This window comes from Eublepharis macularius, chromosome 5 (assembly GCF_028583425.1).
Source record: "Eublepharis macularius isolate TG4126 chromosome 5, MPM_Emac_v1.0, whole genome shotgun sequence".
Taxonomy (NCBI): domain Eukaryota; kingdom Metazoa; phylum Chordata; class Lepidosauria; order Squamata; family Eublepharidae; genus Eublepharis; species Eublepharis macularius.
Window position 1 is genome coordinate 31,263,296 of NC_072794.1, and position 60,948 is coordinate 31,324,243.

Consider the following 60,948-nt stretch of genomic DNA (forward strand, 5'->3'; position numbering starts at 1 on the left):
AAAGGATATATCCAGGGTTTTTTTTCTGGGAAAAGAGGTGGTGGAACTCAGTGGGTTGCCCTAGGAGAAAATGGTCACATGGCTGGTGGCCCCGCCCCCTGATCTCCAGACAGAGGGGAGTTGAGATGGCCCTCCGCGCCGCTTGGCGGTGCAGAGGGCAATCTAAACTTGTGCTGTATATTTCTTATTTTGAACAGTTCATTCCCATACCAGTCTCACTAAAAGAAGCAGCGCATCAGCTAGGCATCTATACAAAACACTCTACCCTCTCTAAGCAGTCCAAGTGAAGGCTTTTAGTTGGTAGGTGAGAGAAAGAAAGAGTCATGGGTAAGTTGGAGATGGGGAAGGAGAAAAGAGGAAGAAATCTTTGGCTTGGACTCCCCATCCAAACCTGAGAAGAGTTCTGCCAGCTGTAAAGCTCACTGTGCATTGTAAAGCTCAGTGTGAGCATCAAACATTGCTCTACTACAGGCTCAGGAATGCAAATTTAAATGGCCTTGCTGGTATGTGCTGGTTCTGATAGATTTATCTCACTTCACTCCCTGGTACTGCGAGGACATCATTAGATGTTTGCATAGGATATGACAGGCATATGAAGACAACAGAGCAGCAGTTTGTGAGAAGGGGCTAGCATATGGTAGGGGGTTGTATGTGTCAGAACAGGAATGAGCTTGAAGAAAGATGTGGGAGAAAAAACATGTAAGCAAGTCTGGTATTTTCCTTATAATACTTTCTCAATCATCTTCTGAACATGGGGGAAGCTAGTAGGAAGGAGTGGATTAGACGTGCACCAAGTTTGTAGCTCTACTTGGGGAATCTTTCACAAACACATATAGGAGCTCCAGAATAGCTGGCCTTCCTTGGCAGGTGCCGCCATTGGCCAGTACTGGGACACCCTTAGGAAAAATGTTGGATTCTTTTGCAGAAGAAAGATGAAGCAAAACGCATGAGTGATGGAAAGAAAAATGGCATGTGAGAGTAGGGATGCCAACCTCCAGGTGCGGCTTGGAGATATCCTAGAATTACAACTGAGTTCCAGGCAACAGGAATCAGTTCTCCCAAAGAAAATGACAGGTTTGTAGGGTGGAATCTATGGCATCAAATATCTGCTTGGCTCCCTCTCCTCCCCATATCCTTCCCTCCCCGAACTCTGTCTCCCAAATCTCCAGGAATTTCTCAAACCAGACCTGGCAACCCTTTGTAAGAGATTCCCAGAGACCAGCACAAAATATGTTTTGATATTGCGCTATATGATGTAAACATTTTTTTGTTAGTACGATCATGTGAAAAAAAAATTCAATCCAGTTTGACAGACAAGCAGCTGTGAGTAAGAGATTCTGAGTTTTACCACTTCCATTACAAACAGTGGAAAATGAAAACAAAATTCAACAAAGCTCCCTGTTGGTGTATTTGTGTATTATTGGTGCATACATCCTAAGACACAGAAAATGCTCTCTGACAGATAAGATAGCATCATTTATAAATAAGCACACATTGAATCAATCATGCACACACTTGTCAAACTGTACCCTCAGTAACAGGAGCACTAACCAACAAACTTCTTCATAATTTGCAGGCTTTTGGTTGCATTTTTTAAAAAAGCTTTAATTATTTTAAGAATGTTTTTCTTTCTGGGATCAAGTGTCTTTAAGCAGTTTAGGAAAGAAAAAGAACGTACAACACAAAACTGGATTGTAATATCCAATTATGATTTGCGTGTGTGTGTGGGAATATTGCAGACACTGCTACGGAGAGCTAGTGAATCTCTTGGCACGCCGCACAGAGATACATCAGAGTGGGGCAGAGTTTAGTCACACACACACCTGACTCTTGTCCCTCTGTGCAGTGACTTATTCTTTTCCAAGTGGATGAATGGTAGCTATTCTTATAAGGGGGGAAACAAGAGTATTTCAATGGGCACAACCTTTGATGCATAGCACAAAGAATGTATGGCAGTGCCCTTGCAATTCCAAGTTTATAGTTGGCTCCACCAATCATATCCAGCCGCATCCAACACATTGAATCACTTTGCATTTTTTCCTGCTGGGAGTTGGCAAACAAAAATGGAAACCAAGGGGCATGAGCGGCTTCCTGTTTCAGTCTCTATGCTCACTCCCATATTCTGCATCCATGAACCTCAAAGACATCTCTCATCGGTGGTAGCCAAGGCATGGACACTGGCACTTCCTTTTACGGAACTGGACAACCCAAGTTTGCTATTGAGCCACAATGTAGCAATTAATTTTTTTCTGGTGCATCCCCAACCTAAGCAATCGCCACATTTGAGTGGAGGTTAATTTTTCTTCTCAACTTCAGAGTCCAAATTGCGTGGCAAGAGTGTCCCCCACCTCGTGCAGCCCTGTTATTCTTTTCTCTGGAACTCAATGGGAGTCTACCTACATAACTCCACCCCTTCATTCGCATAGTCTCACCCCAGGTTCTAGTTATCAAGATAAATTATATGAGATGTGTGCGTTTTGAACATACCCATGCAGAGTTCTATGTGGCATGGGGTCTCACTTAAAGGTTTCTTAACTTAATGTTTCCTATCATGTACAATATGACAGTGAATTATAATTTGGAAAGTTTAGAACGGGGCCTTTGACTGCATGGAAGCCTGAGAGTATACTTGTTTTTTGCATGTCCTGTATCTCATCTAAGCTGGGCTTGGAGTGTGCTAACATCTGATTAGTCTGGTACATATCTAATGTCAGGGCTTTTTTTCAGCGGGAACACAGTGGAACGGAGTTCTGGCACCTCTTAAAAATGGTCACATGGCTAGTGGCCCCGCCCCCTGATCTCCAGACAGAGGGGAGTTTAAATTGCGGAGGGCAATCTAAACTTCCCTCTGTATGGAGATCAGGGGGCAGGGCCACTGGCCATGTGACCATTTTCGCTGAGGGCAATTTAAACTTTAAAAAACTCCCCCCTTGTTACAGGTGACCCAAAGTGAGTTCATTGTGCAGTCTTGAGTTCCGCCACTGAGGGCCAAGCTACAAGTGACGAATGACACTTGAATGGCAAGTGGATTGAGTGGAGGGCAAGTGAACAGGGAGAAATACACTTGCCGTTCAAGTGTCATTCGTCACTTGTAGCTTGGCCCTGAGTTTCCCAGAAAAAAGCCCTGTCCAATGTCAAACGTATAATGCAGTAACTAGTATCATCGCTTTCCATTTTTTCAGGCACTACTTTGACCATATGCATTCTCCTTCAGCTACCGTAAAACTTAAAATAACTACACTCATCTCTTACAACAATATTTGTCTTCCATTTCCTTCCATTTATTAATATGGGAACAACTCGTTACTGTCACATTCACAGTACAAAAAGAGTTGCCTAAAATCATTAAATATTTTTGGAGGAACTGTTTCCTTTCATTATCATTTATAAATATTATTGAATAGCCTTCCTCTAAAATTAGCCATGGAAATAACTCTTTGAGACTAAAAAGCCTGCAGGGCTGGTGGCCGGAAACGTCTCTTAAGGTTCTACAATCTCTACTGACAAAACTTACATTTACTGGCATAGCTGCGTCAAGGTAGTCATGATGACTGATTAAAGCAGTAAGCCTGAAGAGCAATAAGGGAGAAATGTTAATGTGTTGAGAATAACCTTACAAATAAGCTCCCACAAGTTAATATTTGCTAGAGATGCCAACTCTGCATCGAGAAATTCCTGGAAATTTGTAGCCCAGGGAGGGACCTAAGTTAAGGTATAGAGCCCACCCTCCAAAGCCATTTTCTTCAGATGAGCTGACCTCTGTGGTTTGGAGATCTGCTGTAATTCTAGGACATCTCCAGGCCTCACCTGGAGGTGTTACTTTTATGGGCCCAACTTCCTACATATGTCTGGCTTACTAATTTGTAGCACATTGGCAAGCCTGAAGAAGAAGAAAAAAAAACTTAATTCTCTCTCTGTTTACAAAGATTCCTGATTAAATGGAAGCAATTTTTAATTCACCACAGGCAACCAGGGGTGTCATTTATAAAACTGTTTCAGAATATGGGTTAACCAGGCATGCCAAACCATGCTCTTTAGCTTCTACAAATGCCCATGTCTGGAGTAGCCTAATGACAACCCTCCAAGGGGTAATCCAAGTGGCTTTTGAATGTCCTCCCATGACTTGCACCCTTCTGTTCCATATCCCCATGCGCCTGTTACTCTGGGCAATGTGCTGCCTGTTGCAATTCAGCTGAAACCAACAACACTGAGCCAAGCTATAAGTGATGAATTACACTTGCCTGGCAAGTGAACAGACTCACGTGTATTCCTCCCTGTTCACTTGCCCTCCACTTGATCACTACAGCATAAGTGGAGGGCAAGTGAACAGGGAGGAATACACGTGAGTCTGTTCACTTGTAATTCGTCACTTGTAGCTTGGCTCACAGTCAGCAGAGTCACAAGATGCAGTTTGACCTTGGCTATACCATTCAGTCTGCCGATGACGGATCACATGTATCAATGTTCCCCCCGCCCTCCGCCACCATACACACAAAGACTCATTGAACATCCTAAATTCATATGCCAAGGTTCCCCCCTTTTTGGTATGCTACTTTTCTGCGTGTTATGAGGTTTTTAGTTTATTTTCCACAGGAGACCCAAATATGCAACACTCCCGACTAACACATTGTGCATTCTGGTGTGGTACAGTCCAGAGAAAGCTGAATCATGCACTGCAGATCAACCCTAATTTGCTAGAACTTAACATTTACATTTAGAACTGGATTTTCAGCCTGAGGCATTACAATGTCTGGGATTCACTGTGCCAGTGCAAAACTGAGAACGCGGAGAGCTCTAGTGCGGCTATATCCTTAGGATACCTTCTAGAAGATGCAAGAGCTATATGAGCATTTCAATGGGTGATTTTTCATTGTACATGGAAAATTTTCTGCACTGTGATTCAGCTAGGGATCTTTTTAAATGTCTTTCTAGAGAAGCCATCAGGAGAGTCTGTGCAGACCTTGAGATGCCAGCCCAGGAGCGTACAGATTTTTAAGTCTTTAAACCCCACGGCAGGTTGTCAAATCCTTCCCGTCTCCCTACCATTACACACACCAGAGCTTGTGACCTGCTATTTTCTGTGGTATGCAGTTGGAGGTCACAGCACCCTTTGATATGATCTGATGTCCATGCATTTTCCTGCCTTGCTGCCTTTCAGCCGTAGTACCTTGGTTTCCACTTTCTCTCCCTCCCTTTGATATATATTTCCCAAATCAAAAGGACGCCCCCAGCGCAAAAGCTGTTCCGAAGCATTTGCACTCTGCAAAGCCCAGTAGCGTTCTGACACAGTGAATGTCTATGCAAGATCTATTTTAAGCAGTGCATGTGAGGTAATAAAACACAACATTGTATATGATGCTTCAAAAAGAGCTTCATGACTTGGATCTGCCTCGGGAATAGCATTTTTTCTCCTAAAGGAAGGGTCTGTATGTCCTTAAATGTTTGCAGAGCACCAACGTCAGTCTATGACTAATAAATAACAGTCAGTGATGAAGATACAGAATGTGATGGAGTTCAGTGCCACTTTTACCCACTGGTGCACGGAAGCAGAAGAATGGCAGCTTGCATTAGTGTCTGGCACACTGCGGAGGGATGCTCTTTTGAAACATGCGTGAAGTTCCTGTTCCTTTTAGGAACTTCAGCACAAAACAGAAGACGAGCAGGATCAGCACCAGTTCACCCAAGTCGTCGTTGAAGGGGATTGACGGTCTGGGACCGAAAGGAAGAAACTCTGCAGGCAAACAATCCCAACCTGGCCTGCTTCCTCTTAGCACTGGGGCTTTTCAAGGAATAGATATTCAGGCAGCAGTCAAAATGTAAGATCGGCCACCAGTAAAGGGGCAGCATGTATAGTGGTTAGAGCATCAGGCTAGGATCCGGGAGGCCCAGATACAAATCTCCACTCACCCATGATATACACCGGGTGTCTTTGGGCCAAACACTGTTTCTCAGAGTAACCTCCCTCACAGGGTTGTTGTGAAGATAAAATGAAGGGGGAAGCATAGTGTACGCTCCCGAGTTCCTTGAGGGAAGCATAGGATAAAAATGCAATATATTTATTTCTTGTCTCCTATTAGGCTATACATCTACACTACAAATTTACATGACTTCTATAGTCATTTAACTGTCACAGTTTACCCTGATCACTCCTAAGAAATTGTAGTTTGACAAGAGTTGCACAGCTGTTAAACCAGATGATGCCTGTACTGAGGACACACCCTGAGAATCACCAAGTAGACCCACTTACTTGACACATGCAAGGCCCGCCTTCTCTACTCTGGCTGGCAGTGACCTGGTCCCTTTTAAACTGGAGATGCCAGGGATTGAACCTACGACCTCCTGCATACAAAGCAGATACTCTGCCAGTGAGCCACAGCCTCTCTTTTAAGAACCCCTGCAGCGTGACGCAGCTACAGCTTCTCTTCTGCCAGTCTCTTCACCCGCCCTCCCTTCCGGTTCGCTGCAGGACCAAATGAGAGCCCAACTGGCTACATCAGGCTCAAAGGGGAGAGGAAAGGATAGTGGAGAAGCAGGACGGCAGGAACAGCAGCCGCATCTTCCTTCATGGCTGCAGAGTTACTAAAGAGAGAGCACCCAGCTTCCCAAATCTCACTTCTTCTAAACTAAGACAAACATGCTCAGATGAAAGGTCTGTTCTGTATTATCCTTGCCAGTCAGCCATGAATATAATGGATGTGACCCCAAGTTGACAGGCGATTCCCAAAGAGACCTGTTAGCAACAAGTAGCCAACTCCCCAGTTTTGCTACCTCTAACCCTGCCCCATCTTCTTGCACGTAGCTTCTCAGACTCTGCCATGTATTGAAACAACTGTCTATCTTTTCAGATGCTTGGGAGCTTGGACACTTGCTATAGTTATTCCATAACAGAAATGGCCAAATAAACCAAGAGCAGGAGGGAGCCCACATTCTGTTTGAAGGAGCTTTACGGTTGGCACTCCCACTATTTTGCAACTTCACACATAGCCGGAGGAAAGCTCCTCACCTGCTACTGGATCCTTTTACCTGGGGATTTCACCTGGGACCTCCCTCATGCACAACTGATGCTCTACCACTGAGCCATGGCCCCGAACGAATGGAAACACGGCAGTATTATTATTCGCTGGCTCCCGCGTGGCACTGGCTCCACCTCTTAACTGGCAGGGCTACAGATGGTGCCAGGTCAGGCTTGCAACATGCAGTATTCAGCTTTGTCCTGCACTCTGCCTTCCTGCATCGGCCACTTCCCTTCTTCCTGCTCCCCCTCAGCTTTGACTCTGATTGAAAGAGTCTCTCTTGGCCTGTCCTTTCTGCCTGGTGCCTTAAACCTCTGGCCAGTGGTCTTGGGCTCTCTGGCCGCACAAAGCCCTGATCCTGCAGTTACTCACTCTGGATTGGCTTTGGCTGCCCAGCGCAAAGAATTATTTACAGACAAGCCTGGTGTAGTAACACTTCAGGAAGCCCACAGTGAAGTGAATTCAGCATAAAACATAGACCAGACTTTATGCTCCCGAGGAAGAGCATCAACTACAATGGGTCTTATGTATGCAGGTATGCCTTAAATACACAGGTATGCTAATGCACAAACCGGAACCCAAAGCTGGCACAGGATTCTTGCTGCAATGTGTTTTCTACACATACCCTTCTTCCCCCCCACCTCTTCGCCTTCCCTTTTGCGTTCTTCTGCTGTGACAACACCAATGAAATTTCACAGATGGGAATGAATTTGGCTGGTGCAGGAAGCTCACGGTGTCTAAAGAGGGATCTGCCCCTCCCTGCCCTAGCTGAGCCTTCTCTGGGTTTGAGACAGCAGGTCTGTGTAAATTTTGGACCTCAGGAACCTGGGGTAAGAGTCTTTTTCCATAAGGCTGTGAATTTTCCCCTGGGCCTGGTCAAAGCAGGATGGGGATGGCTCTTGTATATTCCTTCTTGTCTCTTCCCGAGTCTGGAAGTCTATATTCACCTGAGAAAGAAACAGGAAAATCGTTTTAAGTGAGGGTTGGTTTGATATAGTGTTTTGGGTACACTGTCCGATTCAGAGGTGATTCACAATTGCAGGCAGCAGCCCCAAGAACAATGCTCCTTTGCCAGCTTCCCATGCTCCTCTGAAAACATAGAATCGTGTGGGAAGAACCATACCGCCCATGAGATCAGGGGTGTCCATGGATGCCATTGTGCCCACCGACACCATTCCTTGCACCCACCAAGTGTTTTGAGAAAGTGTTCAGGGCCCGATGGGCCTTCTGCCTAGCAAGGCTTCTGATTGGCTGTGTCAGAATTCCAAAGCTGCCTGGAGGCTCAAAAAGGTCGGGGAACCTTGCACTAGACAGCAACTAACATTAATGTAGTTCTTTCCCCTGCTGCTGCTCATCCCATTTGGGTCCTGCATTCTGACATTGTAGAGTTCCTAGTCCCTCTCCACTTCCTTTTTTCTAAGGTTCTTCCTGCCAAAATAAATGTGTCACACATCTACTAACCTCTCGTGGCGCTTGCACATCAATGAATTCTTCAAAAATCCTCTGGGCCTTGGAAGCCAATTTGGCCGTAGACCGTGTCTTTTTGAACTCCTCACAAGCCAGCCAGAATTCCAGGTTTTCTTCACTAAATTCTGTCTTCAGGAAGGCTCGAAATGCTGCCACTCCATCTGAAAAGAGAATACTATTTATTTATGACATTTTTAGCCTGCCTTTCTCTATGTCCTTGACTCAATAGTTACAATTCATTATGACAAAGCAACAATTAACTCACTATGCAATAAACCTACCAAAGCAAACTCCAGAATCTCAGTTCCAAAACCAAATTATTAATTTTTTATTAAAATGTGTGCCTAAACAATTTGGCTTTGCACAGCCTCAAAAAAATTGACAATGTGAGGGCCTTCCACACAACTCCAAAAATCCATTCAACAAAATGTGGACTGCTACTGAAAATGCTCTGACCCAGGCGGTAGTAATCTCCAGCTGCCAACAAGATTGCACTGTCAATAAAGCCTGATCCATAGAGTGGAGCTGCCACAAAGAAGCATATCAGGAGAGGCAATTCTGTAGGCATGTGGACCTTAGAGCATGAAATGCCTAAAAGGTAGTAACTAGGACCTTGAATTAAACTTGGGAGGCTGACAGGCAGCCAGCAAAGGGTTTCCCAAATGGTGTGATATGCAAACTTTGCCAAGACCCAGCTAATAACCAAAGGACTACATTTTGCATCTCCTGAAGGTTCTGAATTGTCTTCAAGGGTAGCCCCATGCAGAGCACATTACTGTAGTCCAGCCCTGAGAATACTGTGCCCTGGATCAATGCAACCAAATCTGCAGAGTCCAAGTAAGAGGCCAACTTGTGGACCAAATTAAGATTTCAAAAGGCACCTTGCAGCTGAGTTCACCTGCTTCTCTAACAACAAGGCAGGGACCAGGATAATTCCTAGACTCCTGACTAAATCAGGCAAGTTCAGTATTGTCACAAAGACTATGCGGAGTATATCATCCTCTAGATCAGCGATGGTGAACCTATGGCATGTGTGCCACAGCTGGCACGCAGAACCCTCTCTGTGGGCACGCGAGCCAAGTCACCGATCGCTAGGTCCAGGGCTCATTTAGGGGGGACGCCTGCAACGGTGTTCCAGTAGCTCTGAGCAGAGATCACATGGGTTTTGGCCCTGCCCACATGATTCCTCTTCCTCAAGGCTGCCTCCCTGCTGCCCATCTCTTTAGCAGCAGCAAGCGGAGGCAGCAGCCGGGCTGCTGGGGCTGGCTTTCTAAAGAAGAGTAAGCTGCTTTAATTTAACTTGCTTTACTTTCAGTCATGGCTCTTGAGTGAGGGAGAGAGAGAGTGCTTGCAAGCAGGGCTGCTGGTCTAAAGAAGGGCAAACTGCTTTGATTTAACTTGCTTTACTTTCAGTTGTGGCTCTTGAGTGAGGGAGAGAAAGAGAGTGCTTGCAAGCAGGGCTGCTGGTCTAAAGAAGGGCAAACTGCTTTGATTTAACTTGCTTTACTTTCAGTCGTGGTTCTTGAGTGAGGGAGAGAGAGAGGGAGAGAGAGAGAGTGCTTGCAAGCAGAGCTGCTGGTCTAAAGAAGGGCAAACTGCTTTGATTTAACTTGCTTTACTTTCAGTTGTGGCTCTTGAGTGAGGGAGAGAGAGAGAGTGCTTGCAAGCAGGGCTGCTGGTCTAAAGAAGGGCAAACTGCTTTGATTTAACTTGCTTTACTTTCAGTCGTGGCTCGTGAGTGAGTGAGTGAGAGAGAGAGAGATGTTAATTAGTTGGGAGTCTTGGGACAACTGTATGAGTTGTTTTTTCTTAACTAAAACCTCAGTATTCAGGTTTAATTGCAGTGCTGGCACTTTGAAATAAATAAGTTAGTTTTGTGTTGCAGTTTGGGCACTCCGGCTCAAAAAGGTTTGCCATCACTGCTCTAGATCTTAGTCTTCTCAACTAGCAATAACTCCATCTTGTCTGAATTCAACTTCAGCATGTTCTCCCTCACCCAATTAATCACAGCTGACAGATGTTGGCCTAAAATAGAAACATTAGCCTTTGGTGGCTAAGAAATAGTGATGGTACTAGGTATCATCTCTAAGTTCTGTAGTTACTAATGATTTCTCCCGAGATAAAAAAAGAATCAGGGATACCAGTGAACCCTGGGGAACCCCACAGAACAACTCCCATGCTGCTGAGTCCATGTCCCCCAAAACAATCTTCAGGATATGGATAGTGAAGAATGGTTTAAACCATTCCAAGGCAGTTCTAATTCCTACTTCTGTTTCTAAAAGATTGCATCATCAATCATATCAGATTTGACAGAAGCAATAAAGATGCACAATCTTCATTCATATGCAAACTTTGGTTATCCACTAGGACAACCAATGTCCTCGCCCTCCCACAGCCAGGCCTGAAACTGAATTGAAAAGAGTTAAGATTGCCTGAGTCATCCAGGAAACCCAATTGCAATGCTACTACTCTCTCAATCACCCTAGCCTGACAAGGTAAATTTCAGACACGTCTGTAGTTAGCTACATCATTCTTATCAGAGGAAGATTTCTTTATCAATGAGCACATAACCATCTGCTACAACAGGTCTGGGGGGGGGGACTTAGTTTTGAGAACTGTTAGTGATACACATCACTGGTCCTCCTACCTTCTTCTGTCAAGATTTTATCAGCTGGGTGGGCAAGTTCAAGACCTTCACACCCCTGGGATTCTATCAGTGTTGTTCAGGAAAACAAGTCTCAAGCTATTCATAAAAACTCCAATGGTACACCAGAAACTCCAATGGTACACCAGAGAAGAGTATTATTATTATTATTATTATTATTATTATTGTTGTTGTTGTTGTTGTTGTTGTTGTTGTTGTTGTTGTTGTTGTTTTACTTAAATATCAAGAGCATTGTTATTATTCTGGAAAGTTATTCTGAAAATATCGGAACAATATTCCTAATATTTAATGAAAACTATAATCATGTCCTACCCCACTTTCCCACACCAAACAATAATTTTGCAAGTGCCCCTCCCTCAAAGACAGCAAGGGTGAGAATGCAGAGGAAGGGTCTGTGGCACATTGGCCCTTTAAACTTCAAAGAGCTGTGTTTTCAATAAGGGTGGACCTGGCTTCTAGAGTTTGGAAGGCAGGCTCAACTGATAGTTTTATCAGTTGGGATGTATCAGCAAACTGTGGTTTGCCTGAACTGGGGAGCAAATGACATGAGGGGAGGGGGGAAGGAGAAGGAACACGTACCATGCCGTTCCCCATCTTCCAAGAAGATCAGAACATTATATGTAAATCAACCCAATGGATTCCAGATCAGCAGAGTGTATATTATACTCATGCATTCATTAAGAATAGTGGCAAACTGATGTAGATGCTTCACTAAGACAGAATTGTACCTCAATCTGATGAAAGATCACATATCTCATTCAGTCCATAAAATGCAAACTTCAGGCTCAGATTTTACTTTGGGGGTGTGCACGGCAGGAAAAGGGGGTTTAACCCTTCAACCTCCATGCAAGTTTGTTATTTAAAATGGCTATCCCACTCTGCTATTAGCACTTTAAAGGAGAAAAGCCATATCCCTTAAAAACACATAGTCGCTCCTTAAAATGATTGAAAGGTCATTCCTCCTCTCCCTTCTCAGCATGGTATTGAGGCAAATTGAGGCTGCATGAGCCTACAAACTTGCATTTTTTGGACGGATGGATGATCTTTGTCTTGTCTATTCAGTATCGAAGGAACTCACTCAGGGCCTTGCACAATGATCAAACCCCCAAATTTCTGCAGAAAAGAGTAGGGGATCCAAAATCAGATTTTAAACCAAGACCCAGCAACAAAATACACTGCCATACCAGCTATATTCTCTGGTCCTTCGTTGATCCCACAGATTATTATTGACTTCCCTCATGGGAATTTTTGTTTCAGAATAACTGTAAACAGTTTTTCATCATGTGCCTGTGGATCATACTTTTGCGGCTTTCCAACATCCTTTTCTACTTGTACTAGATTTTCCGAAAACAGAAGGCTTGCCAGGAGACGTGAGGAGCTGAGCAGAGAATCTAATGAAAGGAAGGCACTTTCTCATGATTGATACGCTGAGAAAGACCTCTGCTTCCCCTTTGCCACAGAAAGCTGCCTGGGGGATGCAGAAGGAAAGCTCAGCAGTTGGAAACTCCAGATCCTACAGGGACTTCAGCCAAGATGCCTGCTGCTCCATATATTCAGCAGCTGAATAAAAGAAATAAACTGGGATACAGGATTGCTGAGGGGAACTATGACTTGCCTGATTTTCTACTGTGATTCCTAGTCTTCCCTTTAGGATGTTTTTAATACAGTATTTATACGAATGCTACTAGTGTTTTATTATATGTTTTTATTATACGTATTTAGTATGTTGTTAATCTGCTCTGAGCCTGCCCGTGGGGATTGCAGACTATAAATCAAATCAAATCAATACATTCTCTGCCTCCAACCTTCTTCTACTCAGGCTCCCTGCTTACATGTTGTTTAAAACTTACCTTCACAGAGACTGAAGGAAGCCGTTGTGGCAAACAAAACACATCTTTGTCTCTCTTTCAGTAATGTCTAGTAATACAAAATAAATGACCTGATGTTGCCATATTGTGAATATCTCTATCCTGTGTGGGGGTGCCAGCAAGCCTGAAGAAAAATGTCCTGTCTCTTTAATAAAGGCAGATGGTGTTTTTCATGGCCTGTTAAAGGGACAGGATGTCTTTTTCTTCAGGCAATTGGCAATCCTACCTGCAAGCGGCAGTCAGTGAAGTGGAGGAAAAATGGGGAAATGCAGGGGTCATTTCGTAGAAAAAGAGCTGGAGGAACTCATTAACATAGCTCATTAGCATATCTCATTAGCATATGCCACACCCCCTGACATCACCTATCCTGGCTGTTTTGGACCCAATCCTGGCCATTCAGGGCTGAAATTGGGCCCAAAATGGCAAAAGGGGGCTGAAAATGGCAGAAAAGGGGCCTAAAATGGTCAGGATTGGGCTGCTGCTGAGTGGGAGAGTGATCCACCACCTGTCAGAGGCCCAATACGGGCTGTTTTGGCCCCTATCCAGGCCAAAATGGGCCCAAAATGGCTGAGAGTCAGGTGGGCGGGGCCACCTGACATGTGACCTCTTTGGGGAACTGCCGGAACTGCGTTCCGGTGCGTTCCCCCTCGAAATGAGCCCTGGGGAAATGTATTGTATAGTCTACATCTGGGTAATTGTAGACCCTGGACTTCATGTTCTTAGCTGCTCCCCTGAAGTGGAAGAACAAAGGTGGAAGAAAGTTGGGTGGTGCTCACCTGTCTCTAGCTATGGCCTCTGTCTGGTGTCCTCTTTACTGATCCAGGGTGGCAAGGTCCCTGGACTATTGCTCCAAAGTCTGGCCTTGAGGGCACCCTCATGTGTTTTGTATTAGTAAACATTATCAATAGAGAGTTAAGTCACAGAGCTGCTTTCTTCAGCAGAGCCACACATCTTCTGTAATGTCTGCTTCAGTCGTCAGTCAACCTGTTTAAGTTTCCTCATCCCCTTCCATTCTTCTTAGTTTGGCCTTTTTTGCAAAGGCAATTTTTGCCGCTTCTAGCCACATACCTCTTCAGGTTTTCTTCCGAATTCCTGATATTAACTCCCTCTTCAGATTTCAATGTGGCATTTCAATGGTTCTCTTCCAAATTTTCGGGAAAAAAATGGGAAGAGAACCCTTGAAGTTTCACATTGAAATCTGAAGGGCAAGTTAATCATTTGGAATGTGGAAGAAAACCCAAAGAGACATGGAGCCAGAGTAGCAAAAATCGCCAGTGCCAAAAAAGATCTTTATCTGGTTTCTCATAATAGGGTCAATCTACAGATTATGAAGTCCTCAAGTTAGCTGGGGGCCAACATGATGGACTTTGAGCTAAGCTACAAGAGATGAATTTCCCATCTTTACAGAGCCAGGGAGATGGCTTCTCAGAAGACTTGCTGATTTCCTCTTTGCATCCTAGAAGGGGAGGTGAAACTGCCAGAGCCTTTGGGAGGCAAAGAGGAAAGCAAGAGCAAGTGTCATCCCAAACAAGAAACACCCATTTCCTCTTGGGACTATATTGCTGCTGGCTGGTCTAAGCCAAGTCTACAGAGTTGCCACAGGGGCTTGGCTTGGACCAGCCAGCAGTGGCACAGGCACAGGAGTGAATGCTGGTCACCACTCACACTAGTGTCAGCTGAGAGAGAGAGGAGCGCAAGTGTGCTGTCCCAAGCAGTGCGTTGGGTAGCTTGGCCAGAGAACAGGCCCCTCAGCCACCTCCTTTCCTGCTACAGTCTAAAAATCTAAAAAAGTATGATGATGTGACAATATCTTGGTTTCTTTCCAAAGGGCAGCCAACATAGTGGAGGAAGGGCAGAGAAACTCGCAATGTGCTGCTATCAAAAAAGCATTTTTGGCTGCTAGATATTACTGGGGAGAAAAGAAGAGAGGGCTTACAGTGGTTGTCTCCCAATCTCAACAACATATAGTTTCAGACGTGATGGGAGCGTGCACATTTATTATTCACACACATATGCTCCACTCAGCTATAATGCAAAGGGGCTGTGCAAGTGTCTCATTTTTGTATCCAAAAGAAATGCACATTAGAGGAGTTAAACTCTGCTCCCGTCTCACCACGCTCCATTGCTTCAGGCACCTTTTCTCCCCAAAGGGTTGTAATACTACAAGTGAGCCAAGCTGGGGAGAAAGGGTCTCAAAAAAACTAACTGCAGGAAAATTGGGTTGGGAAGGAGGGAGGATTTGGCTCCCTTCCGTGCATTCCCCTTTGGGTGCAAAAAGACAGACCTGCAACTCCTGATTTCCTGTTTTATATGTGATCCAGACATTTCCAATCCTACGCAGAGAATTCCAGAAGGGCAGCTGCGTGGGTTTGCTGCAGCAAATACAAACGGGAGGGTGCAGCCCCGTAAAGGCTAACAGAAGTTTTATTCCAGCATAAGCTTTTGGTGGATTAGAATCCACTTCTTCAGAAACAAATCTGGGTTAGTTTTTTATGCTGCCACAAGCCTCCTGTTTATCTTATGCAGTCACTCCAGTCTAAGCCCACTGAAATTAAAGGTCTTAGTTTGCGCTAAATAGGACTACAGTGTTGCTCACTCGGGATCAAAGTCAGATTGACCGGCCAACCAACGAGTGTTTAAAACTAGGAAAGATATTTGACATTCCAATGACAGAGCGCTGTTCAGATCATGTATTTTAGCAGCCGCACAAAACCGATGCAATTCCGGCTTTTGACTTTGGGGGAATGGGAATTTCCAGCATTATATTGTGGGAAGATGCTCAGTGTTTTCATTAATGAATGAAGGGGATAGAAAGGAGAATTGCCAGAAAAGAACAAAGGTCACATATACACTTGCAAAAGAATGAAAGTGGGAAATTTGGACTCCGGGGGGGGGGGGAATCTTCCCAATGCTTGTATAAGCAAGCACGGAATGCCCCCTCCCCTGTGCCTGACAGTGGCAAACAGGCTGAAGATGTGAGGACAAATTGTCCTGCTAGACATTGGACAATTGATGAGCCACGTGTCTAACTTGGGGAGGGATGCCGTTCAAGAGAGACCCCCCCCCCCCCCCCCCCGTTTCATGTCTCTTCCAGCATCCTGTCGAGTAGAATCTTCATCTGTCTAGCCAGTCCATCTCTCCTGGGCATGAAAAATGCAGGAAGAATAAGTCCTTTTTTGTCATCTTGTGGTCACATCTGTCCATGTGTTTCTCTGCCTCAGGCCCCTGACAGAAATGTGCAAGCAGTGCTATGGCTGTCTAGCAGACAGTGGCCACACTTTCTCATAATGTTCAGTGAGGATTACTGCCTAGTAGGATTGCAGTTTTGTCTCCAAGACTCTATCCTTCCTGCATGAATGCAGGAAAGATGCTAAGAAACAGCAAGCACACAGGGTGAATTCATACATATATGTTCATCTTGTGATGGCTGTTTGTGAGAATCAAAGCAATAGCCCTCTTTTTAGGTTCTTGTATAAGTTCACAGGTTAGGATAGGCAGCAGGCATTAGTGATCCGTCGAGCCATCTAATAACAACAAGGGTAGGGTTTTTTTGGGGGGGGGTGAGGAAGATCTTGCTCCCAGCAAGCCAAAAGCTACTGAGGGTCGCACTACAAGTGACGAATGACACTTGCCTGGCAAGTGAACAGACTCGCGTGTATTCCTCCCTGTTCACTTGCCATTCACTTGCACTCCATTTGATCAAGTGGAGTGCAAGTGAATGGCAAGTGAACAGGGAGCAATACACCTGAGTCTGTTCACTTGCCAGGCAAGTGTCATTCGTCACTTGTAGTGCGGCCCATAGTTCCATCAGGGCTAAGTTTGCCTTCCTCTAGTATAAAACATGGGTGTAGTCAGAAGAGAGAGCTGAACAGCAAGAAGAACCCAAGGGCTCTTGGTCCTTCGGCTCTTAGCTCACAGATGGTGCTGGCAGAAGAACCAACAATTAACTCTCAAGCCACTCAGCTCTTAATGTTGGGGTTTTCTCCCCATCTATATTGTAAGCTACTTTGGAGCCCCTTAGGGAGAAAAGTGGAATCCAAATAAATAAATGAATAAATTTTTAAAGTCATTGGATTCTTCACACACGGTATTGTGACTGATGCATAACCATCCTGCAGCCTTGCAGTGTGATTTTGGACTTTGATCATTCTTGCCTTGTGAAGAGCACAGGGGCTTTTGACCTATTTTATTGTCATTCCTTGATGACACCAAGAAGACCTTTTAAAAAAGAACTATAAAGAGTCCAGTAACACCTTTAAGACTAACCCACTTTACTGTAGCATAAGCTTTTGAGAATCACAGTTCTCTTCTTCAGATGCTTGCATGCATCTGAAGAAGAGAACTGTGATTCTCAAAAGCTTATGCTACAGTAAAGTGGGTTAGTCTTAAAGGTGCTACTGGACTCTTTTCTATTTTTGCTACTACAGACTAACACGGCTAACTCCTCTGGATCTATAAAAAAAACTGTGAATACTAAAAGTATCTGGCTGTTAAGGGATGCTACTAAAGAACTGTGATAAACTGGAATAGTCCAGATAACACCCCCCCCCCCCGCAAAGGTCTCTTAAGCCTTCTTGAAAAGGCTTTTTGCAACAGTGGAAGTGTGATGTGAATGACAGAAGTGCCTACTCTACATATCAACAAGTCACATGCTAGTTTACCTACCAATCTTGCTCCCTTCATTATTCTTTAGAGATGCTGTCTTTTTTTTTTAAAATGGCTTTTATATTTATTTATATATTCATTCTTCACCTTGTGGGGAAAAAACTACATTTATAAAACAGTTACACAAGTGTCTCAGTGCCTGGGAGAGAAGTGTTTTGTGAAATCACAGGCACTGGACGAATTAAGTCCTTTGCAGCCAACTTTCTAACTGAATCTCTCTGCAAACTCACAGGACCATTTTTTAAAAGAGTTCACCCCAGAAGAGGTAAATATATATTTGAACTCAACACAGTTCCAAATTGGTCCCATTGGTATGAAAACATTACATTTACTGACGTCATATCTTGTGGTGGTATAGTCCATAAATTAATTATAAAACGCATGCTCGATGTCTGAGAAAATGGATTACAGTAGCATGGAGTATTTAATTATTAATGGTTTGTGCTTTGCGTTCAACGTACCATTTTTTCTAGGATCTGAAGATCGTACAAAAATCTAGTGATTATATGAGCACAGGAGGTTTTTTTAAAAAATCCAGTTCTAGGGCAGCAAATAGATACACTGCAACTCAAGTGTTAGGTAAGAAAATATGAAATATTGCTAGGTTCACTCCCTCTCCACCTCCAGTTATGACTAAAATAGACTTTGCTTAAAGGAAGGTGGCTGAATGTGAAATTCCATGTTTGTCTATGCCTATCTCATAACTTCATGTCTTGAAAACAGACTTTTAATCTGTGTTTTTCATAATCTTTACCACTGTAGATTGGGTTGCTTTTCTAAATAATATTTGAATTGTGCTACTATTGATTCCTATAATGTTGCTCTGCCCTAGCCTGGATAGGCCAGGCAAGCCCAATCTTGTCAGATCTCGAAAACTAAGCAGGGTTGGCCTTGATTAGTAATTGGATGGGAGACCACTAAAGAAAACAAGGTTTACTATGCAGAGTTAAGCAATGACAAATCACCTCTGTTAGTCTCTTGCCTTGAAAACTGCAGCAGGGGTTGCTGTAAATCGGCTATGACTTGATGGCACTTTCCACCACCAATGTTGCTTCAGCCTGGCAATCTCTACAATAATATATAGTTTTGCAGCTTAAACTGTTGTGTATCAGTGAGTGTGTAATGTCTCTCCACACAGAGATTTTCCTGGGGGTTGGATGCCGACTTGTTACCATTTTTCTCCAAGCTTCCTCATGTCCTTGTTTTCCATTTGTTGTCTTTTGAAAGTTTCCTTGTGCTTTCTCAAATCGTCTTTGATCCAATTTGAGAAAGCACAGAGAAACAATAAGGAAAACTTGTAAAGGTAACAAATTGAAAAATGAGGTAATGAGGAAGCTTGAAGAAAAAATGCTGTTCAGCACCCAAACCATGAAAAAATCTCTGTGTTAAAGACCCTCAGCATCACATGGCCCTGTTGGACAGTACAACAGGCACTCTTTAGACATTTAGGTACTTTTTAGTGGATTCTTTTATTTCTATGCATTTTTCTTATATTTAGAGACTGATAGAAGCTTCCCATTAAAAGGGTACATAAATACTCCTACAGTGGACTGGTCTAGATCAGGGGATCTCAACCTTTTTGTTCCTGTGGGCACCTTTGGAATTTTGACACAGGATTGTAGACACAACCACAAAATGGCTGCCACAGGAAGTAGAGCCAAGCACAGAATGTCTGGGAGTGATGTTATGCATAAATCTGATCGTAACACTTCAACATTACAGGCTGAAGCCCTGATTAACAGAACTTTTTAAATGAACATATTGTTTCAAAGTATTATCTTACTCACAGATAGCTTACCTCTAGTCACACAGTGAAAATCCAGGTGCTGTTATCAAAGCATTTTTTTAAAATGTACACAGCCAATCAGATCCCCAATGGCCAATCAGAATCCCTATTGGGTGAGAGCCCCACCTGGCCCCACCCACTTTTTATGGTGGACACCAGGACAGGTGTTAGCAGCGTCTAGAGGGATTAACATGTATCACTTAAGTTTTCAGCCCTCTTTCCATTGTTGTTGTGCAAGTATGAAACAGAACGGTCGTTCTAAATGTACAAATATCAGCTTCGTGAGTGACATGCAAAAACCCCACCAGTTTTAAATAACGCTGTATTGAATTTCTAAGTAGATTTATGACCATGCAGAGTGGTTGATTTATTGTCACATTTCAACCATCCTGAACTTTATAAAGTTTCTGTTATTTTGATCATGTACTATGAGATCAAAGCCTAGTCATATCAATTCTGATAGCAGCTTTGCTAGGATCAAATTAGACATGATCGCGTCCTTGTGTCTACCATGGGGATGCTGCCACCATTTGAAAGTAATTTAAAAATGCCACAAGGACCCAGTCCTGGGCTGATTCCAGACGGCCCTCCCCATGCCAAAACATCGCGCATCGTCGCGCATAAAACGTGAAATTTCGCGTTTTCCGCGCAACAACGTGCGACGTTTCGGCATGGGGAGGGCCGTCTGGAATTGGCCCTGATTGGGCCTGCAACATGGAAGGCTAAGGCTCAAGTGCCAAAAAGGCAGAGATTTTGTGGGGCTGTTTCAGCACTTGAAAAATGAGGGGGGAGAGTACCTTAATCTGTGGGCCCAATCAGGAACAGGCCATTGCAGTATTTTAAATTTACTTTCAAATGGCAGCAACGCCCCCATGCCGGACACGAGGATACCTTCACATCTAGATTTGCGTCTAGTCCAGCTACTTGATATCCTTTAAATCCTGCAAGGCTTCCTTCTACCTTGCAGCACTAACCCACCACTTTATAATCACATTTTCTTTTAAAAATACAAGTTGCATGAAGGGTTGGGGTGCATGATTGGTAATTTTTTTTTAAAAAGTTGATTTTTTGATAAATGGTGTGTTAGTGTTGCAAGCCAGAAAGAAGCCTTATCATTCATCTCATGCGATTATTTCTCCTACAGCAAGGCTCCACCCTACCCTTTCTGTGAGTTTTTGGTAAGGGGTGACACTGAGAGACAATATCTACTGCTAGCTAAAATGTACTGTGACTTATGAAAAATCATAGCTACAAAGTATATTAAGTAACAGCAGAAATCTGAGTATCCCGACTGTGATGCATCAGTAGAACAGAACAATATTTGCAAGAAATGTGCTGGGATAATTGATCGGTTCTAAGTGGTAGAAAGAACGCTGATTATATGGTGTTGGAGATTTATGTAAAAGTTTATATGGAAATTGCAGATTGTAGGTTCTCTTTTCCTCCATAAATTATATTGTGTAACAACTGAGATAAATGGCTTTTTCTTACAGAATACTGCCGTGGGTGGAGATCTGCAAACCTAGAATTCCAAATTTCCATTTATTTTAATTAACTTGTTAGCTTTAAAAATATCAAAGCTCATTGCTGAATATGGGATCTAAGGAGAATTAGACGGAGGGGAAATGACAAACTCAGTCAGCTCTCTATTTTTGTCAATTTTTTCAGTGGTGGCACCTTGCCTTTGGAATGCCCCCCCCCCTTTGAGTAGGGTTGCTGTCTGCCCGACCCAGCAGGCATTACCCCACAAATCTACTTGCTTGCCCACCAACACTGAAAGTTGCTGTATAAGAAGTGTGTGTGTGGTAGTGGTGGGGGTTTACATCTGAACCCTGAAGTGATGGGTGACAATCTAAGAATCTCCCCAAATCTCAATGGATTCAAAAAGATTTGGGGTTCCTAGAGCATCACCCAGAAGTAAAGTCATTTCTGGGGTCAGGTTCACATGCAATTTCCACCCCCGCATTCTCCCATTATGAAAATCAACAGGCCTGGTACCCAAATCTTTGAGGCTCACCAGATGCCTACGTTACTGACCTTTCAGCGCCGGACACGACGTTTCTTGTAACCCAGAATTTTAAGTGGGGGACCCATCTTTTAAAATTATTATCTGCTTATACGCTGAGGACTGTTTTACTACTTTCATTTTATGCAGCTGACTTCTTTTTTTGCTTCTAGGTTGTTTTTTTAAATTTGGTTTATTATTGATAATTCTTATCTCCTGGTGTTTATGATTTTATTTTATTGTTTTTACCTTGTGAGCCACCTTGAAAGGCTTCTGGAAAAATGGCATATACATTTTCTAAATATGCACATTGGGACACTGTTATGCAGAAGAAAAAGACAATGTACTTTCTTGTCTATACAGCTTTTACATTCACATTACATACTTGATTTAAAGAAATGCCCCAAAGACCAGATACCCATAACGTAAAACCCAGTATACTGTATAACAGCCAAACCCTTCTTCTGCCTGAGACCTATACAAAGCAGCCAAAAGATAACATTGGCCATACATCGCTTAAGAAGGAAGGCAAATAATGTATTGCATGAGAAATATACTTCTACTCACATTTGTGGGACAGGAGAACATCGAAAGAATCTCCCCATCTTGTAGTTTCTTCTGTCGATAACCTTCTACAAGAAACAAAGCAACAGGAACAATTATGGGGTAAAGGTGAAAAGAGGGAATTGGGAATAATATGTTAGAATACTCAAAGGTCATTGTTCGAAAGCCCAAATTCTGTGACTTGTGTAAAATAAAAAGTTGGTTCATTTGGCATAATCTTTTTTGGGTTTAATTTTGGATATCTGTTTTTTATAAACTGTCTGTTAGATTGCATACGCAGAATTGGTTTATGACAGGGGACTTCCATCTATGGTTCTTGAACCAAATATGGCTCAGGATGGAACCAAATATGCTCTTTAAAAAGAAAAGAATAAGGGACATTGGAGAGGTAAGTGGAATGCTAGAATAACTAGTATGTGAAGGGAATGGGAGGCAAAGATTTTTATGGGACTAAAGGACTTAAATGGGCAGGGGGACTTATAAATATGACTTATAAAGTCATAAATATTTATGATCTATTGTAAGAACTAGTTTGTGCTACTTCCTAATAATGGAAGTGTTTCGGTTGCTGAAACTTTATGGATAATTAATCAACATGTCAATTATCAGTAATGTTAAATAAGAAGTTGGTTCGTGCTTTATTTGGCACCATCTTTCTCGTGGACATTTTTGGAATTTTTGTGTGAACTGATCATCAATTGTTCAAAAGTTTGGCTCCTTAATTATAAGCAGCTGCTGACCTCTGGTTTATGTGATGGGAAAAACTGTGGCAAAACATTTTGCACTGGCCTGTTGGTTAACCAATATCTTCATAGAAAAGTATCTGTGGTTGTAAGTATGTAGGTTTTAAAAGTTTGCCCTGATTTATTTGTTTTGGTTATTTTAATTAATTCTTTCATAAATATTTATATCCTGTCCTTCATTTAAAAAAAAAAGCACTTGGGACTGCTTACAAAAGTATAAAATAATATCATCAAATAAATATAAATAAAAATTCATCAATGCTAAGATGATAACAGTAACAAAATTAACAGTGCAGTCTTGTGGGATGAAGTGCCTGGCTGCTGACGCAAAAGCAGCACTGCTGGTCCACTCCCTATGGACATTCTGCAGGAGAAAACAAAACAACTTGTGCCTCACCCTGGAAGGCACAGAGAGCATAGCAAGCTTGCTGGACCCCATAGCAATCCCGGCAATGTCCACTAATCAGGCAATGGCAGCCAATGATGCCCCTGTGAGTGGCACACAGGTACAGCCAATCACCAGCTGATGATCTGGCCACTCCCTCCCACTCTCACTCCAGAGAGAGTCAGTGGACAGGGAGGGAAGACCCAGCAACAGTGCAACCCCAACAGAGGCACATGGCCTGAGAGGCCCCCGCCCCAGGCCATAGGACTGCCAGGTCCATTTACCCTCCCAGTGGGAGGGGGGAGACCTGGCTCTTACCTCCTTCTTTATTCTTGACTTCTGATGACATCACAGCGCAGGCGCAGAGTGCGCACCTGCTTCACAGGAGGCCGATTTGAGCCTCAAATAGGCCCAGTTCGGCCCATTTGAGGCCCAAATTGGCCTGCGGCAAAGTGCAGGAGTTCTCCCAGGGTGGCATGATGATGTCAATGACGTCATCGTTCCGCTCCAGGAGCATGCCCTGGAGGCCCGTTCCCATGCCATCTTCCCCTGCTGGCCAGGTAAGTGGAGGCAGGGGGTAGAAGGTGAAAGTGGGAGATCCTCTGCCCCCACTGGAGGAATGAGATCCCTACCAAGCAATGAGGGAAGGGCACCTGTATGTCAGGCAGGACACTCATACTTCCCCTGGCAGCAGCCTAACTGGAAGCAAAGGGGCTGCACACACAGTAATATCCCTGCTCTGAGCCACACACACCCTTCCTCCAGAAAAGTAAAAATAGGAAGGCAAAATGAGAGAGAGGTCAGCCCTGAACCCCACCCCCCACACTCAAGACCCTAACAACTGGGCCACGATGGGAGGTTCACAGGAGGCGTGACAATAGCCACTAAGCACTCCACTGAAGCCCTGACATGGGGCCAGGCAAAAAATATTGCAGACAAGCATGGTTCAGTGCAAAGGCCCTGGGATATCATAGACAGGGCTCCCAATTTATTGGGGAGGAGAGAGGCAGGCAAGAGCCCCACCGCTGATGCTTTGCTCCTGCAAACTGCAAAAGGGGGAAACAGGGCACCCAGAGGTCCATCATTTTGGCTGGTATGCTGATCCACAACACCCCTGCCCCCACTGCCCCATGATAGCAGCTCCCTTGCATCTGCCATGGGTTCCCCACCCCTGCACTGACAAGCTGAGTGCCTTCTCCAACCCCAGCAGTGCTGTGGGAGAGTGTGGAGGGACACCCCCCCCCCTTCTTAGAGCAGTCACACATCTCCCCTGGACCACCCCACAGCCCATTCCCTTAATGCGCTGCACACAACAGTCAGCAGAGTGTGAGTGTAAGAGAGAAAGAAATGGGGTCAGCCTTTAAGGTGCCACTGGACCCTTGCTGTGTTTGGCCCCATGGCACCAGAAAGACTATCCACAGCCATCCCAGCATAGGTATCCCTGGACCAGGGCCCACTCTTCCAGATGGGTGAAGGGGCAGCCCTAAGGGGAACTCAAAGATGGGAGAGAAAGGGCTGTGAACCTCGTCTCATCTAGTCACAAACAAACAGACAGGGACAGAGTTGGAGCACACCCCAGACTTTATTGAATTGCAAATCATGAAGCGGTCCAATGAACCAGGTTGCCAGCCCCCTCTCTCCTAGGTGGCACATGTGCATTTCTGAGCTGCTCCCAGGGGCAAAGGGGAGACAGGTTGAGGCATCCTTAGCAGTGGATGCTTCTGAGTGAGGTGGACTCCCAGGTTGAAAAGCTGCCCGAGGCAAGATGCTCGAAGAGGCAGGCTAGAACCGGTGGCCGTGCAGAGTGGCAGGAACAGCCGTGGTCATGCTCCCAGTTCTTTCTGTTGAATCCCCACCTGTAGAGAAGCCAAACAGAGGCATGTGCAGTGATGGCAAACAGCACAAATGCCACGCTGGCCACAGCCATGCTTGGGATGCCCCAGCAGAGTCTGCAAACCCACCCCCATGGGGTGATCTGTTTCCAGGAGACACCTCCCCCAGGTGCAGGCTATTGCCATCTACATGACACTTACCAAACCCGTGAAGAATTGTTCTGCTGCTTCACCTGATCAATCCATTGCTGGTGCTGCTGCTGCATGCGGCTCTGATCCTGCAAGGCAATGAGTCCTGTGTTGTTTGGCCAGCTGATACACAGAGCACAGAGGGGCAGCTTCCAGGTGGTGCCCTATCCCTCACCTGACAGGGGAGCTCCCTGGCAAAGGAGTGAGCTAACAGACCAGTGCACGGTTGCAAGCATCCCTGCCCTCCCATCATAGGCAGCTCTCCCAGGGGACATGTGCCCAGGAGTATGTCCCAGTGAAGGACACGGGCCATGGTGCTGGGAGGAGCTAGTTCAGGCCGCCGCCACCCTACACACTGCTGGCTTTGGTTGTGGTGGCCAGCACTATGGGGTGGTGCCCAGGCTCGTGCAAGGTGAGCAGGGAAGGCAGATGAGGACTCCTGGCCCAGGGATGCTGTATTCCCACCCCTGCTTACCTGTCAGCGTGTGGCCACCCCTTCAAGCACAGCCTCCAGAGATGGGGTACCTGTTGGGATTCTGAAATGGGACATGTTAGCCATACGGTATGGACTTTGCTTTCCCCCTTGGGTGTTAATGCTAAGAGCTCCCCCAGTAGTGCTAAGTGCCCGCTGCATGCCTTTCCTGCCACCAAAGTACAACGCTGCACACTCTAAGTCCACACAGCAGGAAGCTCTGAGAAAAAGGTCCCGTGGAGCATCCTGACTGGGGTTTATGTACTGTGGCGGGGGGGGGGGGGAGAGTTGGCCACCACTGGAAAGGGAATGACTTGTCACAGATGTAGTCTTCAGGTGTCTATCCAGGATATACCAGCGTATCTGGGTGATATGCTGGTGTACCATAGCAGTTAGTCAGCTCCCTGTGCTCTTTCGCCCCCCCGCCCTTGGATTACGCTGTAAAAAAATCAGAGTAAACATTAGTAATTAAAATGAATCTCACAACCCATTCAAACACAATAAGGAGGCTGCCAATGTGCCACAGGAGTTCACAGCACTCCCACCCGTTAGCGGCATGCGGTAGGACTGTCATCCCCTCCTGGGATAAAGCCACCTCTAGCCGTGTCCAAACCAATGCTACCACCGGGGTTCGCTAGGACCTGAATGGTGGCAATGTGGGCTCATGAGGCGATTGATAAACACTGCTTGGGGTGACAAAGTATCTTCAGCTGGCCCTCCCCATACTTCAGAGTGAAGGGACAAGAGGGTAAAAGTCGTAAGGAAGGAAAAAAGTGAAACTCTGAAAAGGGAGAAAGCAGGCTGCTTCTCTGCTTACTTCAAAGCCCGGTTGGGTTTGTCCGGAAGGATAGCTGTGAAGTCGCTGCATGAATCTGATTTGTGAGACAGGCAACCCAGGCGAGTCCTCATCCCTCTGTTTCTGCAGTGAGTCATGCAAGGTTGGGGAACAAATGGGAGAGAAGGAGAAGGGATAACAAATTAACAACATAGCATAAAAACATAAGAGTCCTGGTGGATCCAACTAAGAGTCCACCTAATCTAGTTTTCTCTTACCAACATTGGCCAGTAAGCTGCATCCAAGAACTCTACAAGCTAGGCAAGAAGGCACCAGCACTCCCCTCTGCAGTGCCTCCAGCATCCAGAGATGCCTCTTCACAAGGAGGATACATTTAGCTATCATGGCTACCAGCCACTGATTTCCACCATGAATGTGTCAAATCCTTTTTTAAAGCCAATTCAGCAATGGCCATGCCAGCATTCTTCGGCAACGAACGCCATAAATTATTAATCATCTGCCTAGTACCATTTTCTCCAGCCCTTCCTCCAAGGAGAGCAGGGCTGCTTGCAGTTCTTCCTTCCACCATTTTATCCTCACAACAACCCTGTGAGGCATGTTGGGCAGAGATAGGGATGCTCCAACCACCACCAGTTCAGCTCATATTCTGTTCGCCAGTCACCGTCAGGCAACCGATTTTTCGACAGACTGTTCGGTAACCCATTTGTGGCTGTCCAGCATGTTGTTTTGGGGTATTCCCTCCTAAATATACAGCACAGTGCAATCAGCTTTGCATGTTTGTGTTTTCTTATGCAGCCAGATGGAATTCTACCCCACCCACCCCCAACACCAGCCTAGTCCTTGCTGCACTGCAGCTCCAGTTGACAGAACTTAAATAAGTTAAATTAGTCAAAAATCATATAAATCAGTCATAACTATTTTGCTTTTTAAAAATCTATTATTCAGTGCTCATCTAATTGGTCCTTAGAGACATAATGGCGTTTTCACTCATGAAACATTTTGCAAAAAATCTGATGCAAACTTGTTCAGCAGGAGCCTGAGATGTTTGGTGCTGAACTGAACAGAAACAATGATCAGCTCATGTCCATTCTCCATAGCTGAACACAATATTTTTGACTACTAAACTGCAAAATCTGCAGCATCGCTAGAAAGAGAATAACTTGCCCTGGCTCACCCAACAAGTTTAATGGCAGAGTGGGGATATGAATCTGGGTCCCCCAAATCCTAGTTTAACCACTACAGTACAAAGCATTATATATTGTTTGAAGTATTTTTGTTTCTCTGTCCTGTACTCACTGAAAATTAATTGCATAAGGAGAGCCTAAATTTAATATTATGACAGAATGTGAAGAGTGCCTCTCTAAGCACTTTCATCATGCCATTAATAATTTTCAGTACTTACCAAGAAATGAAATTCCTGCAAAATTTAAGAGTTAGAAATGTTTGTTCACAGGAAGTGAGAGAGAGATGTGTATGTGCTTGTGAGAAAACAAAAAATCAGGGGTCATTTCGTAGAAAAAGAGCGGGAGGAACTCATTAGCATAGCTCATTAGCATAGCTCATTAAGTATATGCCACGCCCCTTGACATCGCCAGAAGCGTGTCATTAGCATAACTAATTTGCATATGCCACCCCCCCCCCCCGGCATCACCTATCCTGGCTGTTTTGGACCCAATCCTGGCCATTCAGGGCTAAAATTGAGCCCAAAATGGCAAAAAGGGGCTGAAAATGGTCAGGATCGGGCCACTGCTGAGTGGGAGAGTGATCCACCACCCATCAGAGGCCCGATCTGGGCCATTTCAGCCCCAAATCCAGGCTGAAACGGGCTTAAAATGGCCGAGTCAGGTGGGCGGGGCCACCTGACATATGACCTTTGGGGGGAACTGCCAGAACTGTGTTCCTGCACGTTCCCCCTCGAAATGAGCCCTGCAAATAATATTCTCCCATCTGCTTTCTTCCAGGCAGAACTTTACCGAGAGTTACTGGATCTCAAACCTACTTGGAGCCTCTCACTTGGGTCCCTCCCTGAATGATTGGCTGTTAATTGTGATTGGGGACTGATGCAGCAAGAGGAGAACGGCCTCTCTGCCATCCACAGGAGCCCCAAGCCAGGTATCTCTTCCAAGCATGAAAGCTCCAATGCATGGTGTGGGGCTCCCCAGCTCAGCTTCTTCAGTTATTTAAGTAGAGGGAAAAGATGTGTATATTTCTGTGTGGATTGGGTTTGTCCATGGAAATGAATGACAGAGTTTTGCAACTCACTTGTACATTTTCATATGCAGCTCCAAAAACTGGGAATCTGGTTCAAGTTACACTGCTGCCTAGGTGAAATTTAATTTTCACTCACTCACACCAACACACACCCACAAACACACACACAATTTGTTGTATGCAGGGAGCAGGGCAGCAATTGTGCTACTTCTCTCAAGAACTTTCCCATTGCAATCCTTTTGCCCTGTTCTGTACCCATGCATGTAAAAGGAAAATAGGCTACAGTTGGAAAAACAATTAGAGAATACCCACTTGTATGGAACAAGGGGGAAGGATCTACAGGGAAGTTGGAAATGGGAGAAAAAACCAATTGTCCCATTCCTCAGCCCCTGGCAAATGGTATTTCTCCCAGAGAATGTTACTGTTTGGGCTAAACCCCCTGAAATTCTGCACCCCAGGAACTGCCTGCATTGCTTGTTGGGTTTGGTAGGCTCTGCAGTCTTTTCACAATTCTGTGCCTGCCAGATATTTGGTTCTATGCATACAGAATGCTAACAACCATGGACAATGAGTCAGTTCAGAGCTTTGTGCAATCTTGCATCATGACTAGGCAGGCCAGGTTTCACACTCTAGCTGAGATCTCCCACCTCTTACCCTGGTTCCCCACCAGTATTTCCAAGGCTGGCAGGAGAAAAATGGGGGGAAATGGAGGAGTGCACCAGTGAGCAATGTCACTTCCAGCAAATACTGGAAGTAACATCACTAAGTTGGGGGCAATGCTCTAGGATTCAACCAAAACTCTATGGTTTAACTGAATGACATCACTTCCAGATTTCACTGGAAGTGAGGTTGTACATCCATGCACCCATCTTCTCCCAGTTCTTCTTGGGGGATTGCCAGCTTGATTTCTAAGCAAGATCTTGAGAGTTTCAGGTTAAATTCCCCCCTTCCCCATTTTATCCTAACAACAGCTCTTTGAGGTAAGTTAGGCTGAGGGAGAGCAAGGAGCCCAAGGTAACCTAATGAGCTTCCATGGCAAAGCAGAGATTTGAACTTGGGTCTCTCAGAATCTAGCCTGACACTCTAACCACTACTCCATGTCAGGTTTTTTTCTGCACAGATGCAGCTGGAAAAGCCTGTGGGTCGAGGTCAATTTCTGATTTGCTCTGGGTTAATCTATGAACATTGTTTTGCGTTTCTCTGAAAACATTTCCCACCCACTCAAAGCTGTCCACGCCAATCCAGTGATTTAAGTGATGAAATCTCATCTCCATTATAATATAAAGGTAGTTCAGAAAGCTTAGGCACACTTTCTACAGGAAGGGAAAGGAATTTTCAGAAGCATATTCTGAATAGAATATTCTCCCTTGTGTAAAGAAAGAAAAAAAAATAAGCTGAAAATTAGAGAAGTCTAGGCCTGTTAAGAGGGTTTGTTTGTGTTTACATGATATATTATCAATGATACATTTCACACTCTTCGCAGAGGTAAACCCAGGCTTCTCACTAAGTGTACACTTAGCAGACAGTTGCAGCCATTTAGGGTTCCCTGAAGAGTATACATCTACAATAAACATATTTGCGACTCTCGTGGCAGGGCTATGAATCACGCGCTTATTCGAGCTCAGTCCCATTTCCACTTCAGCTACACAAGCAAAAAAGATTTGCTGAAAGCGTGAAAACAAGGCAAGTGACATACACAGTTCAATCCGACAAAGAGTTACTCCAGTCTAAGCCCACTGAAATCAATAGGCATACATTGGAATAACTTTGCAAAGGATTGCACTGACAGTTACCTATCACTGTGTAATCCTAAACATCGTTGTACTTTTCTAAGCCCCTTGATTTTCAGTAGACTTAGAAGGGGCTAACTACGTCAGGGATTGCACTGTACAGTTTTCCACCTGCTTTTCAAAGACCCTCAGCCCCTTGCTTATACAATAAGCCGTTTTCTCAATTTTTAGTCTAGTGACTGAGTTACATGTTACATGGAAGATCCAGGAGTGTCAGTGCAATCAAAAGTAAATCCCATTGCCTTCATTGGGACATTCACCCTATTAAATGCACTTAGGACTGCAATAAAAGGAACAACAATGCACAAAAACACAGTTGCTAAAAATCACCACTGCAAAAGTGTGTCTAAGCAATAGTAATATATATGTTTACACTTTGTAAGAATACAAAATGCAATGATTTAGGAATGCAGTAATCTTCCTGTTTCACAAAGCCTTCTTCAACTGATATTTGTGATGGCACCTGCCTATTAAACAACATGCAACAATGTGGACATGCTAAATAAAATCTGCTTTAGATATATTTTTGCAGAGGTTTATTTCAGCATTTTGTGTTTTTGCTTAGGAGCGCAGCCTGCATCTCCCAATGTATTTTTTTTAAACACTAAAAAGCAGCCATAAGGAGGGTTTGTTTGGATGGGTCCAGGAGAGGCTTAACTATTCCCCTCTCACGGCATCATTTCTCAGATAGAATCTTCCACTCTTTTGCACCTTGTCAGCGTCTGACTCCCAAGGGCTGGAGTTTGGGGCTGTCATGCCCTCAGTGCCCTTTAGTAGTGGGCCGCAGACAAAGCCTCAGTTGTTGAGGGCGGCGGGATTCTGTCTCAGTCACCCTAGTCCCTCTATTCCTTCAACTGCTCAGCTCTGCTCTGCCTATGAGGTTAGGGATGCCGTTGAAACTGGGAGTCAGGGGTGGGGGCACGCTGATTTTTAATAAACCTGCTCCAGCATTACCCGTCACTTCCACAGCCCCAATTCTTCCTCGAACACACTACGAAAACCATTGTAAGTATACCACACGGGCTCTGTAAATCCAAAACCACAACAGTAATTCTGCCCATGCTCTTAACTCTCCTTTGAGACTCAGAAGACTTCCTTCTGCAAACTTTACCATGCATCAGCCAGCAGAAGCTTTTTATCGCGTGCACAGTTAAATATAAAGTGACATTTCTCATTGCCATATGGGAAGAAGTTGCAGAAAGCTTTGGCACTGTCCCTGAGATAATTTGCACAGTGCCCACTTCTTCCTTCTGTTCTAATCACTCTTGGATGGCTTCTATTTATTGAACATTTTAAAAATGTAATTTTAGAGCAAATCTAAATGTTAGCTGGATAAGATGATTATCTCCCTGGCACTGTGCAGCCTGCCGCATAACATTTAGAACAGGAGAACCTTTTGCATGCCCGCCAGCATTTGATGGAGGCAAATAAGTACCTGGGTTTTCTAAGATGTGTACAATGCATTCTTAGAACAAGTAGGAGAGGGGAAGCCAAATGAATAAGCAATATAATCAGATCTCATCCCTCACTAGAGGATTTAAAAATGGTAACTGAATTCATTAAATGCAAAAACGTTTGGTGTGGTGGAAGAGGGAAGCTGTTAACCAATTAAATGATTTGGGGTAGATGAATCATCTCCCTTTTAACCAATTATGTTTAAATAAATTTGAATATTGCCAGTGTTAACACAGGCGCCCTTTGGTGATAACTTTCAACTTAATTGACAAAAGACACTACTCGTTATTACAAGGAGCTTCCATTTTAGGGAAAGATCTGAATCAAATAGAAGTGGGTAAGAGAAGAAGTACTAGATCTAAATGAAAACAACTAAGAAGCTCCAAGTAACAAGGTCTAGTTGGCAGAAACCCAAGGGTTCTTAAGGAATTTAAATGGGACATTCTTTTATCTGGAAATAAAACTGACCTACCTTCCAGAAGAATATGTAATGTGACACCAAGTTTTAAAAACGGATCCAAAAAGATGCAGCCTGTTTACTAACTTGTTCTGCATGAATTGGTGGAAACTCTTATCAAAGATACACTTACTAAGCACATAGAGAAACAAGCCTGACTCAGGAAGGATCAACATGACTTCCATAAAGGGAACTCTTGCCTCACCAATATTTTAGAGTTCTTTAAAAGGATTAACATACACTGGACAAGGTTGACCCGATAGATATACTGTATACCTGGATTTCCAAAAAACTTTTAACAAAGTCCTTCACAAAAAGCTCCTTAGCAGTCATGGGGGAAGAGGATGGCTCTCTCATGCACTAGGAAGTGGTTAAATGATTAGAAATGGAAAGCAAGAGAGCTCTTTTTTGGACAGTTATCACAAAGGAGGGGTGTAAGCAGTGGAGTTCAACTGGGACTGGCATTAGAACCAGTACTATTTAATTTGTTCATAAACGATCTGGAACTGGGATTAAGCAGCAGGCAGGTTAGTGGAGGAGACCAAATTATTCAGCATGGTGAAAACAGACAGTGAGGAATTCCAAACGGGTCTCTCCGAACTGGAGAGGTTCTGTTGTGACTGTTCAATGTATGTATAAAGAAATGCACATCACAGTGAAAAACCATGTGAATGAAACACTAACATAATATCTGCAGAGGATACTGTGTGGCAGCCATGGGGGAAAAAAGCCAGTTCTACATCAAGCATTATTAGGGAAGGAACAGAACACATGATGTCCAGTATAGTAAAGCATCTGTATAGCTCTATGATGTAGCCACATTTTGAATACAGTTCAGGTTACCATCTTACCAAAAAATATTGTAGCACTGGAAAAAGGTACAAAGGAGGGAAGCCAAAATGATCGAAGGAAAGGAGCAATTTCCATACAAGGAAAGGCTAAGGAGTGTGAGGTTTTTAAATTTAGAGAACAGATGCCCAAGGAAAGGGATAGAGGTTTATAAAATCATGCACCAGGTGAAAAAATGCGGATAGAATTTTTTTTCTCCCACTTCCATACCACTAGAACTCATGCAAACCCATTGAAGTTAATGGGCAGAGAAAAAGAAGAACTTCTTTGCTCAAAGAATGATCGGCTTGTAGAATTTGCTACCGTGGGATGTGGTGATGCCCACAAATTTAGGCTGTATTCACATCTCATCGGAAACTGTGCTATCACTGCAGTATAGCCATCTTTCACCTCCTAGATTGTCTACACAGGCAAACCATCTGCAAATGACTGCTATGGTGAAATGATAGCACTGTACCCAACAAGCTGCAGATACAGCCTTGATTGGCTTAGGGAAGGGATTAGACAAGGTCATAGCTGTTAGCCACAATGACTAAATGGAACCTCCATGTTCAGTGGCAGTAAATTTATGAATACCAGTGTTGGGGCAACAATAGGGTGGGGGCAGGCTTAGGCCTTCATGACTAGCTTCTAGACCTTCCAGGGAAGCTGGCTGATATGTGAGACAGAATGGAGGGCTAGATGGCCCACTGGTCTAGTTCAGCTGCTCTTATGTAAGCATCCGCCATCATATTTTCATTTTCATTCCTGGATACTCTAATACATTTCAGCCAAAATAGCTTTGAAGAAATAAGCAAGTGTTTCTTTATCCTGACTCACCACCAATGAAAAGCAGATGTCATCAATTAAAAACTGGCTTCCCAAAGATAATCAACCAGAGCTTCAGTGGGTTAATCTACCAATTGAACAGTTTAAGGACTTGAGTTGCGACCCTTTTATTTTCCACATACAGATATCATCAATTTCCCCCATTTCTGCCCTAGGGCACCTTGCAAAATGCTACAAACATCTGCAGGACTTCAAAGTTCAGTCAACAGCCACAGAGCTATGAAATCCTGTTCACAAAGCCAGCAGATTATATTTGGCCACCCGGATAGGAGTGCGACTACATGGCAAGTCAGCTGTAGCATTGCACCCCTTTGGTATGTGAATGAAGCAAGTACAAGCAAGCAAGAAAACAATGACCATATCTGTTAAAAAGGTACATGGGGCGTGCACCCTTTGTTAGCAATACTGATATATGGACATGTAATCTAAAGCAATGGTTCCCAGCCTTTTTGGTATGGTGTGACCCACAAGTCCAAATTTACTTACAGTGCAATCCTAAACAGAGTTACTCCAGTCTAAGCTCGTTGAAGTCAATGGACTTAGACTGGAGTAACTCTGCTTAGGGCTGCACTGTTAGTAGGGCTGACCCAGGTTTTGGGGTGCCCTAGGTAGATTATGACCTGCGTGCCCATGTAGTCCAGCATTCCATTTTCTACAGTAGCCAACTGGATGCTCTTAAGAAATGAACAAACACTGCACAAAAGGCACAGCTGCCCTCAAACAAGTGGCATTCCAAAGTACAAAGCTTTTGCATTTGAACAGCTCCCCACAACTCTTCATACTTTTTTTCCTCCTTCCAGCTACTACTGTAAAGTACTAGTTGCCTGACAGATTTCCTTCCCTCATTATTGTTGCAGAGGTGGAAGGTGAGAAGCTGAGAAGCTGACCAAGAGGAATAGGAGAGAACGAATGATGCAAAAGGTAGGAACCTTTAGGGAGGCCATAAGGGAGGGCTGGCCTGTGACCCACTTTCAGAGGCTTCACAACCTACTTTTGTGTCCCAGTCCACGGGTGGGGAAACACTGACCAAAAGCCAATTCCTTCAAGGCTCTACCTACGGGTACAGGCACATTAACTACAAAATCCAATCCTCCTGTTAAGGAAAATGATTGGAGATCCTTGGTGCTCTTTTTCTCAAAACCATGATGCTCCTGCATGGATCGCCCCTAGGACTGCCAACCTCCAGGTGGGGCCTGGAGATCTCCTGGAATTACAACTGATCTCCAGACTACAGGTATCCATTATCTTGGAGAAAATGGCTGCATTGGAGGGTGGACTCTATAGTATTATCCTCCATTGAGGACCCTCCCCTTGCCAAACTCCACCCTGCCCAGGCTCCACCTCCAAATCTCCAGGAATTTCCCAACCTGGAGTAGGCAATCCTAGGTGCTCCAATTACTTGCCTTGCTCACAAAGTCTATTTCGGCAAACAACAGCGAGAAACTCCCAGATCGCTCAATTCAGCTATATGACATGTATCACCTCAATGCTGGCTAAACTCCTGTGCAGTCTGAGATCAAAGGACTGCAGGAGGAAATGACAATACACACCAGGCAGGGAGACTGCAGCAAAACATAGCATGTGCAGGATATCATGATGGGAGGGAAGCAGCCGGTAGCATCCAAGATGGGATGCAGGAGGCAATGATATGGGAAATGGAAAAGCAAAGGAATGAAGCAGGGGAGAGGAAGTACATTACAAGGAGCTCGGCACATGCACCCAGTTCACTAATAACAAGAAATGAGGCTGGCTCTACACTTTCAGCAGAATAGTTGGGAGGATAAAACAGAAGAAGGGGGAACTGTGCAAGTAAGCTGTGACTCTCAAATGCTTCTATTTAAACAAATGTTAAAAAAAATGGATTTGTGTTTTATTTTGCGAGAATCGTGCAAGGGGCCCTGAGCTCCTTGAAAGAAGGGCGGGATAAAAATGTAATACATTAATCAATTGAATAAATAAATTCTAAGGAGGTTCAATGGTGAATGGGGAGTGAAATAGTATTTGAATATTTTCCCCTAACATAAGAAGCTCTCTGCGTATCATAAGCTTTGGGAAGGTATGGGTAGAACCTCTCTCCCTATGGGGCTAGCTTTCTGATGGTAGGAATCTTATATATGTATGTGTGCGTATACACATACATCCAATAACAATCTTGAATGATCTTATCTCCTCTAGAGTTTCATCCTGCTGCCAGGGCCGATCCAGCTTACAGGAATCAAAGAGCCCGGCTTCTGTGCTTGTGTGCCTGGGTAGAGTCTTTTCAGGTGAAGAACTGGGGCAATAAGGAGAGAGACATTCAAGAGACGGGGTATTTCATAACAATTACCTCCGCGGCATCAGTAACGTTGCCAGGTAGGCATCCCAGTTAGTTAATGCTCTCAGGGAATGGCAAGCGAAGCTGGCCCGTGGGGTTTCCAGGAGTCAAGACTTGAGGGCAGAAATAGTAACAATGCTGTATTCTGTTGCTTAAAAAAGAAAATCAATGAATTGTTTGCATGAGAAGAATCCTTTGCATAAGGCGGGCAACTATCCTTGACACAGTGACCTTTCTTGCTTCCTGGAAGCAACTATTTTCCTAGAGTGGTCCTGAACACAGGGTTGATGCTAGCAGGAAGTATAAGGGTTACCCTTCCCCCTGGCACTGAGGTCAAGATCCAGCTTCCAGGTCACCAGTGGAAAAGCAGCTGTTGCAGCTCATTGTCTTTCAGTAAATCTTGTCTCGGGTGAAACGGGTTAAGGAAGACAATTTTCCCTTCCTTTCATGTCATGCTTGAGTTGCTGGACAGGCATCTTGGGAAAACAGGCACTGAAACTGGCCTGTCAATAAAACAACAGGATGACTTCACACAGTTGTTGCCACTGCTGTTGCTTTTTACAGGCTCTAGTGTTCTCCCACGCAACAAAAAACGCAAGCACTATTTCTGAAGCAGCTGGTCTCTTGAGTTCAGGGTCCTGCCAGGAAGGGTGATCTACACAGAGCTCTCACGAAGAGGGGGGAAAAGAAAAGGGCAAAGGGATCAGATGGGGCTTGGGCCTACTAGAACCCCGGACTGGTTTTATCAAGAGAACTTAGAAGGGAACTGCAAGCGAAAATGAACAGCCAAGTAGAAAGAGAGGGAACATCAATATTAGCATAGGCATAGAGGTTAGGGCAGAATAACAGATTCTCTCTGCAGAAGTATGTTGTTAAATACGTGTCTGGTATGGTCCTGTGTGGCCAGAGAGAGACAACAGCAGGGAGAAGCAGGGTGAGAGTGCTTAACGCCCCCCCCCCACACACACAAATGTCACTCCCTCATACATTTTTAGCCTATTTTTTCCCAAAGATTCTGGGAGGAGAATTAGCAAGCCTGCCTGAGGGGAAAAACAGCCTTGGAAGGCATTTGCAGGTGGAAAGAGGGGGATTTTTATCCTTTGGATGCCACCACCTCTTCCCTGCAAAAGCCTCTCTTCTTCAGCAAGGCTTATTTCTAATTTGCAAGCTCCGTTGGAGAAAAAGCAGGCTAAAATGACATACCCGTTCTCCCCAGCAAACACCTTCCTCTCCAGTTCTTGCGTTTCCATTCCAGGATATTTACCTTGTACCACTGGAACAGAGATGGGGGAAAGGGGGTTAGCCAGAGGATGGTGCTGTTTGACATTTTTTAGAAGAGAGAATTCTAGCAGGCACACCTTTTCTCATCTTTGCACAACAAGCCATGTCTACCCCGTCCCCCAAGAAGATAACAAGAACCGTTTCCTCCTTTGTACTTGCGCTCAGAGAAAGATGGACATGCCTGAAAGCCAATGCAGTGCAGTATTCCTTTCCTTTTATTTACAAGTTCGATTGACCATAGGTCTTAAGCTGAATTACATAGTTACATCAATTGAAATTTAAGCCATCCTAAAATCATTAAAACATCCAATTGCAAGCAGAATAAAACATTCGAGATAAAATATCCCAATAAAATATACATAGCATAAAATAGATAGCAAAAGGTGGATAAAATCTAATAAGATAAAATTATTCTAATACTAAAATTGCTAGACTTGTGCTTTAGTTATAACTGAGAACCCATTTGCAAATCCAGTAAATATACCCACTTCCATTTATAGTTAACACGACCCACTCCTTTGATGTTTTAAAGAGATCACCATTGTCGGGAATTTCGTCACGCCGCTGTATTTAGACAGTCAGACTAAGATCTGAGAGATCCAGGTTTGAATCTCTGTTCTGCTATGGAAACTTGCTGAGTGAACTTGCGCCAGTCACACATTCTCAACTTAACCTGCCTCACAGGGTTGGTGTGAGGAGAAAATGGGGCACAGGACAATGCCTGCTGCCCTGGAACCCATGAAAGAAGGGTGAGATAAAAATGGACTGAATAAATAAAGCAAAATGAAAGCCGATCCCATAGAGGGTGCTACAGCAAAAGATGGACCCTCAGTCTAAAACGGACTGCGTTAGTGTTCTGATGATCCAGCAGGATGTGACTGGGCATCCAAAGGCTGGGTGTAAAGCAAGGGGGTGTCTAATTTTTATTATAAACCAGGGTACAAGGGCGAGGAGAGCTAAACCCTATCCCCTTATTTCCCTTCATTTCTCTAACTGAATCATTATTTTTGGCCCAGCTAGGCTCCAAGACCAGATGTAAGCTGCGGGGAGGAAAATGCTTAAAGCAATGCAGTACTGGAAGGTCAGGGGAGAAGGATTTTGATCCCGTCATCCAGGCACTCCTTTTTGCATGAAAAAATAATCTATTTTTCTTGTGAACAACAAGCAACACATTAATAAAATACACATGGATTCCCTCCCCATCAAGTTTAATTGGGCCTTTAGGCAAACCATATCGACCCGCCGCTCCTGTAGCACAAGAACTAGCAAAAATACGAGCTGGATAGCCTTCGGTTCATCTCTCGCCTCTGCCACAAATTCGTCGAGTGGCCTTAAATTAGAAGGTCCCCATAAGCTTATAGCCCTGACTATATTTATGTATACATCCTACGAAGCATCACACAAGTGGAATCATCCATAAGCCTTCATCTCCACTCCCCCTCCCCAGAGGAGATTACTTTGATGGAAAGACAAAAAAGGAGATCAAAAAGATTGTCTGTGCTGAGACAGGGAGATGGCTCTGAAGGCCTTCGTAATTCAGAAGTGGGCTCCCAGGAGCCGATCTGGGCATCCATTTAAAAATCCGATTACATTAAAACACAAACACAGACAGAGAAACACACACACACAGAGAAACCTTTTCTAACTAATGGACCAGGGATTGCATTGCATGCCAGCCACAGCATTTCTTTTAATCCCTTCCCCAACTGTCTGCCTTGCACCGTATTTTAGCTGAAATCAATCCCTGTAATTCTCTAATCCCCTTTATTTCCTTATTAACACAGTTGCAGCCTCCATCCCACCCTCATGCAGGTCTACAGCATGTGACTCTGCCTCTCTGAATTCCACTGGCCAGAATTTCCTGAACAACGGGATCAACCGGGCTCTCCAGTCCTGCCCATGTAGCTAACCAAGAATCTGTTCTTCCTTGTGGTGCTGCTTGAAGGAGGTGGTTGCAAGGGGACACAAAGAAGGCCTGCTGTCTGTGCCCATATACTTGCAAACACTTCAAAGTTTCCCCCGTCTGCCTCATTCTTGGACTTCTGATTTCCCACCTCTCTGTCCTGCTCCGCAAACTGTCTCCACCCTCCTGCCTTCTCCCTCATTTCTAGCCACAACAACTCCTGTTGATCAAGGCACAGGTGACCACCACCCCCCCTTCTAAACCTCCCACTCCCGAAGGGTATCTGCAGTCATTATTAACTGCCGCAAGAATTAACCAAAGCACCTGTGAATTCTGACAGCAGGTACAGCCCACAGGGAAAGGATTTGCACCCGGCTTTGTACTGGAAACCATCACCACAATCTTACCTCCCTGACACTTTCCTCCAGGCAAGGAAATTAACCCCACAATATACAGAAGATGTACAAGGGAGATTTTCTTCATTATATTCAAGTACATCTTTTGAAGCTTGGGGGTGGGGGGGGGAGAGTTTGCATGCCTATCAAATAAGATGTCATGGTACAATTGCCGATCATGTCTTCTGGTAGAGTTGGAGGGTGCTATTCCACGGGGGGGGGGGGGAATCGAGAGATAAACTGCATGAACAGAAACAAAAGGACATCACAGAGCCCGAGACAGCAGGCAAATTAAACATGGACTATGCATTTCTAATAGACAGACACACACACATAGAAACTAAGAAAAGATACTCACTGCCTTTGACCTGTCCTCGTGTTCTGGAGATCTTTGCCAATTGTGTTTTCAGAGAGGCTCTATGGAGAGAATAGAGCAATCTCTTAAGAGAGGGCAGAAGCCACACACAGAGGCACACCTTCCTTTCTCTCCCCACTTCTCAATCCTCCCCAAGCAACAGCTCAGCTGAAAGCTCTCATCCTCTCTGCATCTCACATCCAGTAAACACGAAAGCCGTCTGGATGAGCAGGCTCGAGGCTTGGCTAGCACTGCAGAGCTGGCTCACATGTCCCCATTGGTAGGATTTGCAAAGTGCCCACCTGATCGGAGCATTTGGGAGTATCCTCCTTCATCCTGTTACTCCTTGATAACCTGATGGCAAATCCCTTTGCTTCTACTGAATTAAAGTTAATCCACCACTCGGGGGGGTATGCAGAAAATACACGTGGCCAGTGTTTTGCAAGGAGAATTGCAAGGTCCCCTGCCCCTTGAAAATATTCCTTGTGGGGTTTTGCCCTGTTAGAACAAAATACAAGCCCACATTATTTCAAAATACGCCCTGGCTGGCTTTATCGAGGATGGGTTGGTACGTCCCCGATGCTGTCTAGGCTATGCAGGCAACCAGTAGAGTGGGTGAGGTGGGACAGAATAACCTCAGGGAGTTTAATTAAAGAGCATCGAAGCCGGTGAAATCAAATTGCCTCAATTAAATGGAAATGTAGGTTTCTTATTGGGTGCAACTGTGTGATAAACGCACAGCCAAAAAAAGTGACAGAGTTAACTAAAATAGAGAGGTGTGAATTGCTCCTCCACCTCAACTCACTGGTGCTATCTCTCATATTCTCATGCATCTTCTCACCTGGTTATTATCATCATCCATCCACATCTCCTGCCATCCCAAGCACACCTTCTTCTCACTTTGTCTCCCTCCCCCTCTTCCTTGCCCAGCATTCAGGTGAATTCTAGAACTAGAATAAATTTGAAGGCCACCCTTAAAATAGCCACCCACTCGTGTTCCTTAAAATAGTCACCCAATCCTATTCCACGCAGCAGCTTCATTCTTCCCAGCAGAGGCTACTGGCTGTGCCCCTTCTTCTGTCTAGGGCACATCTTGTGTGTGTGTGTGTGTTTTAAGGATACTGATGGTTATTGGGCTCTTTTTTAAATCATTTATCTTCTACATATCATAGATCACCTTGAGCTTTAGACTATAGAAGAGTAATCAAGAAATACTATAAATTAATAAATTTAGAGCCAGGATAGTGTTTGCAGGACAAAATGAAGGATGCTATTACCCTGAGCTCCTTGGAAGAAGGGTAAGATAAAAATATGGTACACAGAATAACCTTTTTGCATTTGCTACCAGTCTGCTGTTTTATTTCCCAGCCAGTCCTCTGTTTTGTGTCCCAAAGTATACATGAGACAACCACATTGCTGAAGTGAAGCGGTTCAGTGCTTAGCTGGGAGGCTTTCTGAGGACCCTTTCATAAGCCCTCTTGAGTTTCATGATGGAAGAAAGCTATAAATGAAATAAATGCTGCTTTCTTTGAACATTACTTGACCAATTATTTTTTGGACTTCCCCTTTCTTCATCTTGCCTTGAAGCTCGGACCCACTTAACACCCAGAGTTCTCTGGCATTGCTCTCTCCTGAGCCTACAGGACAGGCAAAATTGATTTCTACCTGCAGCTAGGGTTACCAACCTCCAGGTGGGGCCAGGAGATATCTCAGAATTGCAACTGATCTCGAGACTACAAAGGTTGGTTCCCTTGGAGAAAATGGCTGCTTTGGAGGGTAGCCTCTATGGTACTACACTCCACTGAGGTTCCTCCCCTTTCCAAACTCTGCCTTCCCTAGGCTACACCCCCAAATCTCCAGGAATTTCCCAACCCAGAGTAGGCAACTCCACCTACATCCCAGCACAGTTGCCAATCCACCTACTAATCACAAGGGCAACTGCCACATATTGCCATTCCCCTCTGATTCAGAAGAGAGTCCCAAGACCTAAACACCCGCAGTCAGGGCCAAAGATTCATTCCTTTGGGTGATGAAGAATTGTAACATGGGTTACAATTCTAAGGTTGCCAGGCCTGCTGATCTTTGCGACAGGAGAAAGTGGGAGAGGGCTAATGTCTGAACCCCGGAAGTGATATCACTTCTGGTCACCACTCTAGGAACCCCCAAAATCATTGTGATAAAGATCATAGTGATTTGGGAGGATTCCTAGATGTTATTCATCAGTTCTATATTCAGAGACAATTTCCCCCACTCTCCTGCCAGTTTCCCTGCAGTTTCCTTTCCCAGACTCATCCAGCAATGGCTATTCCCTCTCGCAGCCCACTAGGGCTTTCTTCAATTTTTAGAAAATGTCAGGAACTGGATACCGTTATATCACTATACCATTACAAAAATGTTACTAAGGCTTTCTTCAATTTTTAGAAAATGTCAGCAACTGAATACCGTTATATCGCTATACCATTACAAAAATGTGTGTAACAGGTTCTCTAAATTGCCAGCTTTCAGATACAAAAAGAACCCTCTCTAGCCCCTTCTGTTGTGGAGGTATGCCTTTCCCTTTTATCTCCACAACAGAAGGGCTAGGCAAAGACTTACTTTTTTAAAACAATGAAAGTTGAGAATTCAGACAATAGGACTGCCAGTTCTAGGTTGAGAAATCCCTGGAGATGTGGGAATGGAACTTGGGGAGGTCAGGGACTCATGGAGGTCAGGGGACTCATGGAACTTGGGAAGGTCAGGGACTCGTGGAGGTCAGGGGACTCATAGAACTTGGGGAGGTCAGGGACTCATGGAGGTCAAGGGACTCATGGAACTTGGGGAGGTCAGGGACTCATGGAGGTCAGGGGACTCATGGAACTTGGGAAGGTCAGGGACTCGTGGAGGTCAGGGGACTCATGGAACTTGGGGAGGTCAGGGACTCATGGAGGTCAGGGGACACATGGAACTTGGGGAGGTCAGGGACTCATGGAGGTCAGGGGACTCATGGAACTTGGGGAGGTCAGGCACTCATGTAAGAAGCAATACTATTTTAGTTCAGAAATATTATTAATTAACCATATCATGCTAATGGGCATGGAGCCCAGGCCAACCAACCATAGACTCTTTGGCCCCTGTTAAGTGTACCTATTACTCATTACTTACTTGAGTACTACCCGTAGTCCTAGGTAGGAACTTGGGGAGGTCAGGGACCTCAATGGGATATAATGCCTCCAAAGCAGCCATGTTCTAAGGGGAATCTGATCTTTGTAATCTAGAGAGCAACTGTAATTCCAAAAGATCTCAGACCCCACCTGGAGGATGGCAACCCTAGATGCTATATCAATATGGCAATATGAAATTGGCAATATAACCCCCTCCCCAACCCTAGTGGTGGGAAAGAAATGGCCACTGCAAGGACAGGGTCAGGGACAATGGCTGCCATGTGGGTTTGAAACGTTCCCATCTACATGGCAGCCACCTTTCTGACATCTTTCTCAAGCCTTTGCAGCAAAGTAGGTTTGAGAAAGATCAGAGAAAGTCTGGGGAAACCGTGGAGGAGCATGAATGCACTACAATGCTGCATGGAAACAAAAAAACCTGCTTCCCAACAGCAATGAACCCAGGGAAGAAACCCACATGGAAAGGGCCAAAAATTAGGATTGCCTACCTCCAGATGGGGCCTGGAGTTATCCTAGAATTACAACTGATCTCCAGACTACAGAGGACAGTTCCCTGGAAGGAAGCAGCAGTAGTAGAGTCCAAAGCTGCTACTTCTTCCAGGGGAACTGATCTCTATAGCATCGTATCTCGATTGAATGTCTCAGGCACTATAGAAATTTCCCAAGCCAGAATTGGCAATCCTACCAAAAACTCATGTAAGAAACAATACTATTACCTACGGGTAGTACCCACTTGGGCTACTCATATTAGGGAAAGTGTAAAAGACTTAGAGACTCTCTCCACGAGATGCCTCAGCGCATGTTAGTCAAGTGTAGATGCAACGTTAGCAGGGAAGTGTAGTTTAAAAAGACAGAGCCGGCAGAGATTGCTCTTCAGAGGGTTTGTTAATTTCATTTTCACATGCCCCAAGGCTCTGTCAATTTCACCTCTCCAATCTAAAACTGTGTGGGATCACAACCAGAAGGCAGCAAGGAATGGAAAGGGGCTGAAGCTGCCTTCCAGAGCCAGGCTTGGACCTGGAGAGGTTATAATAGGTTGAAGTTTCTCTTCCGGCATTTCACAGCCCCTTCATACAGCTCCAGTGTTTAGCAAAGCCTTTGCCCTGCTGCTGGTTCTGTCTTTTTTAAACTACCCTTCCCAGCTACCATTGCATCTCCTGACACGTGCTCTTTATGTGTCAGATGTCTCGTGTAGAGAGACTCAGAAACACATCCTCATCTAGCATCACAGTCCTGATTCAAATTGCCCCCTGTGGTTAGTATTTGTTGACATTTAAAGTGATAGGAGATAGTCACTGATTTCTGGTATCTCAACCAGTTTTCCTCCCTGATTCAGGTCTTCCATTGGATTTCACAGTAGGAACTTTGGAGCCCCCTGACAGTGAGTTACTGGGTGCCTAGCAAGCTTTGAATCCAGGCTAAACTGGTTGTCTGTTTGGTTTCCTTGTCAGTCAGTCAGCCTGTGATAACTGGCAATTCGGGTGCATTGTCAAACAATCTGATTCATCGCAGACTCAGAGCTTAGTGCCAAACTGATTGCCCACATCCCACCATGCTGTAACATTTTGCAACCACAACTTAACGGTTGGGTACAATTTTCCATGGCTGGATGGATACACATACAAATATTTCTTACGAGCAGATAGTCCATTCATTTACCTTGGTTCTGTTCTGGCCTTCTTCCTAAAGGGATCAAAGCAGATTACAAACTAGAACCAACAATCATAAATACAAGAACAAAAAGCAAATACAAACTACTTAAAATCACATCACATACTTACTAAGAACTAGCTGGCTTCAGTGCAGGCCCTGATATTTTATAAAAATGCTTGCCTGAACAACTCAGGTTTGTAAAGTAGTAAGCAGTCAATGAAGTTCCTGCAACAGTGGTGTAATATGTGTGTTATACTTTATGCCTGTCCTGATAAGTGCACTGCTGCGTTTTGATCTTACTGAAATTTCTGGGCTGTCTTCAAATCCCATCTAGACACTGTTACGATAGCCTAGCCTACACATCAGTATAAAGAAGGAAGAAGGCATTTTTCATAGCAACCTCCAGGGCTTTTTTTCAGGGGGAACGCGGTGGAACGGAGTTCCAGAACCTCTTGAAAATGGTCACATGGCTGGTGGCCCCGCCCCCTGATCTCCAAACAGAGGGGGGTTTAGATGGCCCTCGGCACAGACAGCAATCTCAACTCCCCTCTGTCTGGAGATCAGGGGGCGGGGCCTCCAGCCATGTGACGATTTTCTCTGAGGGCAACCCACTGAGTTCTACCACCTCTTTTCCCAGAAAAAAAGCCCTGGCAACCTCTACTCTGTTTTTCCAGGAACAGGGTCGGGTTGAACATGACTCCCAAACTTTACACAGAATTAAACAGGGCTAACTGAACCCAATCCATAGCGGGGAGAAAAAGACCCTCCAAGATCAGCATTCCTGACCAGCATCATCTCCACTCCGTAGGGTTTCCAGGTCCCCTTACCCCCGGTGGGAGGGGGGGGGGGACCTAGCACTCACCTTTGCAGAGCCCGTGTGCGTACAAGCAGCAGGTATGTGCTGCCAGCGTGGCACAATGACATCATTTATGGCAGTGACATCATTGCGCTGTGCCAGGAATGTACCTGCTGTGCGCTGACCCAGGAAGTTTTTTGCCACCTGGTTCTGGCCAGGTAAGGGGCAAAGGCTGGGAGTGGGGACTGGCAGCCCTACCATCTTGTCAGGACTTAACTTTAACCTATTTTCTCTTAGCCATTTGACTGGCTGCTAAACAGAGGCCCAAAATAGAGACCCCCCCCCACATTTGATGGTTTAGACAATGAAATATAGAGCTGGTTGTCATCAACATATTGATGACACTCAATCCTCAAACTGTGGACATCTTCCACCAATCTCACATGAAGATATTGTTTAATTTCACATAAAGATTAAACAATAAAGGAGACAAAACGGAATCCTGTACTGTTCCACAGGACAGCCCTCACAGCACTGATGACTATTTCCCCACAACAACCTTCTATCAAAACCATTGCAGCACATTTCAGTAAAACCATTTAAGGATTCACAGTACTAAAGGCTGTGGACAAATGTAATAGCAACAACGAAGCAGTGCCATCTGTGTATAGATTTAGACCATGATCAATCTCCAGGGCCATCAAGGTCATCTCCATTCTCTAGCCAGATTTAAGTTTGCCAGGTGCCTGTCAGTGGTGGGCAAATTCCTGAAAATGTGCCTTTCTGTCCGGCGATCGCTGGTGATTGGCTGGAGGAGCACGCTGCCTGGAGGTCACCCGCCATCGGCAGGCAGCCAAAGGAAATGGCCCCACATGTGTGCTCCTGCATCCTACGCGATGGCATCACTTCTGGAAGTGACAGCATAACTTAAGAGCCAATTCTTTTTTTAAGTATAGAAATTTTGTTTAAAAAGGAAAGATATAACAGTAGAAAGTGCATAAAAGTAAACTCATACAAACACTACATTTGAGATTAAATTGAGACTTATACAAGTTTATATAAACACTACATTTGAAATTAGTTTGAAACTTATACAAGCACTGCATTTAAAATTAAAGAGGGCCAATTCTTTAAGAAATAGAAATATCTGTATCATGCAGGGGCGTGGGAGTGCACATGCAAAGCATGTACAAAAGAGCAATGAACTGTAAATACCTGCATTTTCCCATGCCTGGCGCCTACGTTGCTTTCTTTTAGGTATCAGGCCAAAACATTTCTCTTTACTCAAACTTTTAATTAAGGACTTTAAAAAGAAAAAAACACCATTTTAACCTGGAAACTGTTGTTTTAAGCTGTCTGCAGTCTGTTTTTAAGAGGCAAATAAGTAGCTGGGTTTTCTAAGATGTGTACAATGCATTCTTAGAACAAGTAGGAGAGGGAAAGCCAAACGAATAAGCAATATAATCAGATCTCATTCCTCACTAGAGGATTTAAAAATGGTAACTGAATTCATTTTCTACAAATGCAAAAACTTTTGGTGTGGTGGAAGAGGGAAGCTGTTAACCAATTAAATGATTTGGGGTAGATGAATCATCTCCCTTTTAACCAATTATGTTTAAATAAATTTGAATATTGCCAGTGTTAACACAGGCGCCCTTTGGTGATAACTTTCAACTTAATTGACAAAAGACACTACTCGTTATTACAAGGAGCTTCCATTTTAGGGAAAGATCTGAATCAAATAGAAGTGGGTAAGAGAAGAAGTACTAGATCTAAATGAAAACAACTAAGAAGCTCCAAGTAACAAGGTCTAGTTGGCAGAAACCCAAGGGTTCTTAAGGAATTTAAATGGGACATTCTTTTATCTGGAAACAAAACTGACCCACCTTCCAGAAGAATACGTAATGTGACGCCAAGTTTTAAAAACGGATCCAAAAAGATGCAGCCTGTTTACTAACTTGTTCTGCGTGAATTGGTGGAAACTCTTATCAAAGATACACTTACTAAGCACATAGAGAAACAAGCCTGACTCAGGAAGGATCAACATGACTTCCATAAAGGGAACTCTTGCCTCGCCAACATTTTAGAGTTCTTTAAAAGGATTAACATACACTGGACAAGGTTGACCCGATAGATATACTGTATACCTGGATTTCCAAAAAACTTTTAACAAAGTCCTTCACTAAAAGCTCCTTAGCAGTCATGGGGGAAGAGGATGGCTCTCTCATGCACTAGGAAGTGGTTAAATGATTAGAAATGGAAAGTAAGAGAGCTCTTTTTTGGACAGTTATCACAAAGGAGGGGTGTAAGCAGTGGAGTTCAACTGGGACTGGCATTAGAACCAGTACTATTTAATTTGTTCATAAACGATCTGGAACTGGGATTAAGCAGCAGGCAGGTTAGTGGAGGAGACCAAATTATTCAGCATGGTGAAAACAGACAGTGAGGAATTCCAAACGGGTCTCTCCGAACTGGAGAGGTTCTGTTGTGACTGTTCAATGTATGTATAAAGAAATGCACATCACAGTGAAAAACCATGTGAATGAAACACTAACATAATATCTGCAGAGGATACTGTGTGGCAGCCATGGGGGGGAAAAGCCAGTTCTACATCAAGCATTATTAGGGAAGGAACAGAACACATGATGTCCAGTATAGTAAAGCATCTGTATAGCTCTATGATGTAGCCACATTTTGAATACAGTTCAGGTTACCATCTTATCAAAAAATATTGTAGCACTGGAAAAAGGTACAAAGGAGGGAAGCCAAAATGATCGAAGGAAAGGAGCAATTTCCATACAAGGAAAGGCTAAGGAGTGTGAGATTTTTAAATTTAGAGAACAGATGCCCAAGGAAAGGGACAGAGGTTTATAAAATCATGCACCAGGTGAAAAAATGCGGATAGAATTTTTTTTCTCCCACTTCCATACCACTAGAACTCATGCAAACCCATTGAAGTTAATGGGCAGAGAAAAAGAAGAACTTCTTTGCTCAAAGAATGATCGGCTTGTAGAATTTGCTACCGTGGGATGTGGTGATGCCCACCACATGCATAAAGTGCATAAAAGTAAACTCATACAAACACTACATTTGAGATTAAATTGAGACTTATACAAGTTTATATAAACACTACATTTGAAATTAGTTTGAAACTTATACAAGCACTGCATTTAAAATTAAAGAGGGCCAATTCTTTAAGAAATAGAAATATCTGTATCATGCAGGGGCGTGGGAGTGCACATGCAAAGCATGTACAAAAGAGCAATGAACTGTAAATACCTGCATTTTCCCATGCCTGGCGCCTACGTTGCTTTCTTTTAGGTATCAGGCCAAAACATTTCTCTTTACTCAAACTTTTAATTAAGGACTTTAAAAAGAAAAAAACACCATTTTAACCTGGAAACTGTTGTTTTAAGCTGTCTGCAGTCTGTTTTTAAGATGTATGTTTTTGTGCTGGCCTTGGTTTTTTTTTTAAGGTGGAATTTTAAGAATGATCTTTTAATGTTTTGGTTTTTATTATTTTTTACTTTGTAAGCCACCTCAGGTGAGTTTCTGGTAAGGTGGTATAAAAATGTAATCGAAAAATAAGCCAACTAAATAAATGAATATAACATTACTTGGATTAACCTAACTGATGTTTTTCCCTCAGGGTGGAAGCTGAGTATTGTAGTTGCAGTATTCAACAAAGGGACATAAATCGGTCCCTCGTCTTAACTATCGCCCAGTAAATATGCTAGATATAGCCTCTAAACTCCAACATAACTATCTCCTACACAATTTGGAGGATTGGGGGGGAAGCATCAACCATGTTATCCACTCAGAGCAAGCAAGCTTTAGAAAACGACACAGCACAGTGACTGCTGCCTAACTCTTTACCACCTTGCCATACAAAGCACCAAGACTCCCATCAAATCTCTGTATGTGGCTTTTGTAGACCTAACAGCTGCCCTTTATTCAATTGATTGAAAACATCTTTGGCAGAAATTGGCAGGTACAAACATTGACAAATGCCTACTCTGTTTCTACTACAGGAATGTCACACCAACAAATCTTTGCTATAACATCATTTTTCTCTCACAGTGTCTTTTTCAACTGTAGGCAGATTAACTGCCTCCTTCAAAGCAACTTGAAACACTCTTTGGCTCAAAGAATTGTAGATGATGAGCAAGACGGGCTCAGACTTTCAAAAGCCAGGAGAGACGGGTCCAGAGCACAAATGGCGGCCTTCCCAACTCCCAGAATCCTGTCACCATCCACTGGCCTATTTAAAGTGAATTGATTCCAAACTGGACCATACAATGCAGCAGAAATCCCTACTCCTGGATCCGCTGAACAAAAGGCACCCAAGCTGAAGCAGATTTGAGAGATTTTATCATCACAAAACACTTTACAAACATGTCACAGCTAGTAGCCAATTCTTTGATGACTCTCTCTTTTGAATCAATAAATGCCCCTCAAAATACTAAACAATTGTGTTGGACACGAGCTAACTGATGCAATGGTACCAGAGAACTATCATTTATTGGCTGCCATCCCCACCACCTCACAGCCCTTGCAGTAGGCTCTGTCCAACTTGGCCCAATTTTTCCACCAGAGTTGCTTTAATCATCTCTCAACTCTCTCAACATTTTTCAGCGATTTCCTAGTAGGCAGTTTGGTAAGTTGCAGATGGATTCTTGAACCACTGTTTCCCCAATTCTTTACCACCAAACTGTGTGCAGATAGGGTTGCCAACTCTGGCTTGGGAAATTCCTAGAGATTTGTGGACGGCAGACTAAGGCCTTAGCTGTGGAATGAGAAGGGGGTCTTAGATTCACCCCTATCCTTTCTCCCCCACCATCACCACTTGTTCCTCTGCTGCCTGGAGCAAAAATAGGCAGTCCTCAGTGGCTTCTCTCTTGCTTTTAATGGCTAGTCTTGAAGTGGGATGGGCTTCAACAACTTCCTGGCTCTCATGGGTGGGCCTTCATAAAACGGTGGGCTGCCCCACCTCCCAACATCAGAGATAGGGTTGTCAGCTCTGGGTTAGGAAATTCTTGGAGATTTTGGGAGTGGAGCCTGGAGAGGGTGGGATTTGGGGAAGAGAGGGTTCTCAGCTGGGTATAATACCATAGAGTGTGTCCTCCAAAGCAGCCATTTTCTCCAGGGGAACTGATCTCTGTCAGCAGATCAGTTGTAATTCCAGGAGATCCCCAGCCACCACCTGGAGACTGGCAACCCTAATCAGAGAGCTGATTAGCCAATAGATCCAGCTGTATCCTTCCCATTTTAACCCTGTAACTGACCTCCAATCTTACAGGCGATGTAGTTTTATCCATGCCGAACAGCCAGTTGGCATCCTTGTTGATGGTGCTCAAGTGAACAGCAGGCCTGGTTCCCTTGGAGCCAGAATGCGGCCATCCAGCTGGGTGACTAGCCTGAACTTTGGGATTTCACTCCTGCCCCCAGTTAAGAGTGTGTGTGTGTGGGGGAGGGGAGTATTGGTTTATTGAGAAGTCTTAACATATTATCAGAGAATTTGAAGAATCAATAGACATCAGATACTCTCCATTATGTCCTGGAAAGTGAAAATAAATGATAAGATTTATCTGTTGGCATTTTAGAAACTTTTGTATGTCGTTTTTGTGTGACTTTTTTCTTTTTATCTGTTTAAATATTTTGGGGGGTTGCATGTAATGATTAGAAATGAATTTTAAAAAAGAGTCAGGGTATGCCCACCCTCCACCCTGAGACTGTAGTAAACCCTGGGGTTGGGGTCACAAGACCTTCCACTTGAAAAACTAGCAAAACAGGGAGAAAGCAAGGCCAGAACTCTCTTCCTTGTTATTCAGTTTTCCACATGGAGGGAAATTTTTAAACGGAGGAGCATTAATCATTCAGCCAAAAGTGGTACAGCTTGGGGGGGGGTTTAAACCCCCCAAGGGGTCCAGTCTGGCCCTCACATGCCTCAAGTTTAAAAAACTGGTGGAAGCTTCAAACATGGAACTCTCAGGGCACATCTCAAACACAGGCTTCCTTATTCAAGGAGAACTAGGGTCAAATCCACATTCACCCATTACCCGCATGTTTATCGGATATCTTCTGTTTGCCTCCAATCCGTGATTTTTTCCTCTTCGTTCACATTCCTGCTTCCAATCCGTCTTTCTCGTGCGTCCCTCCGGTCACACGGCCACTCGAAAACTGCTTTTTTGGGCGGGACCTTTTTTTCCCGCCCATTTTTTTTTATTTTTTTGAGCGCACTTTTCTGTTATTTCGTTCTTGCCTTATAAAGAAACATCATTGAAAATAATGATGCCTCTCTTTCCCCCACTGACAGCACTGATGGCTCTCTCCCGTTTCTTTTTTGGAAATTTGGAAGCATATGGGAAGCTTTCATGGGCATTTCCTATGCAGGACAGTTCAGTGCCTGAATTTTACTGAATTTTCACTTCCTTGGAGTGTCATTATTTTGGTATTTCGTAATTTCGATATTACAGTAATATAAAATAAAAAAAATAAAAAACAGTTAAAAAGGAAGTTTCGCAAGTCCGTTCTTGAGGATGGATTCACCCCAAAATGATTTTTCAAACTACCAGATTTGATTCAAAAACAGCATAATCAATAAATCCAATGCTATGAAGTCAAAAACAGTCTTTTGCAGACTACAGAGCACTTGCAAGTTGAATCAGCCAACAGGAACTCTCAGAACGGCCGGAGAGACAGGAAGGGGGGGTGGTTTTTAAAAAAACCGCATAAATTGTGCATTGGCCCGTTCACAGCCACCGTGAAACTCCTGTTGAAAACCTGTGACCACATATTCGGGAGAAATGTGAATGAAATGCGTCTGTTTAATGAGGTAATGTGACCGGCACTCGGGATTGCGTGGGGAATGCGGGGAACATGCGACTTAGAATGAGTAATGTGGATTTGACCTAGGTCTGAGAAGTCTCAGAGGTGATAGAAATGAATTTATGTACCCAGTCAAAGTAATGATATAATGCAACCTAAATGATCCAAATGTGGCTCAGTGGTAGAGCATCTGCTTTGCAGGCCGCAGGTGCCAAGTTCAATCCTTGGTATATCCGGTATTTTTCCTGGGTTGGGGTCACATTATGTCAGGAACGAAATAGCATTCATGTATTCACACAAGTACTGCAGCAAATGTAATTGAATGGACAATAAAGAGAATTACATTTCAAGAGGGCCAATATTTTAGAAAGCCTCTTTTGAGGCAGGAGATTTATGGAAAATTCCTTCTCCAAAAACCCCCAACACTTTGATTTCCCCCCCAGTATGCTGTCTGGCTACTATTTAATAGATTTTAATAAAACAGTCATTTTGATATTAGGCTTGAATGCCATCCAAAAAATTTTAAAATCTCTTTACGTTATCATTCTAATGTAATTTCCTAGTGACCTGGTAAACCACCAACAGCATAAATCATAAATATTGACAGCCCTGGAATGACACTGAAAGTGAGTTTCAAATGACAGGGAAAATAAAGAACATTTGGGGGGGGGGGTCACCAATTTGATTTCCTTTATATTTATCTAGCTCTGCCTTCCCTGACATCTCTCTCCCTCTGCCCCTTCTCTAAATGTGAATAAAAGTTCCTACAGCTCCTCTTTCTCTCTCCCTCTCCCTCTCCCCCCCCCCTCTCTCTGAATTCACAATAACCCTTTCTCTGCCATACTTCTTCCTGAGGACACATGCAGATATTTTGGATTTTATTGATATATTGGGGAGTGTGGTGTCAACCATCAAAACTTTATGCGTATGTTAGGAACCAGCTGTTAGAGGCACTTGAGCATATTTAAATCTACTACAAGTCCTGAATTGTGGCCAGGTGAGGTGTTAATTTGATTTATGTGACACCAATCAGACCCGCTCAAAGGAAGGAAATGCAGGAACACCAACCACCTGCCACGTTAATTTAGATTAATTTATTTATAAACTGCCTTTCAACTGAAAGGTCCCAAGGTGGTTTGCAATACAGTACAATACAATACAATCAATAAAAGCTAATAACGTATAAAACATTCAATTGAAAAACACCGAGTAAATAAAGTCCAATAAAACAAAATAAATATCATCCAATAAAATACAAATTTCCAATGAAATCTGGAAAAGGTGACCTTCAAAACCACTAGAAGGATGAGGAGTAGCTGTTCTCTCAACACACGCAGGAGGGAATTCAATAGTTGTAGGGCAACAGCCTGGGATCCACCAACTGAACCTCTGCTATGGCTGGTTCCTAGAGGAAAGCCCCTGGACCAATTTCAAGTCTCAGGGCCAAGCTACACATGACGAATGACACTTGAACGGCAAGTGGATTGAGTGGAGGGCAAGTGAACAGGGAGAAATACACTTGCTGTTCAAGTGTCATTCATCACTTGTAGCTTGGCCCTCAGACTGGTTGATTTGAGTAGAGGTGGTCATTTGGCTGCCAAGGAGGCATCCTGGACTCAACAGGCCAAAGCAAGATAGGTTTGGACTCCTGTAGCAATCTATGGCCTCTTACAGAAATACTCTGTAATAGATAAAAGCTTCATTCATTTAAGTAACTGCAAGGCCTGCTTTTGGTGACTACGAGCACTTTCATCTTGCTTCACTTCTGCCTTTTCCTCACTTTGCCCTCAGTGGTATAAGAGCCAGGCCTGGCACTGTCTGGGCCACAGAGGGTCCCTTCAGTGATTTCACTCTCCTCTCCAGCTGCCAACTTGGGGTGAAAGTGGATGTGAGGCTCCTCTTTCACCCGTGCCCCACCTGACTGCCTGCCATCCTGCCGGACAGAAGGTTAAGGTTAGAAGGTTAAGGTGCCTTTGAAAAATAACTTTATGGTTGGCCACTGGAAGACGGGGTATTGTGGTCTTGGTCCATCATGCTTACCAGGAACATACATCTTCCATCTTAGCTACAAGCCTGACAAGCAGAGCAGAGACATCCGGTAGGAGCAGACCCTGTAGGGAAGGCAGGCCTGGGCCGTTTCCAGACGGCCCCCCGCCTCGCGAAACGTCGCGCGTCGTCGCGCGTTGTTGCGCAGAAAACGTGAAATATCGCGTTTTCTCGCGCGAGTTTTGCGCGACGTCGTGCAAAACTCGCGCGAGAAAACGCGATATTTCGCGTTTTCTGCGCAACGACGCGCAACGACGTGCAACAACGCGCGACGTTTCGCGAGGCGGGGGGCCGTCTGGAAATGGCCCTGGTAATACGCATATCTGCAGCTGACCACTGTTTCCAGCAGAGGACAGAGCCATACTGAGTTCTTACATTCTGGAAGATTTAGATCCATCATAGTCCACCCTCTGAAACTTTTAAGGGACCCATACTTGCATTCAGAAGTTTTGCACCCCTACTCTGAGAGCTCCTTGAAAGGACCTCTGTCATCTCTGACAAGTAGAACTTGGTCATTGTGGCCTCTGAGATATCTGAGGACAGGATGTTGGGGCTGTGGTCGACAGCTGGAGAAGGCTAAGCTGCTAGCTCTCACGTTCAGGTCCAGGGGTGCTGTTTCCTCCCTCCCCCAGAAAAAGGCCCTTCCTCCCTCTGGCTCAACCAGGCCTCACATAACCCCTGCAGCTGCCTCATTCTTGTCAGTGACATGGACCATGTAAGATAAGTCTTCACTAACACATCCACACAATCACCGTTAAGAACACGCGTTCCTTCTCCCCGCACTGTTAATTGTCCCACATGTCCACCAAGCAGTTTTACCAGCAAACTACCTCTCCTCCCATTGCTGGTAAGACAGCCCTTTGCAGAGGTGAGCACATAATGCTCCGTTATATTGAGTCTGACCATCGGTCTATCGGGGTCAGTATTGTACTTTGATTGGCAATGGCTCTAGGGTCTCAAGCTGAGCCTCTTCCCATCACATGCCACCTGATCCTTGTAAATGGAGACACTAAAGAGACTAAACCTCGGGATCTTATGCATAGAAAAACAGATGTTCTGCCACTGAGCCACAGCCCCTCCTCATTCCAAAGCAAAAACACTGCAGCGGATTTCCTTTCTGTCAATGTTTAAACATGTTGGTTCTCTAAGTACTGCGGCAGAGCAGATCACATTTTCTCTGTGAGACATCCTGATGGAAACAAATATTTTTAATCCCATGACTACCACCCTTTCCCCCACCAAACCAGGTAGTAGCAGCAGCGTGGATAAATGCAGAATTCGAATACTAGAAATTGAGTCTTTTAATTTGTTTTAGTGTATTTTGGTTAGATAATTGCTGTTCTAAGGTGCCTCGTTAGATTTCATAAAGATAGATGAGAATCGGCTAGAGCTCATAGAGGTAAATTAATTGGTGCATCTGTCTGCAGACAACTCAGTATGTGTAGAACAGAGATTGCATAGAGAAAAGACTGAGCCCGAAGTCGAGCTGTGTTCCGCGCAGTGTTAGCTTTCCCCTGCAGCTTCCAGCCTTCTTGTTGTGGCTGCTGTCAATACATCAGTGTCTTAAATGCAAACTCCTTAAAGGAAAAATGAAATTTGCTGTGAAACATCTGAAAGATCTTAAATTGAGGGTTGCATCACAGAACCGAAGAGTCTTAAGCTTTGAGTCTATTTGAAGCCAGCTGGCAACAATCCTTTTCAAACTGAAAGAACCAAATGCAGGGGTGGAGGGATAGGGGAGGTAGTTATAATCATGGCTGGCTCCAAACCACTGTGTTTAACCCTCAATCCTTTCCAAAACAGCAGGATGTCGCCGCCTGGGCTGTTTCCACACGTCCGTAAAAGGATGATCCACTCACCAAACACTAGCGGCTTTTCCCCTTGACTCCAGACGTCCCCATTTTCAAAATGATTGCAGGCTGTTTAGCTTCCGGTTTTGGCACCTTTTCTAGGAATGCACTTTCCCGCAGCCCAGAAGTGCATTCTGGGAATGCACTTTCCCGTAGACACCCAAAAAACTAGAAGCCAAACAGCCTGCAACCATTTTGAAAACGGAGACGTCTGGAGTCAAGGGGAAAATCCACCAGCGTTCGGTGTGTGGGCTATCCCTTTAAGGGCGTGTAGAAACGGCCCTGGTTCCAGCCCAAACGTGTTCTCAGCTTTGCCTGATGATCCACTGGGCACAGCCTCCAGGCCCTGCCCAAGTACCAGAATTTTCTTACCGCAAGAGGTGACTATTCAAATCATCAGGTATTGTTTGCTAAGTACTGCTGCCCTGCTGTTGTTTCTTATTCATTTCATTAGAGATTATGTGGACATTTAGTTCAGACTTGTAAACAGCCACTCATCTTTACAGAGACTTGTCCCCAAATAACCAGAGAAGAGTGGGGTTCCTCCCCCAGGTTGCTGATGTGTCACAAATGACTTATGCTAGCATTCATTGGCAGGCGGGCTAATAAACAGGTATATGAGCTAGTAGCTTTGGGGGATGAATGATCTCATAAATCACATTCATTTTTATACCTTTTAAGGCAGCACGCAATGCCTGGGCTAGAGAATATCTGCCAGTGTTTAGATAACAATAATAACTTAGCTTTTTTGAGTGACTTCCAAACCCTACCCCAAAACCACGTAGCATTATGGACCAGTGTCAAATTCAAATGCTAAAATCTAAGCCTTTTTCATTTGTTTAAGTGAGTTTCATTATTTCAAGATGGTTCTAGCAAACCCTTTTGTTAGTCTTTTGTTGTTTGTCATAGCAAGGTAAAACTGAAATGGCATCTTTAAGTCTAACTGGGTTTCTTCCAGCATCAGCTTTCATGAGTCACCTGTTCAGATGCAAATGAAATTAATTTTTCATAGCAGTTTTATAATCAAAATCAGAGAAGAAGGGATTTTCTGGAATTTTGGTTGTGAAATCTACGTAAAATATCAATTTGACATGCATCTGAAGAAATGAGGTCTAACTCCCACATGTAGATGAAATGGAAGCTGAGGGTGAAATCTTCTACTTGAGGTCATTTGAATTCATGGCAGAGGCGAGATTTGAACTAAGGATTTCCCCTCCTACAATTTGTATATCAGCTTCATCCCTTTCGACAGAACTGTTAAATAGAATGGTATTTGTCAATGACCTTCCCCTGGAATCTCTTCCTTTTGACATCTGAAATTCTGGGTTCGTTCTGACAGCTATTTTTGTGTTGGGGAAATGCTTAAAAGCCTGCAAACACCAGCTTCCAACCCATGGTAAGCTATGGCTGCATCTATATGGAGGATTTTCTCCACCTTGGCTTCCAAATTGCATTGGCTGCTTTGGAGAGCTTTTTTAGCATCTATATATACACCATTATCCTCTAATCATCCACTTTTCAGACTTTCCTCATCCTTAGAAATTCTTTCCCAAACTTAATCCGGTCAGATCTTTCTAGAAAGAATGTAGTCCAGGTGCATTAAGAAGCTGTCTGAATGGTAAGGTGAACGTTTTAGAAGGTTCCACCCATATTGACACCAGTTGCCTTCCATCAGACCCTGGCCATTTTCACACGACTTACTGGCCGTGCAAAATCGCACAAAAATCCCAGAATGACGGCGTCATGCTGGCACGATTTCCCATCATTACTCCGGTTTGTGAAAACGGAGTAATGGCCACTATTTTGCCTTCCAAACCACTGGAGGGCTTTTTTAAAAAATCGGTAATTGCTATAACCAGGGCTTTTTTTCAGCAGGAACGCAGTGGAACGGAGTTACGGAACCTCTTGAAAACGGTCACATGGCTGGTGACCCCGCCCCCTGATCTCCAGACAGAGGGGAGTTTAGATTGCCCTCCGCACCACTGGAGTGGCGCGGAGGGCAATCTAAACTCCCCTCTGTCTGGAGATCAGGGGGCGGGGCCACCAGCCATGTGACCATTTCGCCGAGGGCAACCCACTGAGTTCCACCACCTCTTTTCCCAGAAAAAAGCCCTGGCTATAACAATGATATTACGTCCCCTGCAGGGTGTTGCGCTCTGCAGACAAGCAACTCCGGGTGGTCCCCTGCCCGAAGGACATCTGTCTGGCCTCAACCAAGGCCAGGGCTTTTTCTGCCCTGGCCCCAGCCTGGTGGAACGCTCCCCCGCTGGAGATCCAGACCCTGCAGGACATGTTACAGTTTTGCAGGGCCTGTAAAACGGAGATGTTCCGCCGGGCCTTTGGCTGAGTGCCAGCGGGTGTCCTCCTCCTTCCATCTAAGACCACCACTTCTTCTGGGGCTGCCCTCGGCCATCTGCTATGCCCGTATACGGACTCTCAATATTTGTTTAAATAGCCTGCTCCTGGACTATTTTAATGATTTTTAAAAAACTATTATTGATTTTATGTTTTTGTGATTTTAATGTATTTTTTAATGTTGTTAGCCACCCTGAGCCCATCTGTGGGGAGGGCAGGTTATAAATTGAATAAAATAAATAAATAAAATAATCTAGTGCCACAATCTATTATTTCCTCTGTTTTTCCAGCTCTTGTTTTTTAAAAATGTAAGTCTGTAACTTTTCTGTTTGCAGAGTCAATTTGCTAGCATTTTTTTTTCTGGCAGGGCTCTTCTGGGAGCCAAATATCAAGCAGAAATTTAGCAGGTAAAGGCTTTCCCCAGTATGCACAGAAAAGTTACGGTGAAGCTCTGGCTACTGAATCAGTGCTTAATGAACACATATTAAAGGAACAGGAAGAGTATGAAAAAAATTAGCAGTCCCAAGTGTGAGTCTGGCATAGGATTCAGGAGCTGACAGCAGTCCTTTGGGGCTAGGGTTGCCAGTCTCCAGGGGGTAGCTGGAGATCTCTTGGAATTACAACAGATCTCCAGGCAACAGAGATCAGTTCCCCTGGAGAAAATGGCTGCTTTGAAGGGTGAAATCTATGGTATTATACCCCACTGAGGCCCCTCCCCTCCACAAACCCTGCCCTCTCCATGCTCCACCCCCAAAATCTCCAGGAATTTCCCAACATGGACCTGGCAACCCTATTTGGGACAGTCCAACTACTGTTGGAAAGGGAGCTGTGCTTTTTTTTGCTTGTTGCCTCTCTGTATGGGCATGCCACATCCACTAACTGCCTGACAGACCACATAATAAAGCTCCAATCTGTTTGGCCAACTCCAGCGGGCACTTTCCAAATGGCCTCATACCTTCTCTTTATTATTTGCAAGCTTCCATTATTTGCAGCCTTTCCATTCCATTAAAACACACACACACGAGTTTATGATGGTACTAATCTCTGCTATTTATCCCAGCAGCATGGAACAACCAAAATGCCAATGGGGAAACAAACAAACTAACAAACAGCAACCGACATCCAAAGGAAGCGCTATTAGTACGGGGAAGGCGACCTTGTGGATGGCATTATCCTCTATGTCACTCTTCCTCTGTTCCTCTTGTTTTCTGAAAAAGCATACAATTGATCTAACTTCAACAAATACTTACTCTAGAAGCAGGAGCAGTTGGGGCTGTGATTAGGCCCTAAAGTAGAGGCATGATAGGCGCAAAGAGTGCAAGCGACCTCTCTGTCTCCCTGCAGCTCTACTGACCAATTAGCATGCAGAGAGAAAAACACCAAAGAGATGCTTGGGGTGGGGTGGGGGGTGAAAGTTGCAGGGAGACAAAACAACCCCTTCCTGCCCACTCATGATGACACCCCAGTGTGCCTCACATAACATGGGGACAGGCTAAAACCCCAAAAGCTGTTACTGAGGAAATTATGTCTGCTCTGAAAAGAGAGGCCTACAGCCCTGTCACAAAGACCCCACTGCTGGGAGGCTTTCTTGTCATCACCGCGCACAGCCCAAACTCTTACCTGTCTCTTAGGTGTCCACACAGCAATGGCTGCCTGGGTTTGACAGGTGCTGGATGGGCAGGACTCACTGAGGCCCTGAACAACAGTGTCTGCAGCCTCCTGGTACATTGGAGAGCCCGCAAGAGAGCCAGCCTGACCGCTGTGGTCTGTCTGGAATAGGCTCGCTAACATACTGCTCAGCCTGGCTTCTAAGCTGGGCGGCTCACGAAGAGCTGATGGAAACAGGGAGGGGGGAGGAATGGAAGGGAGAGAAGAAGCGCCGAGGATGTTTCCTCAGATGTGCGCATGGAGAATTGAAATGCACAAAAGCTCGGGCAGGATAGCAGAGGCTCACCCAGCCTGACTTGCTCTGAT

The 60,948-nt window shown here is 44.4% G+C and overlaps 1 protein-coding gene across 1 annotated transcript; it reads right to left on the reverse strand.

The window, feature by feature from the left end:
- Window positions 1-7,777: 7,777 nt before the first annotated feature.
- RGS8 (regulator of G protein signaling 8) lies at window positions 7,778-60,702 on the reverse strand. The gene is made up of 6 exons (XM_054980981.1): window positions 60,595-60,702; window positions 40,292-40,350; window positions 26,472-26,573; window positions 22,037-22,101; window positions 8,475-8,641; window positions 7,778-7,960 (listed from the first exon to the last, which is right to left on the reverse strand). Exons 1-6 carry the CDS (start codon window positions 60,700-60,702, stop codon window positions 7,778-7,780), a joined length of 684 nt encoding a protein of 227 aa, XP_054836956.1.
- Between the last annotated feature and the right edge of the window lie 246 nt (window positions 60,703-60,948).

Coding starts and splice junctions, on each gene's coding strand:
- RGS8 (XM_054980981.1), bottom strand. CDS start 60,702: ATGTACCAGGAGGCTGCAGACACTGTTGTTCAGGGCCTCAGTGAGTCC. Junction 26,574..40,291: donor ACGAGGACAGGTCAAAGGCA/GTGAGTATCTTT, acceptor GACTCACTGCAG/AAACAGAGGGATGAGGACTC. Junction 22,102..26,471: donor AAACCCAACCGGGCTTTGAA/GTAAGCAGAGAA, acceptor TGTTTCTTGTAG/AAGGTTATCGACAGAAGAAA.